General features: G+C 66.3%; 3 protein-coding genes and 1 long non-coding RNA gene across 9 annotated transcripts in view; 2 read left to right on the forward strand and 2 right to left on the reverse strand.

Moving 5' to 3' along the window:
* Positions 1–1386: 1386 nt before the first annotated feature.
* On the reverse strand, positions 1387–11846 carry MAFK (MAF bZIP transcription factor K). 3 transcript variants are annotated; one of them, XM_043455484.1, is made up of 3 exons: positions 11652–11846; positions 4474–4553; positions 1387–3760 (listed from the first exon to the last, which is right to left on the reverse strand). In XM_043455484.1, the coding sequence occupies exons 2-3, from the start codon at positions 4507–4509 to the stop codon at positions 3323–3325; spliced, it is 474 nt and encodes a 157-aa protein (XP_043311419.1). In that variant the 5' UTR covers positions 4510–4553; positions 11652–11846; the 3' UTR covers positions 1387–3322. The 3 variants fall into 3 exon arrangements, with proteins under 3 accessions (XP_043311419.1, XP_043311418.1, XP_043311420.1); XM_043455483.1 differs by lacking the exon at positions 11652–11846 and adding an exon at positions 9548–10629; XM_043455485.1 differs by lacking the exon at positions 11652–11846 and adding an exon at positions 5155–7803.
* Positions 11847–25006: 13160 nt separating this feature from the next.
* Positions 25007–26029, reverse strand: LOC122433562. Its single transcript, XR_006267117.1, has 2 exons — positions 25906–26029; positions 25007–25641 (listed from the first exon to the last, which is right to left on the reverse strand). It is a non-coding gene; the product is annotated as an uncharacterized LOC122433562 (long non-coding RNA).
* Positions 26030–26135: 106 nt separating this feature from the next.
* INTS1 (integrator complex subunit 1) lies at positions 26136–50829 on the forward strand. 2 transcript variants are annotated; one of them, XM_043455916.1, is made up of 47 exons: positions 26136–26494; positions 27131–27421; positions 29574–29770; positions 29863–30000; positions 30256–30415; positions 30522–30627; positions 30715–30907; positions 30995–31140; positions 31246–31387; positions 31617–31793; positions 32194–32302; positions 32891–33011; positions 33378–33455; positions 34057–34214; positions 34680–34776; positions 35282–35373; positions 35545–35605; positions 36067–36264; positions 36467–36596; positions 36820–36999; positions 37124–37273; positions 37606–37785; positions 37973–38077; positions 38910–39077; positions 39155–39266; positions 40046–40207; positions 40892–41038; positions 41180–41278; positions 41502–41626; positions 41929–42183; positions 42386–42545; positions 42746–42886; positions 43039–43213; positions 43291–43414; positions 44003–44133; positions 44938–45025; positions 45113–45339; positions 45565–45688; positions 46603–46736; positions 47028–47220; positions 47706–47833; positions 48080–48192; positions 48930–49043; positions 49840–49910; positions 50123–50214; positions 50330–50439; positions 50535–50829. In XM_043455916.1, exons 1-47 carry the CDS (start codon positions 26437–26439, stop codon positions 50648–50650), a joined length of 6576 nt encoding a protein of 2191 aa, XP_043311851.1. In that variant the 5' UTR covers positions 26136–26436; the 3' UTR covers positions 50651–50829. The 2 variants fall into 2 exon arrangements, with proteins under 2 accessions (XP_043311851.1, XP_043311852.1); XM_043455917.1 differs by having other exon boundaries at positions 30721–30907.
* A 7664-nt stretch (positions 50830–58493) lies between these two features.
* The window catches only part of MICALL2 (MICAL like 2), a 19237-nt gene continuing 11641 nt past the window's right edge, over positions 58494–66089 (forward strand). The window contains exon 1 of one of the 3 annotated variants that reach the window (XM_043456068.1): positions 58494–58863. In XM_043456068.1, the coding sequence (XP_043312003.1) occupies positions 58721–58863 (143 nt within the window). In that variant the 5' untranslated portion in view covers positions 58494–58720. Of the gene's footprint in view, positions 58864–62704; positions 64334–66089 lie in introns of those variants that run through there. The other 2 variants (XM_043456067.1, XM_043456069.1) reach the window with 2 other exon arrangements.

Raw genomic sequence — 66089 nt, forward strand, 5'->3', positions numbered from 1 at the left:
GAGCCCGTGGGCCAGGCCTCCTCCCGGAGGCCCCAAGGGTGATGGGGTCCTGGTGGCGGGGGCGCTCGGGGAGCCCGTGGGCCAGGCCTCCTCCCGGAGCCCCCAAGGGTGGTGGGGTCCTGGTGGCAGGGGCGCTCGGGAGCCCGTGGGCCAGGCCTCCTCCCGGAGGCCCCAAGGGTGGTGGGGTCCTGGTGGCGGGGGCGCTCGGGAGTCCGTGGGCCAGGCCTCCTCCCGGAGCCCCCAAGGGTGGTGGGGTCCTGGTGGCGGGGGCGCTCGGGGAGCCCGTGGGCCAGGCCTCCTCCCGGAGGCCCCAAGGGTGATGGGGTCCTGGTGGTGGGGGCGCTCGGGAGCCCGTGGACCAGGCCTCCTCCCGGAGCCCCCAAGGGTGGTGGGGTCCTGGCGGTGGGGCGCTCGGGGAGCACCCGCTGTGTGTCACACACACAGACACACACACACACACACCTCACAAAGGCTCAGGGAGGTTGAGCCACTTGCCTGAGGTCACAGAGCCGGGAAGCAGGGGGGCGGCTCACTCCGGTTCTGCCCCGTAGCCCCTCGCCTGCGGCCAGGCCCTCCTGACCTGACAAAGGGAGAGGATGCCTGGCTCCATGCCTCCCCTGCCCACACCCACGGCTGCTGCCTGCCCTGATCTCCGGGCCCGTCCTGCAGGTGCTGAGAAGCAGCAGGCCGGGGGGTGGGGGGGGGGTCCAGCCTCGCTGAGAAGGCCGTGGGGAGCTGAGCGCACCTGTACCCACACCTGACTCCACGGAAGGGCGCTCAGGGCGCACGCGGGAAGGAGCCGGCGGAGGCCACGCGGAGGCCGGGCGTGGACTCGCGCGAAGCGGCTGGCACTAAAGCAGAATCCCTGGGTTACCAGGTGCCGCCTGGGTCAGCTCAGGCAGGGGTGGGCGAGAGGGCCGCCAGCGGTCAGAAACGCCGATGAGCAGCTCTCCTGCAAGCCTGACTCTCTCCAGAGGCCGAGTGCTGACCTGCCTGTCCCTCCGCGGGTCCGTGGGGGCGCGGAGGGGGCAGCATCTGAGGACGACGGGCACCCCACCCCAGCATACCCAGACTGGCCGGGCCCCGGCACTGGCTTTCAGAGGAGCCTGCCTCCTTGCTTTCCCCCACACCCCGGGCAGACCCCAGCTCTGCCGCCTCCTGTGGGCCCACTCGAGCCCCAGCCAAAACAGCTGAGCGGGCGTCTGCGACGGGGTCTCCCGGTCAGGGCAGTGTGGTCCTGGGGAGCACACCCCCGGCCGCCTGGCCCCGCCCCACGCAGCCCGGCCCCGGGGGCGTGGTCACGGCTATGTGGGGCACGTGCAGCGCGCCGACAGCCCCCTCGGGCGGGGGAAGGGCAGACGGCTGGCCCCGAGCGGTACGACGACGTGAAACCAGAAAACTCTTTATTGAAAGGTACAAAAGCGTCACAGCAGAGATGTACAGCAATAAATTAGGTGTGGCCGGCCGGGTGGGCCGCTTCGCACCTCGGGGCCACAACATAGGGTCTCTTCTCAATAATTTATATCATGATAAAAGCAGCACAAAAATAAATATTGAAATGAAACTGCTGAGTGGCCGGAGGTGTGGGAGACGGGTGTGGAGCTGACGCGCAGGGCCCTGTCGCCCGGGAACAGGGGGACGGGGCTGTCTTCTTAAATAAAAAAAACCCATATATTAAAACTGTGACAATGAAACTCCAGCGCTCTGGAAGGAGGAGGGGGCACACGGGTCTCCCAGGCCTGGTCGGAGGCCCGAGGGCAGCACTGGGCGGTGGGCGGCCGACTTGAGAGGCCAGGCGTGGGAGGGGGTCTCCCCCACCCGCACTACCAGGGAGCTCTGCTCTATAGAGATTTACAGTATCAAATAGGAAGAAAAGGTACGAAAATCTGCACGATAAAATGTGTATAATTTTTTATATATATATACTTTTCTCTCTTTTAAATATCCCCATGGTCCTTATTGATATCCAATGTGGATTACCTACCATGGCTATGGTATGGACAGCTTCTCTACACGCCCGCCTGGCTCTGAAGGGACCCAGACGTCCCCGAGGCTGCGCCTCCCCCCAGACAGGGGGACGCTTTCCATCTGCAGCCCTTGGGGCCCTCTGCCCTTCCCACACGCCACCTCCTCCTCCCAGGTGGGCTAACGGTGGGAAGCAAGCCGAGGAGCCAGAGCTGCAGCTCAGGGCTTCCGGCCTGCGGGGGGGTTGGGGCTCACCGCCCACCCACCACCCGCCTCTCAGCCCAGCCCTTTCCCAAGAAGGGCAGGAAGGGGCGGCCAAGCCTGGCCACGCTCAGGGAAGGGACACCCAGCAAAGGCCACCGGATCATCAGCGGCTCTGAGTGCCAAGAAGGAAGAGTGGATGAAGGTTCCAGGCAACGATTGAGCACCAAGGTGACAGAGTCCCATGTCCTCTGCTGGCCGACCATCCGAGTGCCCCGGGAGGCAGGTCCTTGCGGCCTCCCCAGCCCAGCGCCCACCCCACCCCCATCCTCACCTTCCCCCACCATCAACACTCCTCGTCCTCCAACCCACCCTCCTCCCTGCTTTCCATCTCATCCAGCAGGACCTCGGCTACTGCCAACTTCACACCTGCTCCCCACAGAATGTGCCCCCCCCCCCCGCCTGCCCCCAGGGCTCCCCTCTCCTGGCCAGGCGGCTGCTGCTCCTCGCTGGGGACCGCCCCTGGGTCACCCGACAGGGAGAGGAAACCCAAAGCTTGCACGTGCCCCAGGAACAAGCCGCTCCCGCTCCCGGAGGCCCCCAGAGCGGCTGGCGCCCGGCAGGACGGCAGGTACACATGTGCGCATGTTCACACGCACAGGTGTGTGCAGGCTGGCACACCCTGGCGCACGCGCTCAGCCCTTCCTCCGCCCACTCAGGGGGTCTGGGCCACTGGCCAAGGCTGCAGCAGGGTCACAGTGTTTGGACCCCGCAGGGGGCGGTTCCTCCCGGGCGCCCAGGCGCAGTTGGCGTGTTGAAGGGGTGCTGGCCCGTGCGGGGTGTGGACACGCTGCCGCGTGCAGACGAGCAGCTCGAGGGAGGGGTGGAAGACGTCTGGGCTGGGGGCCTCCTGAGAGCCTTCGTCCACACACCCTGCCCCTGCCGGCGCCAGACAGAGAACCCGGGAGGCAGCCGGAAGCGGGAGACGGCCCGGAGTGGGCGGCGGAGCCCGGGGCAGGCGGGGCGTGCGGTGCGCGTGCGCGTGCGAGTGTGCAGGGCGGGCGGCGCGCGGAACGCCCTCTGTTCCCGCCTGCCGGCCCACAGGAGTTCACAGGGTCCACTCTCCGCGGGACCGCGCCCCTCGGCCGGGCGGGCACTAAGAGGCGGCCGAGAAGGGCACGGAGGCGGAGGCGGCCATCTCGGCGGACTTGACGATGGTGATGACGCTGGTGGTGGCCACCTTGGTGGGCGTGACAGGGCCGCGGGCCACGGTGCGGGCGAAGGTCTGCAGCGCCTCGTACTTGGAGCGCAGGGCGTCCAGCTCGAGCCGCATGCTGCTGTTCTCGCGGGCTAGCTTCTCCACCTCCTGCTGCAGCTCCACACGCTGGCGCTCCAGCTCCTCCTTCTGCGTCACGCGCTTGATGCGGCAGCTGGCCGCGTAGCCGCGGTTCTTGAGAGTGCGGCGCCGCTGCTTCAGGCGCACCACCTCCTCGCGCGTGAGGCCCCGCAGGTGCTGGTTCAGCTCCCGCACCGACATGGACACCAGCTCATCGTCGCTGAGCGCTGCGGCGTTCTCGCCCGCCTCCTTCTTGACCTGCGGGGCCGCGGTGCGGGGTCAGCTCCGGGGGCCAGTACTCGGGCTGTGAGTGGTGCAAGGGGCCGAGCCCCTCTGCCCCCCAGGCTGCCCCCCCACCGGGCACGGGATGGGCACCACGGCCTCACCGGGCGTCGGGCACATACCATGCGGGGCGCAGGGCATCCCGAGGGGGCCGTTGGCTACGGCCTGCTGTGAGCCGGCTATCTCAACCCTGCGAGGCCCACCCAGCTATGCTGCCCTCTGGGGACCTCCAGTACCTGGTGCAGGCTGCTGGGCTCGTTAGCCCAGCCCTGCCCTGCCTGCCCCTCGGGTCCACGGGGTGTCCCCAAGGCCACCTTGACCCAGCAGGGGCCTGGAGGTCTGCAGGCCACACACACACACACACACACACAGACACACACACACACACAGACACACACACACAGACACACACACACACGGAGAACCAACTCCCGCCAGCCCCAGGGGGCTCTGCAGGACCAGAGGCCGCGCTGCCCACATCCAGGTGCTGGGCTGATGAGCACATCCCTGCCGGCAGGCACCCACCCCTCTACCCCAATGTCTCCTGAGGCCGCAGCCCTGACTTTTCCCGCTTCCCTCAGGTACTTCCTCTGGCCCGCGGCCCCCTCCCCACCTTGCTGACTGGCGCCCTTCCGCACACGCCAGGGCGGTCCCGGGGCAGAGAAGGGGCTGCGCCCACCCTCCCTTACCTTCAACGCCTTGTTCGCTTTGGGATTAGTCGTCATAACCTGGGCACAGTCACCCGGACAGAACCACCTGGAAATGGTAGCTGGAAATCAGAGAGACGAGTGCAGTCAGTTTCTGGCAGGGGCCGGGGGGACAGGCCGCCGTCACAAGTGACCCGCGTGGGGACGGCCCCCTGCAGGGGCACCAGGGAGGCTCTGCTCCCCAGTCCGCACCATCCGGTCACAGCGCCCTGAAAGCAAGGGCATCCCGGCGGGCCTGAGCCTCTGCCGAGGGCGGAGGGCATGCCGGGTCACGCCCTCCAGTCCAGCATCCACGCTCGGGGCGGCCTGGACGCACCTCGTCTGGGGTCCAGCAGTCACATGGCTGTCGCGCCCGCAGGGCCCCGGCCACGAGTGCCAGTGCCAAGGGCCGGCACCAGGCAGGAGCCGTGGCTGCTCCCTGCCCTGAGCTGGACGGCGGCACCGGGGCAGCGCGTGGGATGCCTCGCCCAGGGCTCCACGTGTGCGGCAGCAGAGTCCCTTCCCGGGAGGCCACATCTCAGCCGAAAAGCACGCCAGCCCCAGGGACGCGCCCGCCCTGGCAGGACCCTGTCGCCCTGGGCCCACCTGGCCCCCGACAGGAAGGCCCCCTTTGGGGAACTGCAGCCTTGCTGAGCTCGCCCTCACCCTCCCCGCAAGACCTACCTCCTCCAAGGGCACTGCAGCGGTGACATCACCCCCTCCACTGAGGCTGCCCCACAGCCATGACCCGAGGCCCAGAGGGTGGGTGGGGGCTCCCGACACGGGCCAGCCCCGGACTGGGGGAGCGGGAGTCGCTGCCTCCAGCGCCCACCGACCGTCTGGCGGGAGCTGTCCCCGCCGCCCGCCACCCGCCAGCCGCCAGCCCCCACCGCCCGCCCTTCTCATTTTCGCGTCTGCATTGTGTCACACATTCTAATCATTCATGAAAAAGCCAGCCAAAGCATCCCAAGCATGATTCCCCTCTGATAGTTGCCATGGCAACCTTGGGACGTAGCCAGCCCCTGATGGTCGCCATGGAAACGGAGAAGCCCACAGCAACAACGGCTCTGGGCAGGCCGCACTGACAGCACAGTGCGGGGCCCTTGTGGGCAAGCGGCCCCCAGGCCTGCAGCCGGGCAAGGCGCGCGGAAGACCCGGCCCCAACGCGCGCACGGGCCTCGGGCTCACGGGCACCCCGAGGGGAGCTGAGCAGACAGAGATGCCGAGGAGGCTCTGGGGGCGGACACGGAGGCTCAGCAGGGGCCCCGTCTCCAGGTGAGGGAGACGCGCTGGGCCGCCTTCCCCTGGAGCCCCGAGACCCTCACGGTGGCACCGCCGGCACCCCCAGGCCCCGGCCCCGCCTCTGGCAGCCCGTCCACCCTTCAGCACCAGAGGATCTCAGCACCCCGGCCTGTGCCCCGTCTGCTCTCCCAGCCCTGGGGGGGCAGGCCCTCGTGGGCTTGCGCATGTGCCCACCGCGGCCCCAGCAGGCGGTGAGAGCTGCAGCCTGACTGCGGCTTGACCCCTGGGTACCCAGGACGCCCTCTGGGCCACCCTTCCCCGGCTCGGGGGTCAGTCTGGGCCTGGAGAAGCCACTGGGAGGGCCGGCGGGCCGGGCGGCTGAGAGGCCATGAGAAACTTCTCCATGCTGAGCGAGGAGGGGCCGCTATCATTCCAGCCCGCTCCCAGCACGCCAGGGCATAGCTGGGCGGTGAGTCACCAGCTGTTTACAGAGCCGGGCTCACATTCCCACAGGCGGAGGCCCCGCCCACCCCCGGTGGGAAAAGGAAGGGCAGGGGGCCTGCGCTGGACCAAGCAGACCCTCAGGGACCTGCCAGCCTGGCCGGGACTCCAGCGCCTTCCCAGGGATGCCTCCCCTGGGGACCTGCCCACCGTGATGTCACCCGGCAGGGCACCCAGGGCCCAGGACCCCCGTCCACCGGGTCAAGTCTGCTGGGGCAGACCCCAGGCCCCACGTCTGCCCGCGCCGAGCCCACCGGGTCCGCCTGGCCTCCGGGCCCAGGCCCAGGGCGAGGAGCCTTGGCAGAGACGGGGGAGTGCAGCCTGGCTGGGGTTCCCCCGGGGCCTGACCTCAGGGGGCTTTACCCAGTCCTTAGGGCCCCACTCGAACAGACGGAGCCAAGGGGCTGGATCCCAGCCTCTGAGACAAGCTGGGGGTGACAGACCCTCTCCTCTCTGTGGCTCTTGGTTTTCTCTTCTGAAAAATGTGGGGCTCGGAACCAAGGGCCCAGTGCCAAACCTCTTCAGCTGGGCCACTCTGGTGACACCGGGAGATACACCCTGACCCTGGGCGCTCACCCCAGGGTCTGCACAAGGACCCCCACCCCAGGGGAAAGGGGGGTGAGCCCCAGGCAAGCAGACGCCGGCCGGCCCTGCCCACTGTCACGACCCCCACAGACCCGGGTGCGTCAGCGCTCGGCTTCCACCTGCTGAGGGCCCGGGGCTCACGACGAAGTCAGGCTGTGGGTCGGCAGGCCGAGAGCCCTCCCGTGGACTCAGTGTGGGGACGGCAGCGGCAGGCTACTCACCTCTCCCCAAAACACCTGAAACACCCCCAGACCGACCTGATGTCACTTCAGGCTTCAGAAAACAACAACATGCTTTTGGAAAGAGGTTCAGAGAAGGGTTTTGCAGGTGTGAACTAGAGTCTGTAGGACAGCTGACTGGGGAAGAGCCGCCCTGAAAGAGTGTTTGTGACCCCTGCAGCCGTGCGGGCCAGCGGAGCTCACAGGCGGGGACCCAGCAGGGGGAGACGGTGGCCAGGGGCGGGCAGGGCGCGCAGGGCCAGCGCTGCTGCGTCGGAGCCTGGACCCTCCACAGACCTTCCCGACAGCCTGGCCAGCGGCTCGTCATGGCGGCATCACCCACGAAGCCAGACCGGCAGGCTGGGACCCCAGATGGGGCTGCCTCAGCTCCCTCTCCCGCCCCAAGGAGCCGCTGGTCCAGCGCAGACAGCCAGCACCTCTCCTAGGAACACCTCCCAGCCAGCCGTTGGCTAAGACGCTGCTTTTCAACCCAAAGCCAGAAACTCCATTCCGATGTCCAGCTGAACATGAAACAGGGCGTCCCCTGTAGGGAAGGGGCACCCAGCAGCCTAGACGGAGGCAACCCCGGGGACCACACGGTCTGCAGTAAATTCGGGAGCAGCCCTCCCCTTCTGGGCCCGTGAGAAACAGGGCAGGGTAGGGAGCCCGGGTCTGACAGCGCAGGACGGCCCTTCCAGGAGGCAGGTGAGCTCGGGCCAGGCTCTCTGCCTGCCCTCCTTCTCACTTGTCCCTGCCGCGGCTGAGATCTGGCTCCTGGGGTGACGCATGGCCTGGCCGGCCCCTGCGTGCTCCAGCCCTCCCTGGGCCCCGGCCCAGGGAACCCGCTCTTCATAAGCGCAGCCAGTGGTCAACGGGAGCGCGACCCACCTGGGCAGCCCTGGGCTTAGATTCCCCAGGAGCAAAGGGGGCCTCGAGAGGCTCAGACTCTCATCAGACTGCACGACCAGTCTGCATGCCAAGGTCGTGAGCCCGGGCAGGAGAAGCCAAGTCAACGTTGAGCAGGGCAGGCTCCCGACGCCTGCGCCGCTCAACCCAAGAGAGGGGGACGGAGCGGACCTTCCACTCCCAGGCCTCGGGGGCATCTGAGGGGAGGGGACAGGTCACCGTCACGGCAGCCCAGAGTGAACCCCAAAGCCTGAACCACCATGCCTGCTGCCTCTGCTCTGGGGACCGGGGCCTCCTCTTGAGAGACCCCCGGCCAACTGCCCCTCGGGCTGGCCCCACGGCAGGTGCCTATCTCCCAGACAAGCACCCGTCTGCTCATCCGTCCTAGAAAGGAGCCAGCAGAGGTAGGTCCCAGAACCCGGAGGGCGCCCACCACCTGTGCCAGCTCCCTGAGATGGGGTGTGTCCCACCGCGCACTGCTGGCCACCCCACCGGCCCGGCCCACACCCAGCCTGCAGGCTGGCCCTGGCTGGCCGCCCTCCGGCAAGACGTGACTGTCTGCCTGGCCTGGAGGACGTCTGGTCACCTTGCCTTTGCAGCCTGAGGAAGCTGTGTCATCCTGGCCACGTCCAGAGGTGACTCAGGCGGCCGCCGGGCTGACAGCAGGCTGAACGCTGCCCCACCCCCACCACCCAGCTTCAGGCAGGGCCCCTGCTCCCCTGGATCCCCCGCCGCGGGGGGTTCTGCTCTCCCCCAGCCCAGCAGGGCCGACCAGGGCTCCGACCAGCCCCACCTCTCTGTCCAGCCAGGAATACGATAGCTGTGGAGCACCCCAGCCTGCACCGTCCTAGAGACGTCCCCTCTTGCACCACGCTCCTCCTGGGTCTCCAGCTTGGGTGGCGGCCCCAGGCCTCCCCTCCCCTCTGCGCCCACCTGCTGGCTTGGCCCGCATATGCTGTGATGCTGCAGCCCTTCAGCACCGCCTGGGCATGGGCCCCCGAGTCTGGTCTGGATTCCCATCCCAGTGCCTCAAACTCAGCCCCCACAAGCAGGCAGGGGGAGTCCCTCCTGAAGCCGCCACTCCCAGGGCCACCTGGTGCCATGCCAGGCCTCCCCCATGAGCTTCCTGAAGCCCCCGCCCATCTGTGCCAGGGACCCTCCCGCTTCCGAGCGCCTGTCCCTCCGCCATTGCCCCCTTCCTTCCCTCGATTCACGTGCAGGAGGTGGGCGCCCCCCTCCTGAACACGCAGCCAGGGCAGTGCCCGGATGGATGGCAGGGGCACCCTCACCTGCCTGCGCCCCACGACTCCTGGCAAGTGGAAGGTCTGCTGCATGAGCAGGTGCCAGCGCCTGCGTGAGGGGGGGGCTGGGGCAGCTTCCACCCCGTCTCCTCTCCGCCCCTCTGCCCAGGGCACCCAGGTGGGCAGTGAGGAAAGGCAGGCAGTGCGAGTGGGGCTGTTTCCTCAGCGAGAACCTGTAGACTGTTCTGTAGACTAAGACCCCGCAGGTTCATCTCTACCTGCTCTAAAATCCTACGATTGTGAGATGACACTCTCAATTTCCTGAAACTGTAAGAAAGAGGAAACATGACGAGTCTGTGACTTATAAAAAGCAAAAGTAAATACCGGAGCAATGCATCTTCCATCAGCTGAGAACAGGGAGGTGGGGAGCAGGGTGGAGAGTGAGTCACTGTTTACTGCCCCGAGGAGCAGCCACGCAGAGGACTGTCCCCACTGGCTGGGGCTCCATTTCCCGTGCGGACTGGACCTGCTGCCCAGAAAGTCCATCCAGAAACCTTTAGACTCAGGAACAGCCAGGACACAGGCAGGAATCCGAGGTTCCCTGAGACTGTAAACAACTCTCCAGCTACGGCAGAGCCTGAGGGTGAAAGCACGCACCGCAGTAGACAAAGAATGGTCCGGAAAACGACCTCGCTTGGCAGCAGCCTCAGCCCTCAGCCGCAGGGCTGGAGAAAGGGCTGGAACGCAGCAAGCCCTGGAGCCGACTTCCCCAGTAGCCGCGATTCAACTCCCATTTTTAGCAACTACCTTGAAAGTGAGCGATGCTGAACTTGGAAGCTGTCCCTTAAAGGCCAGCCCTGCTCAAGCACGAGACGCAAACGCGCTCGGGCGAGAAGCCTCGCTTGTGGTTCTGAATTAATAAATGTTTTATTCTGGAATACCGAGAGGTCCAGCTTAAAGTTGTAAGAGCAGACACCCTCTACCGAGCTCAAACATCCCTACTGGACCCAGGGAGGGAAGTTCTCGGATAGGAGGCAACCATCCACAATGCAACAAGTTGCAGGTGTGCCCCTACCCACCTGCACAGCCCACCTTCAGTGTTCCAGGCCCTCCCACCTGCTTAAAGAAATGCTTTTTTAAAAAGGGTCACCCCCCTCCCCCAACCCCCAGCCAGCAAAGACATCAGGCTTGGGGACTGGGCTTCAGAGATGGCAGCCAAGGCATTCGGCAACACTTCATTAAGACTCCTGTGTAGCAACCCCTGTGCTGGCAAAACCTGGCCGATGCCAACAGAGGGGCGAGGGGACGGCAATGGGCAGCCAGGCCACACTGCCCGGAAGCCACCGATCTGTCACCATGGGACCTCCAGAGAACAGACACCTGGCAAGGGGGGGCTGAGTGGCAGCCAACTCTGAATGAACTGTCAGGGGGAGGATCTCACTTCTCTAGGCTACCCTACCGTGGGGAAGGTAAACAAGAGCGTAATCATTAACACAAGAGGGAGAGCAGGGGACTTCCAGCAACGCGGCCTCCGGCTGCTCCCGGAATGTGAGCAGAAGGGGCGAGCGCCGCTTGGGTGAGGGCTCCGGGACACGTGGCGAGTGAGGACACTGCTTCTGGGGGCAGGGGACGGGCGGGGGGGGGGGGTGCGGGGGCAGGGCGGAGCGACCGTGCTTTCCCAACACAGACCAGAGGCCAGGTGGCGGGGCAGGTGTGTGGAACCGCGCAGTGTCCGGAACTCAACAGAAGTAGCGAATGGCCTCTGTTCCCAGTTAGAAGAGGCGGAGACCCCCACTCACCGAGGAGAAAGATGAGACGCGAGCCACGGGCTTCGGGAAGTGAAGCGCTCGTCGCCCCCTTCCCCACCCCAAGCTCCCATGCCGAGGCCTCCCTCAGTGAACCCCGGCAGATCGGCTGCTCGGACAGGGACCCGGTCAGCAAGGCCCCTGCTCCTCGCCCTGCGCACGTCCGGCGCGGCGGGGACCCGGGCGCGCGCGGGCAGCGCAGGCCGGGCCTGAGCGCCGCCGGGGCGGGACCGCGCCGCCGAACCCGGCAGCGCCCAGGTGCGCGAGGCCCGGGTCGCCCGGGTCGCCATGCGCTCCCCGGCACGTGGCCCCCGCTGCGCCCCCGCTTCCCCCAAGCGCATCTCCGGGGACCCGCAGAGCAGAACAGGTGGGGCGGGCCGGGCAGGGGCGTCAGGCCCACCGGAAAGCCGCGCTGCCCACCCGTCCATCCCCGGGCCCGCCTGGCACCCGCCGCCCCCGGACGCGGGCCGGGGCTCAGGGATGGGGGCGCGCCCCCGAGGAAGGGCCCCCCTCCCGCACGGCGCGCTCGGGGCAGGACACCCGATCGCAGGTGCGCCGGCCAGGCCAGGGTCCCGAGGTCCGACACCAGCAGCCGCGGGACCGAGGCGGCAGAAGACTCGGCGGCGGGGGCCCCCCGGGCGGCCCCTCGGCCCCTCGCCCGGCCCCACCCGGCCGCCCCTCACCTGGCGTCGCGCGGGGGGCGCGGGCGCGCGGCGGCTCCTCGCGGGCACGCGCTTTCCTCGCGCTCAGTCTCCCGCTTCCCGTCGGCCGCCGCCTCCGCCGAGCGCTCGGGCTCCGACCTCGCGGAGAACAACAAGTCCCCCCCGCCGCCCGCCGCCAGCCCGCCCGCCCGGCTCCCCAGCATCTGACACCGCTTCCGGGATCGGCGTCGGGGCGCGTCACGCCGCCCCGCCCACCGCGCGCCGCCCCGCCCGCCCGCCGCGCGCGCCAGCGCCCCGCCCACTCGAGGCACCACCCACCGCGCGCCGACACCCCCCCCAGGCCCCGCCCGCCGTTGGCTCCGCCCCCGAGCCCACCTGCGCTGAGCGGAGCGGCAGTACTGTGACCGCAGGTGCAGCGCGCGCCGCGCGGTGGCGGCAGCAGTCCCCAGACGTCGAGAGCCGGGAGCACCCAGTCTCCCTGTCGCTTGCCCGCTGGCAGCTCGGCGGGAGGGCAAACTCTTGTCTGCAATCCACATCCATATTCTCCAGTTGGCCTCCCAAACCTAAAAGCCCCCACCTCCCAGGCCAGCTCGTCCCTGAGATTCACTAGGGCCCTCAGAGACCCCGATCTCCCCAGGGTTAGCTGCAGCAGAAACCCCTGTTGGGGACAGTCTGGTGGTTTTGTCAAGAGAGGAGGTGGGTCTGGGGGCACACCAACCTCCCTGTCTTGGTGGGGGGGCTGGCCCCACCAATGAGGGAAGAGCCCTGACATGATAGACACCCCTGTCTTTTGATTTCCCGGTTTGACCAAGATACGGGTAGAGAGAACAAGATAAAATGGTGTTAAATGGTTTCAACCCAGAGCCTCAGGGTTAAGGGGCTCCAAGACCCCTGGCCTGGAAACAGTGCCCACCTAAGGCCCGGCTGATGGTTGCTGTGGGGAGGTAGACCCCGAAAAGGCAGAATAGAATGCTGCCCGGCCTCAGGCCAGGGCCAGGTCGGGAGAGGAGGGCCCCCTCCTGCTGCACGGAAGCTGGGGAGCTGACCCGTGCGGTCACACGCCCCGACCCACTCCCCCCTCCCCAGCACTTGGATGGGAGGCTGGATCCCTGGACGGTTTCTGGATCCTTCTCGGAAGTAATGAGCTACGTCCATGAGGCCGCATTTCTGAGTTCTGAGAGAGCAGGGAAAGTCGCTCAGGCCGGTGTGGGGGCGGGGGGCCTGAACCATCTTGGGCCTTTCAGAGTGTATCCCGGCAACAAGCGGGGAACGTGCCAGGGGGTTTTCGGGCCCCCCGTCTGCAGCCCCCAGACAGGTGGGCTTCCTTCTGAGCGACCTGGCCCCGGGGGGGCACCGGGCACGCTGGACTTCGCAGCAGTAACAGCTGCCAACAAACATAGCCGCGTTCGCCCCTGCAGGGTGTTTTCAGAGCTGGAATTTGAAAGGTGTTTCCCCTTCTCCCAGCCCATGCCCTCCGTTCTCAGTTGCGGCTCTCTCAGCAGGACTCCACGGTGAGAGGTCAGGGTGATGGACTCTGTCCTCAGTGTCCTCGTTTCCCTCCTGGCCTGCAGACTCTTCGTATTAACGTGGTCACCAAGGGCACTGTCTAAATGGTCTCGGGGCCACGGCCGCCGGGCGCAGAGAAGGAGCAGCAGGTGGATGTGGGAGCCGAAGGACACAGCTGAGCCGGGACTGATCACGTGGGTTCACTTCTGGGTCTCAGCTTCCCCAGCTGGAAAATGGGCTTGATAAACGAACTTTACAAAACAGAAACTGGCTCACAGACTTAAAGCAGGAGCTTATGGTTACCAGGGTGGGGGCGGGGGAAGTGTAAGGGGACAGAGATACCGGGAGTTTAGTACAGACATGTACACACTGCTGTAGTTAAAACAGATAACCAGCAAGGACCTGTATCACAAGCTCCCTGCATAACACAGGGAGCTCTGCTCAATATTCTCTAATAACCTCAATGGGAAAAGAATTTGATAAAGAACAGATGCATATACATGTATAACTGAGTCACGTTGCTATATACCTGAAACTAACACAACAATGTTAATCAATTCTCCAACATAGAGTATATTTTTTATTTTTTAAAATTTTTTAAAATAAGTTTTTTAAATAAAAAATAAGATGGGCTTGATAAAATCAAATTAAGATGGGCTTTTCACTTTTAATTAATTAATTAATTAGGCTGCAGTGGGTCTTAGTTGCGGTATGTGGGATCCAGTTCCCAGACCAGGCTTCGAACCTGCACTGGGAGCCCCACGCAGTGGGGACACAGCGTCTTAACCACTGGACCATCAGGCAAGTCCCAAGACAGGCTTTTTAAATAAGTGATGTTGAGACAACATGACAACCATTCAGGATAAGATAAAGTTGTGCCCATGGTTCACCTACAGGGTACGGCAATATTATGCGTCTCAAAGGGATCAAGTAATTATTATTTTAAAAGAAACCATGAAGTGATGAGAAGGTTCTGGAAATGGACGGCAGGGGCTGCCCAGCAATGGGAATGCGCTTGATGCCCCGGAGCCGAGACACCAAAATGGTTAAAATGGGGAGTCACACGTTACTTTCATGTCACCACAACAAAAAAATCAGTTTAAGAGAGCATTCACATATTGAAGAATACATGAGTGACTTCCTTTAAAACTTCACAGTGGGAAAATGTTTCTTCTAATTATGATGAAAAATCAAAACTCATAAAAATGACTTAATAACTTCCCCGGTGGTACAGTGGCTGAGAGTCCGCCTGCCAATGCAGGGGACATGGGTTTGGTCCCTGGTCCAGGAAGATCCCACATGCCGTGGAGCAACAAAAGCCCGTGCGTCACAGCTACCGAAGCCCGCGTGCCCTAGAGCCCGCGCCCTGCAACAGGAGAAGCCACCGCAATGAGAAGCCTGCGAACACCAATGCAGACTCCACTCACCACAACTAGAGAAAGCCCAGGGGAGCAACAGAGCCCCAGCACAGCCACAGAACAATAAAAAATCTAAAACGTGATTTCAGGCAAAAATCACCATAAGCAAAGTTACCATGCAAACAATAGACTAGGACTGTTCCCGTACACAAAGGACTCCTAGAAACGTAAAAGACAAATAAAAGGAGCAAAGGATAGGAAGAGATCAGTCACAGAAAAGGACATCAACATGACAGATGCAGCAAAGGCGTCCACCGCGGAGAAAACGCACGTTACCACGGCATCGCGACACCACGGCTCATCTCCCAGGGTCCGAAAGCCAGAGCGCTTCCTTGGATGGGAAGGCTGGGGGGACGAGCCCTGGGGCACACTGCTGGGGGCGTGCGGGGGGGGCAGTATCTGACAGCTTCTTGTATACTTACCTTGGACCTTACTTGACCTCAGACCCAGTCACTCACTTCTGGAAATCTCTGCCACATGTGCACCTGGTCACATGTGAAGTTGGGAGTGTACGAGCTCACCGTTGTGGCAGTACCTGTAATAAGGGAAGATGGGAAACCACATTGTCATTATCAAAGGACCAGCTGAATAAACTGTGGAACGCCTGCATGGGGGAGTACTGCGCTGCCATGCAAACAGAACGCAAGAGGTCCCATGCATTGATGTCAAAGACTTCAGGGTCTGTTATACACGGAATATCACGGTGCAGAACTAGGGCATGATGTGCGACCTTTAGTGTAAGGAAGGGAAGGACATAAAAATGTATGCAGTTGGCGCTCTGTGTCTTTGGGTTCCATATCCTCAGATGCAACCAGTCTCAGATTGAAAATATTCAGGGGTAAAACTTCTCAAAAGTTCCAGAAAGCAAAAACTCGGGGCTGCAATGCACTGGCAGCTCTTTACATGCCAATTATATCACTTTAAGTGTCACAGGTAATCTAGAGATGATTGACAGCATATGTGTGTGGGTTTCATGCAAATACTGTGCCATTTAAAAAAAAATTTTGGGGGTTGTGCCTCATGGCATATGAGATTTTAGTTCCCTGACCAGGGACCGAACCTCTGGCCCCCTGAATTAGAAGGGCAGAGTCTTAACCACTGGACCACCAGGGAAGTCCCCTGTGCCATGTTACGGAAGGGATTTGAGCATCCTCGGAGCTTGGTATCCCTGGAGGACCTACGGCGGTATTCACGTCTGTACCTGCAGAAGGCAGGCTGGGGGTAAAACGGAAACCCAGGGCGAGTGTTGCCCGTGGCTGGCGGGGCCGACGCCGCAGGGACAGAAACGAGATGCTGTGTCAGCCTCTTTATGTCAGTGCCACTGCCAGACCATGTAACGTATTAGCTATTCAAGGCTATAAAATCAAATTAAAAATGAAATAAAGTGGAGGGAACTAGGCTGACCTCACAGGACTGTCGTGAGAGTGCAGTTTCTAAACGGCTGCGGAGACCTTTGCACCGCTCCGGGTCCTGGTTGGCCTTGACAAATAGCCCTTTTATGACGGCTTTATGGGGAAGGCAGAGCTGGTTACCAGATAAACGGCTCCTCTTTGCCCTGGGAAGAGGCTTGTGACCGTCAAGGCCCCTGCCTGGGGCAGGCAGACTTGCCCATTGTCCAGCTGGGTAGAGCTGGTGCCCAGGGAGGAGTCTGGGCTCCCCCTCCCCACCCAGGGTCCACCCGGCTCCTCCCTCCTCCCAGACAGCTGGAGGCCGTGGGCAGACTCAGGTGATCCTGGCCAAGGTCCGGGGAAAGAGAGGGACACTGAGGCCCGGAGATCAGTGACTCTGTCTGCAGCGGAGGGGACGAGGGGCCCGCTTCAGCCCGGGAGGCTCCCAGCAGTTACGACGCCTCGGCATCCCCACAGTTACCCTCAGGATCCCGAACCCCTGAGAGGTGGAGGGCTGGAGCCTTGGGGGGCCGGCATGCATGGACTCCTCCTGCACGCCCACCCAGCCCCAGGCAGGCCAGCAGGGCTCTGGAGGAACCAAGGGCTGGCGCTGGCACTCAGGCCTGCGAGGGGCCGCCCTCGTTGGGGGATGTGTGCACCTGCTCCGGACCCCGGTCCCTCCCTCGGGGAAGCTTCCGGGGCCAAGGCCCCTCCTGGGAGGGCAGAGCCGCCCTGCTCCCCACAGCCTGGGCCCCGCCAGGAAGCAGGGGCTGGAGGGGCGGCTGGGAGCCTCTGGCTGCTGGTTCCCACCTGGCTTCTGGGGCGAAGGAGGTGGTGGCCTGGCAGGGACAGGGGCCCGTCTGGAACCCTCTGTGTCCCAGCAGTCTCCTCCCGCTCCAGCTCCGGGGAAGGGGCCCCTCGCATCTCCAGCCTGGGAGGGGGGCAAGGGGCCGCAGAGAGAGGAAGCGGCGTCGGGCTTCCAAGGGCGCTGCGCTGCGTGTGGTCCTCTCTGCGTCCATTCGAGCAGAGCTGCCTGAGGATCACACGGGGGAGCTCTCTGTGAAAGGAAAAGACCTCAGTTATCGTGGCCCCAGGTTCACATATTCCTGAGAAATAAAGCTGGTCTCCAGTCACACTTGAGAACAATTCTATCAAGATTCCTAAAGAAGGTACCTCCCTCCCTCCTGCAACCTCCCTGCCCACCGCCTCTCCTGTGTTTACCCGGGGCCCTGGGGCTTGGAACGGGCTCCTGGAGTTGTGGGGGGTCCTCGCGGGGCTGAGCCCCCACCCACATTGTCTGCACTGACCCTGGGAGTTAGTGCTGGCGGGAACTGAGATTTAGGAGTCGGGCGGCATCTGGGCGCTCTGCAAAGCCCCTGCTCCCAGGTGAGGGTCCTGCAGCCGCCCCACCCGGCATTTCCAGCCCAGCCGCGGCGGCCGGCCAGGAGGGGCACGCTGGCTGCCCCCGTGGTCTGCAGCCCCGCCCCACACTGGTACCCACGGGCTACCCAGGTGCTACTCGGCCCCCTTTCCCAGGCGGGGCACCTGAGACGCAGGCGATGGCAAGCTCGCCCGCTCGTGGCCACCAGCGTCTTGCTGAAGATGCTCACTGCCTTGTCTCCAGGCCTGGGGCCCAAACCCTGTGGGTTATAAAGGAGGAGGGCCCGTGGTGATCAAGGCTCTGAGAGCCGGTTCTCACGGGTGCCTGTGGGGCGGGGAGACCACTCGCCACCTTCCCTCAGTCAGCACAGGAGACATGCCTTTGATTCTGCAAAGAAACACACCTTTCCTGCCCGTGGGACTTGGAGATGCTGGAGGGCGGGGATCTCAGCCAGGATGATTCGGGCCTGGGGACACTTGGTCAAGACCGGACACAGTTTTGTATTTTGGGTTGTCACAGCTTGGAGAAGGACAAAGGCTGTGGTCAGACGTTTCTCTCTCAATGACTGCACTTGACTCTAGGATCCAAAACTAAAAATTCTTTTGCCAAGTCATGCCTTTCCGTCTGGAGTTGTAAGTGACCGCGATAACGGTCCCTGTTCACACAGCCACGTGGGCTTTGCTACAGACAGCACAGCAGAGGCTTCCTCACCAGTGAAGCCAGCGATGCTCTGGTGTGTGAGACCTACACAGAAACCCTGCAGCTCTCCCTGCTGATGCTGTGGGTCTGCTCAAGAGGACATTCTGAGCGGTTCTCCCCTGTCCTACTGAGAAAAAGAATTGCTACTGGCATCTAGCATGTGGCGGCCAGGAATGCTGCTAAACACCCCACAACGCACAGGCCGGCCCAGAAAGCAAAGAAGACTGCAGGGTGGAATGAGAAGGAAGTGGCGACCCACTCCAGTGCTCTTGCCTGGGGAAGCCCATGGACAGAGGAACCTGGGGAGCTACCGCGCACTGGGTGGCAAAGAGCAGGACTCCGCTTAGCGGCTGAACAACCGGAAATACACACCAGTGAAGCAGCTCAGTCGTCTGGCTTCGTGCGATCCCTTGGACGGGAGCCGACCAGGCTCCTCCATCCACGGGGTTTTCCAGGCAAGGGTACTGGAGTGGGCTGCCATTTCCATCTCCAATATATACACACACTGCCTATCAATAAGCAGTATATCGGTTTTTTTAAAAGGATGGTGAGAAACTGCTCTGCGGAAACGCGAGTCTCATGTCCCCCACGCGCCACAACAACAGCGACGGAAACGGCTGCGTTTTGTGTTCTTTTCGGCCCCAGACGCAGGGTGAGGCCATCAGACGCCTTCACTGGACGCCCCCGCCGAGGACCCGGAGACACAGCTCTGTCACCTCCCAGTAACGGAGGACAGAGAACCTCGGCTGGGTGACTGTGCAGCTGAAGTCAGTCCAAGCAACAGGCCTGTGCGCGGGAGGTTATTTTGGCCCGATTCGTAATCTCCCCAAACTGGAACACCCGCTGCGTCCTCTGAGCAGCGGGCATCGCTGTTACCACATGCTGTGGTCAGTGGCAGCCGGGCCCTGAGTCCCATTTTCAAGACCAAAGCACGATGGGGCCCCAGAGGATTGGGGGGGGGGGGGCGTCCTCGCCAGGTCACGAAAAGGGCTGTTCGGTTTTTCCAAATACCAACCAACTCTGTCCCTCTCCAACGTCAGCGGGGTGTCCTACAACTCAATTCGACTTGAGCACTCACTACCCGGGTCAGTGCAGACCCCGTGGGTGAGGGTTCGGTCCCATGAGGCCCCCCACGATTTCAGGAGCCCATTCCAAGCCCCAGGTCCCCAGGCTCCCCACACATCTACCTGTCTGACAGCAGATTTGGGGGTTCTCATGACCCCAACCTCGGGTTCAACGATTCACTCAAAGAGAACAACGCACAGGATCCAGGAACGACTTATACTCAGGGCAGCGTGTCACTGAGGGTGCAACCCAGGAACCACTGGGGCGCGGTCACAGGGAAGGCGCGGGGAGGCCCGGGGCGCGGTCACAGGGAAGGCGCGGGGAGGCCCGGGGCGCGCTCACGGGGAAGGCGCGGGGAGGCCCGGGGCGCGGTCACGGGGAAGGCGCGGGGAGGCCCGGGGCCCGGTCACGGGGAAGGCGCGGGGAGGCCCGGGGCGCGCTCACGGGGAAGGCGCGGGGAGGCCCGGGGCGCGCTCACGGGGAAGGCGTGGGGAGGCCCGGGGCCTGGTCACAGGCCGTGGGTGGGGCGGGCCGGGGCGCAGAGCTCCATGCGCGCCCCGCGCAGACATCCTCCCCGCACAGCTGCGCCCGCAGCGGCCCGGAGGCTCCTAGGAGCGCTCCTTCCAGAGTTTCTATCAAGGTTGCATTATGTACACAGGATCGATCCAGCCCCTGGCCATTGACCATTGACCTCACTGGACCTTCTCCGGTCCCCCCGCCTCCACCTCCTCCGGGTTGGGGGGTGGGGTGCAGCTGTAAGCTCCGCCCCCTCCTCACGAGGGCGGTTCCACCCGCAGGCGCGCAAGGCCCCGCCCAGAGCCTCCTCCTTAGCGTGAACTCTGGTGGGGTCCACGGGGGCTTGTTAGGACCAACCGGAGGCCACCCTGTCCTTCAGGAAGCGTCAAGGCTTCAGGATCTCCCTGCCGGGAGGTCTGCACAAAGACCAAACACATCCGTCATTTTTTTTTAAAAAAAGGTCATTTGGCCCTGGTGGGTCTTAGTTGTAGTCCAAGGGATCTAGTTCCCTGACCAGGGATCAAACTCCCGGTGCTGGGAGCGTGCGGTCTTAGCCGCCGGACCACTGGGGAAGGGCACACCCTTTTTGCTACACAGCGTCTCTCTGCCTCCTGACCTGGAAACCCGGTGTCCTGCAGTGAGGAGGCCCGAGCTGCGGGCAGCCGCCTCTAAGGAGGTCCCAACCCCTGACCAGACTGACTGCCGGTGCTCCCGTGCGGCCCTCTGTCCCTGCCTCCCCCGCCCCACACGTGTGCATGCACACACACACACACACACACACACAGACCAGAGTGACCGCAGATGGCTGCAGCCCGTCCATCTGTGCCTGCCTCTGTCTCCCTCACTGCATGCATGCCCGTGGGGACACAGACACACACACAAATACACACACAGACACACACGCACACAGATACACACACAGACGCACACGCGCGCACGCACACAGATACACCCCAGAACTGCACAGCTGAGCCCAGTGAGCCCTGGGCCAGGAGAGATGATAACAGGAGCTGTGAATAGAGTCCCGTGACCTGTGGGGCCTGCAGGTCAGCCACCTGGGGGCGCCCCCCGCCACCGGCCTCTGCTCAGCCTGAGAATATCACGGAGACCAAGCCAGCCTGGGGACATCTGACTCGTTTCTGAGCCAAAACTGGAACACGTGACAGAGTGTGAGTCTGTGAGGGCACTTCCCACAGAAAAGTGTCAACTGGGAGAAGCGGGCCTGGAAGGGGGTCGGAACCTCTGGGACGTTTGTCTGTGTATCTGCGTTTAAGAAAAGTAGGAAGAAGAAAGCAAAATAGGTGAGGGTGTTTTCCCAATTTCAAACCTGGTGCATACTCTTTGCAGGCAACCTGAGCAAACCCCACAAGGAACCGGAGCCCAGCCGGCGGGGCTGGGAGGTTCCGCGGCGGTGTCGGGAGCGTGGACCCGGGGCTGCCCTGGGCAGAGGGGCGCCGTCCTCGCCGTGGTGGTCACAGGAGCCCCCGTGCGGCCCGCCAGTGGAGGACGGGAGAGGAGGAGGGGCTGGGCTGAGGGTCTCCGTGCGCTGAGCAGGGCAGTGCAGGCCTGGAGGAGCCCTCCCACCCAGGCCGCCCCCCGTCCCGTGATGTTGGCCCAGACACCAGTGACCCAGCCCTGCCAGCCCCGTGCCCTTGACCCCTGACCTCTTCTCCCCACCATTGCTGACTGGCCCCCGAGGTGCCCCTGGGGCTTCCCAGCCACAGTGGAGGTGCTCAGCCTCCACCGTTCCAGGGAGCCGGGAACCCGGAGAAGCACAGGTCGGGAGGGTCGGACTGGGTCTGGGGTCCCTGCTGCCTAGCCCGCTTGCCCTGTTTCCCCAGCGGTGTTCCCTGGGGCCCCAGGGTTCCGCAGGCAGAAGAGTCCGGCCCCCTGCCCCCCGCCCCTGTTCCGGGGCACCCGGCTCCTCCCGCCCGGCTCTCTGTGGCTGACACTTGCTTCCCGCCGCCTCGCAGGCTCTCGAAGGCGTGGGAGCAGCGTGTCATAAGTGGGTTGGCATTTCCACTGGAGGTGGGCCCGGGCTCAGTCCTGTCCCCAGAGGCACTGAGCCTGGTCCTGGGTGCTGGGGTGGGTGGGTGCCAGCCCTCACTGCACAGGAGGGGGCGCCGGCCGACATGGGACCCCCGTCTGTTTCCCCATCCCTGGTGGGAAGCGTGCCCTCAGAGAGGCTCTCCCGTGGGGGGCTGCCCCCAGGCCTGCTTCCTCAGCCAAACGTCCCTACACCCGCGCGGTGCTGGCGGAGAAACTGAGGCCTGGGGCCCCTCCGGGCGGGGCAGCCTTCCTGCTCCCACCCCTTCCCCTGACGGGTCAGCTTCCTCGGGAGCTGCCTGTTCTATTTTCAGACCATTGTTGGAAGGCGCTTCCCACCTCCGGCCAGAGGCGGCCTCCCTGGGGCTTCCGCTCCACCTTCCCAGCCCCTCGGTCCCCAGAGAGGTTTCAGGCGGGGGCTGGGGGGGTGGGGGGCGCCCAGGGCACCCACTCCCCAGCTGGCCTCATCACAGCCGCACCCCACGGCAGGCCCCTGCGCCCCCCGACAGTCCCAGCGTTGGCGGAGGGAATTCCCGAGAGTCCCCACGGCCGCTGACTCAGGGCTGACCCGGCCTCCAGCGCGGATGAGGCGGCTTCCAGATTTAGGAGCTGACGGTCGCGCGGGGGCACCCATCTCTCAGCTCCCCCCACCATGAGTGCCGGGCTGGGCCTGGCCTGGCTGGGCTGGGGACCCCTGCCCCGGGCGAGGAGACCTCAGCCGGAGACACCCTGCCCCCCGGGGCTGGAGCCCAGCTCAGGGGGCGCCCAGGGCCCCAGGCTGGGGCAGCTGCTTCCTGCGTGGAGGCCGTTAGACCACACGCAGCTGCAGCCCTGCCCCCTCCCCAGGGGAGGTGCCTCTCACCTCTGACCCCCTCCTCCCAGCCCGCTCTGCTCTGAGACCCGCTGATTCCTCCTGCAGAGCCGCGGGGGCTTGGCGGAGGTGCGTGCTGCCACGCGGCCGCTAGGTCGGGAGTCTGAGGGCCGAGGGCTCTCGCCCAGGCTCCGGGGCCGCCACCCAGATGACCTGGGGCTGCAGGGGTCAGAGGCCGGGGCTTGTCCAGCCGACGCGTCTGTCCAGGCTGAACCCTGCTCTGGCCCATCACGGCTCCTCTGCCCGTGATCTCACTCTGCCCACCTGGTCCCCTCACCCCACCCGCGTTCAGCTGGCAGGGGACACGCCGGCGAGGTGCTGCTGGGGGGAGGCAGGAGGAGGCAGGCCTTAAAGAAGGAGGTGAACGATAGGATTTTGGGGTGGTAGGGGCTCCAAAGGGAGCTGCTGGGGGCCCGGGCCATAGTCCTGGGGTGAGGACGGCAGCGCCTGGGGTTTCTGACGCAGGAAGAGCCCAGGCAGGCAGAGGCCCCAAGACAGGAGCCTGGCGGGCACAGAGATAAGAAGGCTGGGGAGCCGGACGGGGTCTGGGGGCGTGGCAGACCAGGCGGGGGGGCCTCAGAATGCAGCTGCCGCGGGAGGGAGGGCGACCCCAAAACACATGCCCCCCGCCAGACCCGCAGAGTGGACCTTGTCGGGAAACGGTCTTTGTGGCTCTAATTCAGGGAACGCTCTCTAGCTGAGGTCATGCTGGGTTGGGGACCCTAAATCCACCGAGAGAAAAGGAGGCCTGGGCAGCCCCGGGGGGCAGGCGCACGGCCCTTCATTCCCTAGTGGGAACCTTTTCAGGGCCATTCACGTATCAGTGAAAACGAAGCATAGAGGACGGCTTCTCCGCCGTCCCCCGCCCCAGCCCGGCCCTGCTTATAGCCATGGGGACCACTGGGTGTGCGTCTTCCCAGGCTGTTTCCACCGTTACATAGACGTGGTCACTTCCGGCCTCCTGACGCACGGATGGCCTCCTTCCCTTCCCCACCAATCAGGCTGTTCCGTCACAGGAGGTCTGCTTGGTCCTTCCGCAGCAGCTTCTGACGAGTGCGTCGTCTGGACACCCCGTGGCTGTGCTGACCGGTCCAGGCAGCTGGACCCGGGGCCTCCGAGAGGATCAGCTTGGTGCTGGGATTCCTGCACATTTGGGGTCAGACCCTTGGAGCGCTGTCTGGGTCAGAGGTCGGGCACAGCTCACAGAATCAGGCTGTCGCCAGACACCCCCAGGATGGTCGTGCGTTCACGTGGTGTGGGGGCAGCTGGCAGTCCCGGGGGAAGGCCCGCGTTGGCAGAGCCTCTGCCGGAACCTGGCCTTGGCGTGACGGCTCCCTGGGCCGTCTTCCTAGAACCCCGCTGTCTGCAGCAGCCCGGCTCCCACTCGGTGTTTGAGAAGGGGGCCTCTCCAGCACCGCCAGGGGCAGCCTTGATGGGGAGCACTGGGCGGGCCGCCGGGAGTCTGATGCAGAGGGGTTTTCTTTCTTTGTTTCAATTTTTTAAATTTATTCTTAATTGAGGGATAATTACACTGCTGTATCGGTATCTGCCACACGCCGACATGGATCAGCCGTAGGTGTACACGTGTCCCCTGCTCTGGAGCCCCCCTCCCATCCCCAACCCCGTCAGACGGGGCGTGTCTTGACCTGTCCACCCAAACGCACCCCTGGCTGTCCACCCACCCCAGCGTCCCTACAGCCTGGCCTCCCCGCCTGTCTTCCCTCTCAGGAGGCGGGCACCTCTGTCCTCACTGAGCATCCCTCCCTGTTCCACCCTTCATCTTTCACCATCCATTACTTCTCCGGGCAGACGAGCTCCAAGGAGGCAAAACAGAGAGTCCAGCCCTCCCTGCAGCCTCTGCTGAGCCTTTGGCCCTCCTGCCTGTTCTCAGCAGACCGGCCCCCTCTCCCTGGCACTTTCCAGGGCTTGCCTGGCCCCGTCCGGGGGGCTCAAGGTCAGCCTCTCTGGCGCTGAGGGTCCCTGGAGAGTGGTCCTTCCTGCAGACGCCCCTGGGAGCCTTTGGACCCTTGGCCTAGAACCTCAACACCCCAACTGCAACGGATGTTGTCACCGCAGAGGGAAGAGTGACCACGGCCCACCTTGCCCCAGGTGGACAGCAGTGGCCCGGGGGAGCAGGGGCGGGGCTGGTGGGGTCAGGGAAGGCCCCTCTCGGGCTGGGGCTGGGTTGTGAGAACCACACACCATCTCTGCTTAGGGGGTTCCCTGGCGGTGCAGTGGAGAAGAATCCGCGTGCCAATGCAGGGGACACGGGCTCGGTCCCTGCTCTGGGAAGACCCCACATCCCGTGGAGCAACTAAGCGTCTGTACCGCAATTTCTGAAGCCCCTGTGCTCAGAAGCCCGTGCTCTGCGTCAAAAGAAGCCACTGAAGTGAGCCACTCGCACCCCAAGACCCCAAAAGAGTAGGGAAGCCCCCCACTCACCGCAGCTGGAGGGAAGCCCAAACTGCAAGGAAGACCCAGCACAGGCACAAACAAATAAACTTAATTTTAAAAAACAAACAAGAAACCACCTCTGTACAAACACCCTCACTCAGAGACGTGACCGGGACCAGCAGGGCTTCTAGCTGACGCCGCGTCCCAGGACGCCCGCCTCCGTGTGCGTTCCCGTCAGGCAACGTCGGGGCTGCCAAGAGGACTGACTGTGCAGCCAGCACCTGCCCGCCCCCCGCCCCCCGGACCCCTTCCCCTGCAGGAGCCTCTCCAGGATCGCAGCCCTTTCTCCGAACACCACCCTCGGAAGGCCGTCCGGGGCTCGGAGGGCAGACCCCCGACTCTGACAGCCGCTGGCAGCTGATCCGGTGCGTCTACACTGACCACCATCCGCAGGTTTTCACCTGAGCCCACCCCCTCTGCACCTTTCAAAACTCAGCGCTGCCCCCACTGCAGCAGTTACTGAATAAAATCCGTTTCTCAGCTCCGGCCCACGTCTGGCTTCCTTCGTCAGCGATGCCGCCTTTCCGACGAGCTCGGTCGGTGAGTGGCGCCCGCGTCCTTCCCACGGTCGCCTCGTCCTTCTCGGGGACCCTCCGCTCTGCCTTCAAGGGAGGCCGCCCACCGCAAGTGGCCGGGTGGAGCCTGGCTGTCCACCCGATCCTCGTCCCTGGTTAGGAGATGGGGACGGCGTGGAGACCCGCAGGAAGAGGAGGCTGAGGGTCTGACGTGGACCGTCACTCGGCGCGTGGTTGGCTACCACGTCCTCAGCACCGAGGGGACCCCGCTGCGCAGGCCGGCACCCCGAGGCCCTGCCCGGTGCCGGCTTCGCCCACTCCCGGCCGCCGGGCTCCCTCCTAGACGCCCCCAGGGGACCCCGCCACCTGCCCTTCGGCCCACAGGTGGGAGAGGACGCTGAAGGCCCAGCACGTACGGGAAAAGGCCGCGGCCCCCGTTCCGAGCGGCGTGTCCTTGGACTCGACACTCCTTAAGGGCAGCCGCACCTGCCGGAGCGAGCGACAGAACCCGGCACACCGAGGAGGCTGCACCGGCCTCCCGCCGCAAGGGGGCGCTGCAGGCACCGCAGACCTGCTCGTCTAATCCCTCCTGCCCCGCCCCCTCGCTGTTTTGCTTCCAGGTGTTCCGGAAGTCAGGCTCGGATGACGACTTCCGGTTCCGGGGCGGCCGCAGCGGTACCCGGGCGCCGCTGCGATGGGTACCTATCGATCTCACTAGAAGTGACTGGGCCGCCTCTGCCGGAGAGACAGAGCTTCCCGCGATCCGAGGCGGAAAGGCGGGGTCGCGCGGCCGCTTCAGGAGTTGCTGCCCGCGGCGGGGCGGAGCGTTCGCCCCGGGCCCCAGTCCCAGATTGGAATGAATGGGCGAGCGGCGGACTGCTGACTAGCGCCGGTCTTCCCCCCAGCGCGGCGTCGGCAGCGCGGAGCGGCGAGGGCCCGAGGACAGGATGAACCGGGCTAAGCCCACCGCTGTCCGCAGGCCCAGCGCTGCGGCCAAGCCTTCGGGTGCGCGGCCTCCTCGCAGCACGCAGCGCTGCGCCTTCGGGTCGCGGCTTTGTTTCTCCTAGCCGAACGCGGTTCCCAGGAATGGGGTCTCAGACAGCAGCCCTTGGTCCCGGCGGCCCTGGGAGTCCCGGGGCGGTGGGTTGGGACCGCCGCCACCGCCTCCTCGACCCAGGCCGTCTCGTTGGTCTGCGCGTCCGAGGCCATGGACAGCATCCCTGGGGGGAGGAGGGGGCGGCACAAACGCAGGGGCTGACAGCAGGCTGGAGCCAGACTGGCCTACAACCCGCGCTTCGCTCCTCCTAGCTGAGTGGCCTCGGGGGCTTTACTTAACTTCTCTGTGCCTGGTGGTACTCAAACTGTAAAGTGAGGTTAATGATGCTTGTTTCAGAAACTTGTTGAGGATGATAGGAACGGATGCCAATCAGCTGGAAACGGCCTGGTCTGCAGTCAGCGCCAGTGTGACTGGCCGTTGTTGCTCACTGTCTGGTCCCAGCACTGCTGTGGACTTGCTGGGTGTCTTGTTTTTTCGCCTCCCCTGACCATAGTTGAATCCCCATGGAAATCGTGGGAGGTTGGAGTTGTTCTCCGACACCCTTTCCACCTAGCTGCTGTGTGAAGGTGCATGTCCCTCTGCAGGTCACCCTCCACCAGGAGACTTCATTGCTCTGGGCTCAAAGGGTCAGACCACTGAGTCGAAAACAGCCTCTACCCTGCTGAAGCCTGCCCCTTCCGGCCTGCCCTCGGAGCGGAAGCGCGATGCTGCGGCTGCGTTGGCGGGTGCCTCAGCCTTGCCGGGGCTCACCAAGCGCCCCAAACTCTCCTCCACGCCCCCACTGAGTGCCCTGGGACGCCTGGCTGAGGCTGCAGTTGCAGAGAAGCGTGCCATCTCTCCCTCGATTAAAGAGCCGTCCGTGGTCCCGATTGAAGGTAAAGACGGCCTCTGGACGTCCCCCAGCCCCTGCGTCATCCGTGCACCGGGGTTCAGAAAGGCTCCTTCCAGGCTTAGCAGTGTAGGCTCTTTGGAGAATGGAGAACAGGAGTCAGCTGTGAGTTTGTTTTTTAGAGCGTGTCTCCTAGGGCCGCCTTCACCACACCTCTGCTTCAGACTGTCAGTGACACGAGGTGCTTATGTCACTCAGGGCAGGGTGGCCTGCGTCAATCCGGGGCCCGAAGGGGCTGCTGCTGCATGCGTGCCTCTGTGGCCCTCCCTGGGGAGCAGACAGCCGTGCAGGGGCCTCCGGCATTGGAAAGCCTTGTACGGATTTCTGTTGGCCCAGCTCCGGGGCTGGAGCCGGCATGAGCCTGATGCCCTCCTGGAGGGCTGCCTGCTCCTGTCCTCGGGGAACAGGCTCACTCTCTTGTTCCCTTGCTGGTCTGGTGTATTTTCCGAGGCTGCCTTTGTGACAGTCTTCTGAGTGGAGGGAGTCCAGGGCAGTGCAGACAGACAGGTGCTGTCCTTGGGGGCTGTGCGTCTCGTGAGGACTCTGTCCACCCAGGATGGGGTGGTTTGTGCTGCCTCAAACCTCTTCCCAATTCCTAACAACACAGAGTTTACCTGCTTGCTTTTTATCTCTTAGCTGATGAGGTATCATGATAGCACTAGAGACAGGTATAAAGCTTATCCACAAGCCCGCTGTTTACACAGAAGCTGTTAGTTCTGCACGTGACATTGCCCTGTTTTTCTGTAGATCGCGTCTGTTTAACATCACTCCAGTCCCAGGTGTTAAAGTGTACAGGTGCTCACGTGGCGGCAAGGGGAGAGGGCCCATCAGGGAGCCGGGGAGAGAGGAGGCCCATCGGGGACTGTGGCGGGAGATCGAGCCCGAAAGGCTGGCTGGGATTTGACTGGCAGCGCGGGGCTAGGAGAGAAGCTGTGGCGTGGAGGCCTTCGTGCTGGTGGAGGGACCTGTGCTTGGGGAACGGCCGGGGCTGCGCTGAGAGGGCTGCGCTGGGGGGTGGCCCCCTCGGAGCCCCGACTCGGTGCCCCCCCGGTGACTGGGCCGGGTCAGCGCTGGGAGCACTTGAGGGGCCGAGTCCCGACTCAGGCTGCAGCTCTCTCCTCACTGGCCGTGCGTTGGTTTTATCATCACACGAGTCCCAGATAAGGTGGATTTGAAGGTTACGTGGAGTATGGTTATGAAAGGCCTATTACAAATGAAACACATTTAGCAAAACAGAAGAGGCTGAGTTCAGCTATTTCATGGCGTCTGGCACTTGGAGTGTCTCCACAGCCAGGACCTTCTGAGCTCCACCCCTCTGTCCTGCCTGTTTGTGTTTCTCCCTGGCACATGGAAAGCACTCGGGGAGTGTCGGTCAACCTCTGTCCTCCATGCAGTTGAGTCAGAAATCCATCGCGTCGCCATCACTTGGGTATCTAAAAACACAGTCCTAAAAAACTCTTTGATTCAGAGAAGAAATCACAGTGGAAGTGAGAGAACAGATGGGCCCGAGTGATGGCAAGTGAGGTACAGAGCAGACGTGGGTGGAGCCGAGCCTGGCCCGGGGGGACCCCCAGAGGTGGGGGGTGGGGAGGGGGGCCTCCAATCCCATCAGAGAAGGAAGGTGGGGGCCAGGACGCCTGAGGAGGTAGCAGGAGGGAAATAGCAGAGGGCAGCTGCACAGGGGGGAAGAGTTGGAGCCCCTGGCGGGCTCTCGCAGAGATGCAGGGAGCAGCCTCGGAGGGGCAGACGCGAGGAGACCACGCAGGAGCGGCCGCGGTGGAGGAGGAGGCCACAGGTGGCACCCTGCCGGCTCGCTCGGAAGCTCAGAAAAAAGGACCAATTCGTAGATAAAGAGGTGTTCCTAGGCCAGGTCACCCTAGAGTGGCCATGTGGGCGCAGCGCAGTGGGAGGGCTCTGGCAGCACCTGATGGGCTCCAGCGTGGCCCCTCCTGGGCCTGCTCACTCCCGGGGTCGGGCGACCCCTGCCCTGCGCTGCCCGGCTGCCCCCCCTCCCTGCGGCTTTGGCCCTGGCCCTCGGACAGCTCTCTGGAGGTCGCCCCAGGCAGCCCCTGGCCTGAGGGCCCCGCGGGGCGATCTCGCTTGGGGCCGCCTGCCTGACCGGCCGTCCCCCTGGCCAGTCCCGCCGACAGTGCTGCTGGACGAGATTGAGGCGGCCGAGCTGGAGGGCAACGATGACCGGCTGGAGGGGGTGCTGTGTGGGGCCGTGAGGCAGCTGAAGGTGACGCGGGCCAAGCCGGACAGCGTCCTGTACCTCAGTCTCATGTACCTGGCCAAGATGAAACCCAACATCTTCGCCACAGAAGGGGTCATCGAGGTGAGGGCCACCGTCCCCTCCTCTGTGCCGGGAAGCGGGGAGGGGCGGGCGGAGCCAGCCAGGCCTCCCTGCCACCGCACCGTCTCCCGCAGGCCCTATGCAGCCTCTTGCGGCGGGACGCCTCCATCAACTTCAAGGCCAAGGGCAACAGCCTGGTGTCTGTGCTGGCCTGCAACCTCCTCATGGCCGCGTACGAGGAGGACGAGAACTGGCCCGAGATCTTTGTCAAGGTGAGCGGCCTCTCCCAGGTGATCACTCTGGTGAAGGCAGAGGGCTGCGATCAGGGTGGGCAGACCACTGGACCACCGGGGGGTTAAAGGCATCTGAGCCCCGAGGGCTGCGTGTGGCAACCCAGGGCATCTCCTCTCCCGAGCTGCTGGCTGTGAAGGGGCAGCAGGAGGCCGGAGAGGCTCCCAGCTTCCTCCTGCTCATGCGCAGGGGGATGCATTGGAGGGCAGGCTGAGGTTCTGGCTCCGTCCTCGCAGGTGTACATTGAAGACTCCCTAGGGGAGCGGATCTGGGTGGACAGCCCGCATTGCAGGACCTTCGTGGACAACATCCAGACGGCTTTCAACACCAAGATGCCCCCCAAGAGTGTGCTCCTGCAGGGGGAGGCGGGGCGTGGTGGAGGGGACCTCAGTGCTGGTGAGCCCCCCCGCCCCGCTCCGCAGCTGGGCTGGGGTTCCCCGTGGGAGGGGCCCAGGCATGTGGTGCCGGGGGAGCCGGTGTCCACGAGGCGCTCCTTCTGCAGGGAGCAGCCCACACCCGTCCCTCACGGAGGAGGAGGACAGCCAGACAGAGCTCCTGATCGCTGAGGAGAAGCTCAGCCCCGAGCAGGAGGGCCAGCTCATGCCCAGGTAGGTGTGCTGCGCACCCCCCGCCCGCACGGCCCCAGGAGAGCCCCCCGCCTGCCTGCCTTCCTGCCCGCTGCCGTCCCCCCTCTGGCCTAGGTACGAGGAGCTGGCGGAGAGCGTGGAGGAGTACGTCCTGGACATGCTGCGCGACCAGCTCAACCGCCGGCAGCCCATCGACAGCGTCTCTCGGAACCTCCTGCGGCTGCTCACCTCCACCTGCGGCTACAAGGAGGTGCGGCTGATGACCGTGCAGAAGCTGGAGATGTGGCTGCAGAACCCCAAGGTGAGGGCGCACGAGCACGTGGGCGCGGGCCCTCCCGGCGCCCGAGGCCGTGGGGCTGACGCGTCTTCCCCACCCCGCCGTCCGCAGCTGACGCGGCCCGCCCAGGACCTGCTCATGTCCGTGTGCATGAACTGCAGCACGCACGGCGCCGAGGACATGGACGTCATCTCCCACCTGATCAAGATCCGCCTCAAGCCCAAGGTCCTGCTGAACCACTACATGCTCTGCATCAGGTGCGCGGGGGGCGCGGGTGACAGGGGTGCGGGGGGTGGGCGGGGCGTGGCCTCGTGGGGCGTGGGGGGCAGCCGCTCCAGCTCCCTCTGCCTGGCCGTACCCAGGGAGCTGCTGAACGCGCACAAGGACAACCTGGGCACCACGATCAAGTTCGTGATCTTCAACGAGCTCTCCAATGCGCGGAACCCCAACAACATGCAGATCCTGTATACCGTGCTCCAGCACAGCTCCGAGCTGGCGCCCAAGGTGGGCCCTGGGACCCCCCGCCCCGGCCCCCGCGGGAGAGAGTGCGTGAGGAGGCCCTGGCAGGGGCCAGGGGCCGGGCCTGGCTGTGCAGCAGCAGCCATCGGGGCCTGTCCTGGGGCTTCTGGGTCCCGGGGTCTCTGGGCGGCCTCCTGTTGTCCCAAGGATGAGAGCTGCGGGGGCCGCGTGACCTGGGGCAGGCGGCCGGCAGCTCCCCGCTCTCTCTCCCCAGTTCCTGGCCATGGTGTTCCAGGACCTACTGACCAACAAGGACGACTACCTGCGGGCCTCCCGGGCCTTGTTGCGTGAGATCATCAAGCAGACCAAGCACGAGATTAACTTCCAGGCCTTCTGCCTCGGGCTCATGCAGGAGCGCAAGGAGCCCCAGTACCTGGACATGGAGTTCAAGGTGTGCAGAACCCCGCCGCAGGCCGCCGGCCCTCACGGTCTCCGGGATGGGTGTGGGGGTGGGGCGGCAGTGTCTGGTGTGCGCAGACCGCCGGCGCCCCCAGGGCGGGGAAGTCTGCTCAGGGTAGATTTTAGGAGGTGGAGGAGGTGGGAAGGGCCTCCTGAGAATAGGACTTGGGGCCGAGGGTGGCGCATCTCGAGTGCCACGTGAGCGAGTCAGCAGACAGCCCGTGGGGGTCCTGTTCTCCGGAGGGTAGCTCTGTGGGCTGAACCTCCCCCTGTGGCCCGACCTGGCCTTGCTGTGGCCGGTTCTGGGTCCCCAGCCTCCTGCCGTCCGGCTGGCCGTGTGGGGGGTGGGGGGAGACAGGGACGTGGACCTGCTGAGCTGAGCTGTCCCACAGGAGCGCTTTGTGGTGCACGTCACGGACGTGCTGGCCGTGTCCATGATGCTCGGCATCACCGCCCAGGTGAAGGAGGCTGGCGTCGCCTGGGACAAAGGAGAGAAGAAGAGTGAGGAGCTGGGGGCGGGCTGCCTGCTGCGGGGCCTCTCCTGGTGGGGAGGCGGCCTGGGGTAGCAGAAGGGGGCTCTGCTCTGAGTGTGGGCCGGGGGGGTGGGGCGGGAGGGCAACTTGCCTTCTGGAGTCCCAGAAGCTTCTGAAACTGCTGGTTCCCACTCTGTCCAGGCGGAGAGCAACAGCGCCCAGCCCGGGGTCCTCTCTGCTGGTCTGCTTGTGCAGATCCTGGAGTCTTTGGGCTGGGGGTAGGGTGGGGGGCAGGGCAGCGGTGTCTGGGTCAGCCTGCTCTGGGTCATTACTGACCTTGGAAAGGGTTGGCTGCAAGGCCCTTTAAGCGATTGGCTGGAAGGACACTTGGGATTTCAGGGTTTCATTTCCCTGAGATGTCCTCAGCCCTGGAGGACGGTCAGGTCAGGTGCTCGCTGAGCCTTGCTCCAGCGTCTCGGCCCCGCCCCGTCTCGGCCCCGCCCCTCTGCGGGGGTCTCAGGATGCTTGTGCCGCCCGCCCAGCCTTCTCCGTGCGCCTGGCCTTGAATCCACCACTGGCCGCCGTGCAGGCACCGTAACCATCTCCTCCTCCCCAGATCTCGAGGTGCTGCGCTCCTTCCAGAACCAGATTGCCGCGATCCAGCGGGATGCCGTGTGGTGGCTGCACACCGTCGTGCCCTCCATTAGCAAGCTCGCCCCCAAGGACTACGTGCACTGGTACGGCCAGCTCTGCCCCGCTCCCCACCAGCTGCGCTCCCAGCTCACGGTGACGAGTGACAGGGCCCCTCCCCGGGTGACAGGTCACTAGCTGGCGCCAGCCTCTCAGAGACCAGAGGGGCCAGTGGGCAGCAGCCAACACCTCGTGGTGTCCGAGCTTCCCGCAGGGCCTCAGGAAGGCGGGGTCCTGTCTGGTTGGAGTGGGGAGCGCCCTGTTGGGAGGGGCCCATCGCCTGCCACCCTCCCCAGGCCTCACTGCAGAGCCAGGAGGCTGGTCATCCCTCTGCACACAGGCTTCCCCACCCGTGGGGGCTGATGAGGTGGCGGGGCCCAGGACCCCGCCCTGATGGCCCTACCGCCCTGCAGCCTCCATAAGGTTCTCTTCACGGAGCAGCCGGAGACCTACTACAAATGGGACAACTGGCCGCCCGAGAGTGACCGCAAGTGAGCAGGCCAACTGGTGGGGGCGGGGCCGGGCACCCAGACCAGGCAGGCCGCGGGCAGTCTTGGGGGTCACCGTCCCTGGGCCCACACCTGTGCCGCCCTTCCCCCAGGTGCTCTGCAGTCCCGTCCCCCCCCCGCCCAGGTGCTTGGCTGCGCAGGGGCCCGAGACGTCCCCGTCCCCCCCCCTCCCCTCGTGTCCAGGCACGCACACACGTGTCCTCTGTCTGCCCCTCCAGTCCCCGAGCCAGGTCACTCTCCCTGAGCTTCCAACAGCTCACTTCCTCTCTGTTGCTGCTTTGGGCCCCACTGCGGGGTTAGCGTGCTCCCCTCACATCCACCCGAGCCCCACCGCTGTCTGGGGGCATGGCTTGGGGGCGAGGCTGACTTCTGAGACCCCGAGGCCTGGCTCCCACTCACAGTCCTCCTCGGGGCTGCGGGGCCTGGTCCACACGGGCATGAGGCACAGGAGACCACGGGGAGGGTGGGCAGTGCCCCCTCTGCCCAGACGAGATGAGCTGGCGCTTCCTCTGCCCCGGGGGCGGGCGGGCCCTGCGGGCCTGGGGGGCTTTCACGAGCCCGCCACTGCCCACTCTGCCCGCAGCTTCTTCCTCCGCCTCTGCTCGGAGGTGCCCATCCTGGAGGACACGCTGATGCGCATCCTGGTCATCGGGCTCTCGCGGGAGCTCCCGCTGGGCCCTGCCGATGCCATGGAGCTGGCCGACCACCTGGTGAAGCGGGCTGCGGCCGTGCAGGCTGACGGTGAGGGCCTCCTACCACCAGCTCCCCTCCCCGTGACCTCCGGGGCCTCACCTGGACTCGCGTGTTCTCTGCATGGTTTAACCCGGCAGGAGCGTCTGTCCCCCGCCTCTCTGAAGGGTCGTGGGGAGACCTGACGCAGAGCGGCCCTCCGTCTAGAGCACGGGTCTCGCTGCTGGTGGGCCTGGGCCGGCCTGCAGCGTGGGGGCTCCCCGTCCCCCTGCCCTCTCTGGGGCATCCGCTGCACCCACAGGTCGGCGCGTCCTTGCCCGTCCCCGAGCCCGGCCGCACTGCACCCTCTAGAGCGCCAGCAGTGCAGATGCGCTCTGGCGCCCCGGGGCTCCTTGGCCGCACGTCCCGTGCCGGTATCGTCCCCGCCCCAGCCCCGTGTCCTCGTGCTCGGACGGCCACGGCCCAAGTCCGGGCGGGACGTCCGCGAGGGACCCGCGTGTGGCTCCTGCGTTTCAGACGTGGAAGTGCTGAAGGTGGAGCGAGTGCAGCTGATCGACGCCGTCCTGAACCTGTGCACCTACCACCACCCCGAGAACATCCAGCTCCCACCGGGGTGAGGCCCCGGCCCCGGGTCCCCCTGCCCGCTGCCTGTTCTCTCCCTGGCCCGTGTCACCTCAATGCTTATTTCCTGCTTAGTTCCTGTGTGTGAACTAGGAAACCATGTCTGGCTCCTAGATGGCAGTGCGTTCACGCTGTTTCCTCAGCGCCTCACCGCGGTGCAGTTTTCACTTGCCATGTGCGTCATTCGTTTGCAGTTGTGATAGGGTGGTTTCAGCACACCCGCAGGGTTCTGCAGCCGGGGTCTGTGTAAACTGACAGCGTCGTCCCTCCAAGAAGCCTGTTCCCATCAGCTGGTGCTCCCATCCCCTTCCCCTCACACACAACAGCCGTCAGACACCACGAATCCTGTAGCTTGGACGTTTCTGGACGTTTTACATCTGAGATGCGGTGTCCGGGTGGCCCTTCACAGGATGTCGGGCTGTTGGGGCCCTGGTCTGGACCCGTCCGCCTCGCGGACCTCGGGTGCCGAGGCTGAGCTGTGGACACCTTGGTTCCAGGTACCAGCCTCCGAACCTCGCCATCTCCACCCTCTATTGGAAGGCGTGGCCCCTCCTGCTGGTCGTTGCTGCGTTCAACCCGGAGAACATTGGTGAGCGCCCACGCCCCCCCGGCCCCGCCCCGGCCCGGCCCCGCCCCCTGAGCCTGTGTGGGCCTCGCCTCTCCTGGCTTCCATCGGTTCGGGCTGGGGGCCGGGTGGTGAGTGGGGAGGGGCTGGGGCTCGGGCCAGGGTCCTGCCACCACCTGTCACCTTGCCCCCTAGGCCTGGCCGCCTGGGAAGAGTACCCCACGCTGAAGATGCTCATGGAGATGGCGATGACCAAGTGAGTCGCTTGCCACCACGTGGGGCCAGGACGCGGGGGCTCGGTCACGTTCAGAACGTGTGTCGGGGGTCCCGGCAGTCGGGCCCCCAGAGGGCGCCTGTGTCTCTAAAGTGGGAGTCGGCCTGGGTGCCTGTGTCGGACCACCTGGCCCAGTGGCCGGGGTCTCCCATGGCCCTCCTCCCACACATGCCGCTCTGGGGTCCGGGGCCCTGACACCTGTTGGCCAGTTTTGGAGGCACCAGCGTGCGGTCGTGTGGAAGGAGGGTGGCCGGCTGTCTGAGGACCACCCGCTCCCTCACTGGGGTCTGACTGTGGCCGTGTTGCCAATGGCCCCCAGACGCCTTCCACAGTCTGCCGGCTCCAGCCGGGCCTGGGCGGGGGCGTCGCCGTCGGCTCTGACCCCTACTCTTGAGCGCCACCTGGGGGCGGCAAGGCGACACGCTCCTGTTCCCTGGTCCCAGCAATTACTCGTACCCGCCCTGCACCCTGACGGATGAGGAGAGCCGTGCCGAGATGATCAGCCGGGAGCTGCAGGTCTCGCAGCGAGAGAAGCAGGAGATCCTGGCGTTTGAGGGGCACCTGGCCGCGGCCTCCACCCGGCAGACCATCACTGAGAGCAGCAGCCTGCTGCTGTCCCAGCTCACCAGCCTCGAGCCCCAGTGCGTGAGGGGTGGGGCGGCTGGGCCTGGGGGCGGCCGGGCGGGGGTGGGGGCGAATGGGAGGCCAGGCTGAGAGGGGAGGAGTCACGGGCCTGTGGGAGAACGGCAGGTGGGAGGCAGGCAGGCGCCCCCCAGCCACTCTCAGCTGGGCAGGGCCCTGCACTTGCGGCTCTGACACGTGCGTGTCGCCTGGCGCTTTCAGAGGGCCGCCTCGGAGGCCTCCCCCTCACATCCTGGACCAGGTGAAAGGCCTCAACCAGTCCCTGCGCCTTGGGCACCTGCTGTGTCGTAGCCGGAACCCCGACTTCCTCCTCAACATCATCCAGAGGCAGGTGAGTGCCCCCGAGGCTGCGGGGGGCCCTTCCCGAGGCACTGGGGGCCCTGACATTAGATGAGACCGTGGGCTGGAGGGCACGCCCAGAGACTGGGCCCCTCAGCGATGGCTCCGGGGTGCAGAGAGCTGCCTCCGGAGTCCCCGCGGGTGGCGGGCCGTTGCGTGGGGGAGGGCGGCAGCGGGACTGACTAGAAAGAGCCGTGTGCCTGCCGCCCGCCCAGGCCTCCTCGCAGTCCATGCCCTGGTTGGCCGACCTGGTGCAGTCCAGCGAGGGCTCCCTGGACGTGCTGCCCGTCCAGTGCCTCTGCGAGTTCCTACTGCATGATGCCGCCGACGAGCCCGCCTCAGGTGGGGAGGAGGAGGAGGGCGAGAGCAAGGAGCAGAAGGCCAGGAAGCGGCAGGTCAGTGCCCGCCTGGGGCCCACACACCCGCCCTGACCCCTGTCTCCTGACCCCCCGCCCCCCACCCGGGTGAGCACACGCCCGCCCCAACCCCGTCTGCTGACCCCTGACCCCACCCCCACAGCGGCAGCAGAAGCAGAAGCAGCTGCTGGGCCGCCTGCAGGACCTGCTGCTGGGCCCCAAGGCCGACGAGCAGACCACGTGTGAGGTGCTGGACTACTTCCTGCGGCGGCTGGGCTCCTCGCAGGTGGCCGCCCGGGTGCTGGCTATGAAGGTGAGGGGCCGGGCCCTCTGCTCCCCTGGCATGATTGTCTTTTCTGTTAAAACAACCGTTTTTCTCACCGGGGCTTCACCGTAAGAGACCATCAAGGAAGAGGGCACGGTAGTAGCGTAGAGACACTGGGTCCTTTCCTGCTGGGCCCTTCCCACCCCGGGGGCGGCCGGAAGTGCCCCAGGGGCAGCCCCGTGTCCGTCCTGCTGCCTCCCCGAGGCGCTGGCGCCGGACTCCCAGGCAGCCGGCCCTCCGTCGTGGCAGCTCTGAGCGCGTGGCGTCTCTGCTGGGCTGGAGGGAGCCGGCAGCCCCAGAGCCCGCGTGTCGGTTTGCAGGGCCTGTCCCTGGTGCTCTCGGAGGGCAGCCTACGGGACGGGGAGGAGAAGGAGCCGCCCCTGGAGGAGGACTCGGGCGACGCGGACGCGCTGCAGGGCTACCAGTGGCTGCTGCGGGACCTGCCCCGGCTGCCGCTGTTCGAGAGCGTGAGGAGCACCACTGCGCTGGCGCTGCAGCAGGTGCGGCGGGGGCGGGGCAGGGGTGGGGCCGGGTGTCATGGGCGGGGCGGGGCACCGATGGGCGGGGGCCGGGTGTCCTGGGGCGAGGAGGCGAGGGGCGGGGCCAGGCGCGAGGGCAGGGGCTGGGTGGAGGGGGCCAGGGGCCATCCCCGCTGCCAGCACCTGCTCACACGGCCCCCCTCCGCAGGCCATCCACATGGAGACCGACCCGCAGACCATCAGCGCCTACTTGGTCTACCTGTCCCAGCACACGCCCGTGGAGGAACAGGGCCAGCACAGCGACCTAGCCCTGGTGAGGGGGCGGGGATGGGGGAGCTTGTGACCCAACCTGGTCAAGAGCGGACAGGTGGCAGGGCCACTCCTTAGCTCTGGGCCCCAAGTGCTAAGCTGCCTCAGCAGGGACCTTCTGTCCAGAGCAGGAGTAGAGGGCAGGATGCCCCCCCTCCCCCCGTCTGTGGTCACCCAGGGCTGCTTATCTCTGTGGCTCTGGGCCGGAGAGGTGTGGTTTGGCCAGCCTGGGAGGCGGAGGGGCCAGGTCCACGCATCCTGCTCCCGCGGGGCACGGGCCTGTGTTCTCCCGCGGCCTGCTCTTTCGTGGCTGTCTTTCTCCTGACCTTGCTCTTCTGTGAGTTTGTCGGCTGGCAGCGCGGGGGTCCTGAAGGTCCCAGGTCCCTATAGAGGGAGTGAGTGGAGGGAATGGCCCAGGACCGAGGTTGGTGGACAGTGGGGATTCTGTCCAACCTTGGGTTCTTGCCGAGGGGCCGGCGGCCTCACCCTTTTGAGTCTGGTCTAGGGGCCAGCTTGCCCTGCGTCACTGCTGCCGGTTGCAAGCAGACGCGTGTCTGGCTGTGGGCAGGTGGCTTTTCCCTGTGGGTCGTGAGACGCCTGTGTTCCTTTCACTCCCTCCTCTCCGCGGGGCCAGCCCTTTCCAGTTTACAGCCCGTGTGTCTGAGGGGGCTGCACATGGGGCCTCCTCTGTCGTCGGCGTGCTGGCCGGTGTCGGGGTGTCTGTGCCGAATGGGTTGCGGCGTCAGGTGGCCTTGGACGGGGTTGGGCCGTTGGCCCGGTGTGATGGGAGGAGAGCCCGAGCCGCTGACCCCGCCCCCTGCCTCCCGGTCCCGCAGGACGTGGCCCGGCTCATCGTGGAGCGCTCCACCATCATGTCCCACCTCTTCTCCAAGCGCTCCTGCAGCGCAGAGTCCGACGCGGTGCTGGCGGCCCTGCTGTCCATCTTCTCCCGCTACGTGCAGCGCATGCGCAAGAGCAAGGAAGGCGAAGAGGTCTACAGCTGGGTAAGAGGGCGGCGCCCCGCCAGGCCCCGCCCAGCCCCGTGCCCCGCCTTTGCCGCTCACCCCTGCTTCTGCTGCAGTCAGAGTCACAGGACCAGGTCTTCCTGCGCTGGAGCAGCGGGGAGACGGCCACCATGCACATCCTCGTGGTCCACGCCATGGTCATCCTCCTGACTCTGGGCCCACCCCGTGGTGAGCAGGCTGCGGGCGGGGGTGGGGGGGCTGGGTCTCCCGTGGAGGCAGACGCCCCTGCTGGGGAGCACGCGCACCTCTCCCTGACGGGACCCCTGAGGTCTAGGCGCTGTCCCGTTATCCTGAGATGCACGTGGGTGTCACTGGACACCTGGGCCTCCTCCTGCCGGGTTTCTGGAGGTGGAGATGGCCACACGGCTGCCTGCCGAGGGGCCGCGGGGGCCCAGAGCACAGTCCCCAGTCCCCTCCACAGGCCTGGGCATGGCCCTTGACGCGTCGGCCGGGGGCTATGTCCAGAGCTGGCTGATCCTCTGGCCGCCTGAAACCTCCTGGCCTGGCAGCCTCTCCATCCCTCCTGTGAGGCTGATGGTGTGGGTGACTCTGTGTCTTATGTTCAGGGAGGTGGCCTTATGCTGGTCTGGTCTGCTGGCTGCCCAGGGCTTTGTGGAGACGAGGGTGGGAAGGAGCTGGTTCGGCCAAGCCCATGGAGCTCATGGTGGCCCATGCTGGCCCCGGCCTCACCTGGGCTCCTGGGGGGCCTGGCCGGCTCCCTGCACTTGGGTTTCCTTGACTGAGGGGAGAACACAGCGGTTGTGAGGATTAGATAAGCCTGCCCCTCGAAGCCTCTGGTGCTGATTGCGGTCGGTCTTGGTATATGCCCCCCATCCCCGTTGCTCAGCAGCCTTGGCTCCCCCCGTAAGCTGGGGACACGCTGGCCTGAGCCTTCAGCGTGAGGTCCTGGAGCGGCCCTGGTGCTGATCCTGCCGTCTCTCTTGAAGCTGGTGACAGCGAGTTCCAGGCGCTGCTGGACATCTGGTTCCCGGAGAAGAAGCCGCTGCCCACAGCATTCCTGGTGGACACGTCGGAGGAGGCGCTGCTGCTGCCTGACTGGCTGAAGCTGCGTATGATCCGCTCAGAGGTCCCGCGGCTGGTGGATGCCGGTACTGCCCGGGGTGGGGGAGGGGCGCCGGTACTGCCGGGGTTGGGGAGGGGCGCTGGTACTGCCGGGGTGGGGGGTCGGCCTGGGGAGGGGGACACTGGTACTGCCCGGGGGTGGACGGCCAGGAGCGGATGCTGGTACTGCCTGGGGGGGGGGCGGTCGGCCTGGGGAGGGGGACACTGGTACTGCCCGGGGGCTGACGGCCAGGAGCGGATGCTGGTACTGCCCGGGGGGGGGGGGGGGGATGGCTGGGGGAAATGCTGGTATGGCCCAAGGGGAACTGGGCCTTGCTGCAGGCCGTTGCCGAGGACAGAGGGCAGCTTGGGAGCCTCTGGCAGGTTCTGGGGCATCCGTTATTCGGCTCGTGTCTAGATCACTCAGGGAGCTGACCCTGTTTGCAAGCTCTTATGGCCTTACGAGGCCTTGGAGAGAACAGGGCGCTGGAGGAGGGAGGGAGGCAGTGGTCTGGACTGTGGGGTGGGCTCGGGCAGCCTGCAGTGAGGAGGAAGGGTGCCCAGCAGCTGGGGAGGCTGGGCAGGTTGGGGGCGAGCTGGTTTGGGAAGCACAGAGGACACGCTTGGGCGAGTCTGACGCGGGGCGGGGGCCAGAGGACCCCGCGGCCGCCCACGGGGCTGCCCTCCGGCGCCGTGCCCGCCCGCCGGCCGCTGAGGGGAGCCGCCCACAGCCCTGCAGGACCTGGAGCCGCAGCAGCTGCTGCTGTTCGTGCAGTCCTTCGGCATCCCCGTGTCCAGCATGAGCAAGCTGCTGCAGTACCTGGACCAGGCCGTGGCCCACGACCCCCAGACCCTGGAGCAGAACATCATGGACAAGAGTGAGCACCCCGGGCAGGGCTCTGCGCGGGCGGCTGCCTCAGACCCCGCTTGCTGGTCCCGGGGAGGCATGGGGCTCTGTGGGCGCCGTGGGGAGGAGCCCTCTTCTCTGACCCCGCGGCATCCCCGCGGTGTCCCCACAGACTACATGGCGCACCTGGTGGAGGTCCAGCATGAGCGTGGGGCGTCCGGAGGCCAGACTTTCCACTCGCTGCTCACAGCCTCCCTGCCCGCCCGGCGAGGTACCGGCACCCGCCCGAGTCCCCGTGCACGGCCGCCAGGCTGCATCTGCCCCCGCGCCCCCGTGTTAGCGGGCTCTGTACTTCGTAGGCCTCGGGAGCCCTGGCGAGAGCTCTCAGTAGGGCCCGTGAGCTGTTTCTCTGTGGGCGGCTGGCTTTGGTTGGCAGGGTCCCCGTGAAGCAGGTGGGAGGGCCTCTCGCTGACGCTGCGCTTCCCTTTCTGCAGATAGCGCGGAGGCGCCGAAACCCAAAAGCAGCCCGGAGCAGCCGCCGGGCCAGGGCAGGACCCGCGCCGTGACACAGGTGCGAGTGCTGGGCCCGGAGGACGACCTGGCTGGCTTGCTCCTGCAGGTACGGGTGCCCCCTCCCCCGCCCCGCCCCGCCCTGCCCCACCCCTGCCCCCCGCCTGTCCCCCCACCCGGGCCCATGGCCTGGGCTCCCCGGGCCCAGTGATGGGTGCTGCAGAGCATATGTGCCGTTTCCTGGCTGACACCCTTGCACACGCACGTGTATGCACAGGTCCACATGCGCTCTCCCGGGCCTGTTGCCCTGGGCCCCGTCCCCAGTCCACAGCCCCCTCCTCACGCCCGCCTGGAGAGTGTGGTGGGTCAGGGTGCCCGCTGCTGGCCTGACCGCCCCCCTTCTCTGCGCAGATCTTCCCACTGAGCCCGGGCCCCCGGTGGCAGAGCTCCAGCGCGCGCCCTGCCGCCCTGGCGCTGCAGCAGGCCCTGGGCCGGGAGCTGGCGCGCGTCCGCCAGGGGAGCCCCGAGGCGCCGGGCGTCGCGGTGCGCCTCCTGCAGGCCCTCGCCACCCTGCTGAGCTCCCCGCACGGCGGGGCCCTGGCCCTGGCCATGCACCGAGGCCACGTCCTCGCCTGCCCCCTGATGCGCCAGCTCTGCCAGTACCAGGTGGGCCGGGGTGGGCCGCGACGCCTCGCCCGCCCCGTCTGTGCCCGCACGCGTGCTTGCCCCCGTCGTGTGTCCCCGGGTCACTGGGAGGAGCTGCACATGGGCCCTCCGCGGCCGAGGGTGGGGCGCGCACGCGGCACCGCCGTGCGGCGGGTGGGTTCCGGGGCTCTGGCCCCGTCTGAGCCGTGCCCTGCCCCCCCAGCGCTGCGCGCCCCAGGACGCCGGCTTCTCGTCGCTCTTCCTCAAGGTGCTCGTACAGGCCCTGCAGTGGCTGGACGGTCCCTCCGTGGAGGCCGGGCCCCTGCAGGCCCAGCTCAGACTGTTTGCCGCCCAGTGCTCGGCGCGGCGCCGGATCAGCAACGGTGAGGCAGGGCTCCCGGGCTCTGCCGCTGTGTCGGGGGGCCTGTTCCCGGGGGGCCCAGAGGCAGCGGGGGGCGTGGCCCAGTGCTTTCAGGGCCGGGACCCAGGGGCGGCCCCTTGGGGAGGAGAGTGTGTGTGGGAACCGAGGGGGTCACGCCTGGGGCCCTGGTGGGAGTCCAGCTGGTCACGTGCTCCCCTGCAGTGCGGAGCGGGTTCGTGCACCTGGCGGAGGCCCTGACGTTCCGCGGGGACCCGGAAGCGGTCAGCTCCACCGTGCGTGCCATCGTGGCCACCCTCAAGTCTGGGGAGCAGTGTGACGTGGAGCCCGAGCTCGTCAGCAAAGGTGCCCGGGCCGTGGGCTCCACTGGGGACCCCTCGCTGCTCCAGAGTCCCTCTGCCGGGCGCCCCCAGGAAAAGCGAACCCCGGGGGCGGGCTGTGTGCTGGAGTCGGGCGTGCCCTGGGCCAGTGTGACACGCACCCCCTCTGCCCCGCAGTCCTCCGGGGTTTGATCGAGGCGAGGTCCCCTCACTTGGAGGAGCTGCTGGCCGCGCTCTTCTCCACCGCGTCCGCCGTCCCAGCCTCAGGGCCCGTGGCGGTGGTCAGCTCGCTGCTGCTGCCGGAGCAGGAGGAGCCCCTGGCCCCAGGGAAGCAGGACACCGACAGCTGCAGGTGAGCCGGCGGAGCTGCGGCCGGGCCTGGGGGCAGCCCCGGGCGGCTGTGTCTGACCATCCCCCCCTCCCCTGCAGCCAGGAGGCCGTGCGCCTGGGGCCCTGCTCGGGGCTGCTCGTCGACTGGCTGGAGATGCTGGACCCTGAGGTGGTCGGCAGCTGCCCCGACCTTCAGCAGAGGCTGCTCTTCTCCCGGGGCAAGGTGGGCCTCGCCGGGCCTGGCGCACGCTCTTCCTGTCAGTTCTGGCAGGCCCCAGGCCGGAGTCTCATTGGCCGGACAGGTCCCCGTTGTGCCGAGCCAGTCGCCACGACTGGCCAGATCTGGTCACAGAGGCGGGACGGCAGGGGCGGAGTTGGTCCCTGTGGGCCCAGGTCCTCGCAGGGTGCTGGAGGGAGAGTGGAGGCTTGCTCCCCTGAAGAGGGGCGAGGCCGGAGCCCACGTCAGGGCCCCTCTGGCCCTGGGAAGATGAAGAAACTGACCGGGAGGCCGGGGAGGGGCTGTGTGGCCCCGCCCCGTTCCTGCCCCGTGCTGGTGGGTCTGCGCTTCCGAGGGTGTGGGTCACGCTCCCGCGCCCACAGCGCTGCTCGCGTGTCCCCATCTCTGAGAGGTGGGTTCAGTTCAGCCCACGTTTAACCTGCGGAGTGACCCGCCAGCCTGGGAGGCCCTGCCCCGAAGCGGCGGCTTCTCTCTGCCCTGTGCCGCCTCCTGCTGGCCGCCCGCCGTCCACTGACCCCACTTGCCAGAGTTGGGCAACCCAGCGGGGGCCAACCCAGGTTTCCTCCGTCCCAGGGCAAAGGCCACCCTGGCCCCCAGGTGCCATCTTTCCGCCCCTACCTACTGGCCCTGCTCACACACCAGTCCAGCTGGTCCACCCTGCACCAGTGTATCCGCATCCTGCTGGGCAGGGGCCGGGAACAGAGGTGAGCCCCCCCTCCGGCCTTCCCCCGGGGTGAGCCCCCCCCCCGCCCCACCGACCCTCCCCCGGGGTGAGCCCCCCCCCCCGCGCCCTGCCGACCCTCCCCTGGGGTGAGCCCCCCCCGCGCCCCACCGACCCTTCCCCGGGGTGACCCACCGCCCCCCGCTCCGAGTCCGACCTCCCGGGGTGACCCCCCCAGACCCGGCCGCCCCCCCTGGGGTGACGCCCCCTGCAACCCGCCCGGCCCTCCCTCCCGGGTGAGCCCCCCCGCGGCCCCGCCGACCCTCCCCCGGGGTGAGCACGCCCCCCCCCGCCGAGCCCCGCCGACCCTCCCCTGGGGTGAGCCCCCCCCCACAGCCCCGCCCCGCCGACCCTCCCCCGGGGTGAGCCCCCTCCGCTCCGCTGACCCTCCCCCGGGTGAGCCCCCGCCCCCACAGGCCAGCTCCTTCCCTGGCACCACAGGCATCGCTAGGCCCCAGGGTGCTGTGTGGAGCCGCCTGGTGCAGAGCTCGTCTGGGAGCCTGGCCTGGGGGATCTGGCCCAGCACCACCCCAGCCCCTCAGGAGCAGCTCTCTGGCCTGGGTGGCCGGTCCCCTGGCCTCCAGTCACAGTGAAGGGCTGTTGTCTGTGCCGCGTGGCTGCGAGCGAGGGGGCGGGTAGGGGCAGGGCTGGGACGAGGTCGGGCAGGTGGCCCACGTCCTCCGCGGCCAGCCGGGGTCCCAGCAGGCAGGGCATCTTGCCTGTCTCCTCCATCTCCCTCCCCTGGAGTCACGCCTCCTGCTGGGTCTGGCCTCCCCGCCTCCTCCAGGTTTGACCCCTCGGCCTCCCTTGACTTCCTCTGGGCCTGCATCCACGTCCCTCGGATCTGGCAGGGCAGGGACCAGCGCACCCCGCAGGCAGGTTTGGGGTGTCCCCTGCCCGGAGGGCGGGGTGGCCGGGCACGACCGTCCCACGTGGGGCTGACCGACGGCGTCCGACTGCAGAAGCGGCGGGAAGAGCTGGTGCTGCGGGTGCAGCCGGCTGAGCTCGTGGGGCTGGTGGAGCTGATCCTGGCTGAGGCAGAAGCGCGCAGCCAGGACGGGGCCGCGGGCGCCTGCGGGCTGCTCCAGGCACGGCTGCCCCTGCTGCTCAGCTGCTGCCGCGGTGGCGACGAGGGCGTCAGGAAGGTGACGGCGCATTTGACGGGCTGCGTCCAGCAGTGGGGCGACAGGTGAGGGCCCGCCCGGCTCAGGGCCCCGTGGGGGCGGCGGGGGGCGACAGGTGAGGGCCCGCCCGGCTCAGGGCCCCGTGGGGGCGGCGGGGGGCGACAGGTGAGGGCCCGCCCGGCTCGGGGCCCCGTGGGGGGGGCGGGGGGCGACCGGTGAGGGCCTGCCCAGCTCGGGGCCCCGTGGGGGGGGCGTCCCGGCCACACGGTCACCGTGTCTGCTCTCCGCAGTGTCCTGGGCAGGTGCAGCCGTGACCTGCTGGTGCAGCTCTACCTGCAGCGGCCGGACTTGCGCGTGCCCCTGCCCGACGTCCTGCTGCATAGCCAAGGGGCTGCCGGCAGCAGCGTCTGCAAGGTGAGGCCCGACAGGCTCCTGGGGCGCCTGGGTCCTTTGCTTGGGAGTAGGAACCCAGACTGGGAGGTAGGGAAGTGCTTTTTCTCAAACCTAAAGGCCGAGAAGGAATCGGTGAGTGGATAGAGTGTCTGAGGGTGGAGCCTGCCCTGCCACCCGCTCCTATCTGACCTCTTGGAGGGTCCTTCCTCCTCCAGGAAGTCCTCCAGGTGTGGAGCAGAGCAGAGTGGGCATCCCCCCATGTCCCCCTCCTTCCCTGATGGGGACTGTTGACAACCGCAGGCTGCATGTGTGTGACGTCTCCTGTGCCCCAGCCCCCTGCTCTGTCCCTGCATGTCAGCAGGCTCTCAGTGGGTGTGCTGGCTTCAGAGCCGCCGTGCTGGGCGCGTGTGGACAGCGTGTCCCTCCCTGGCTCCTGCCTCCCCCGCCTGCCTAGTGTGGGTCCTCCGTGTGCAGTGTCTGCCTTCGCCTGCTTTCGGTGGTGCGGGGGGCGTGTGGTCTCACGGTCTCCCTACCCCCGCCCCGCCTTCCCCGAGTCGGCTCTGCCTCCAGCGCTGCTTCTCAGGATGGGGGGTGGGGCGGCGTTTCTCCAGCCGTGCCTCCTTCCCTTTGTGTGTGCCGTGTTTCATGCACCTGAAGTTAAGCTTTACCTGTGAGGTTGGTTTTTCTCACCTGCATTAGTTCAGGGCTTCTGTCTGCGGGGAGCGGCTGACGTCACACCGCGTGCCGAGGTTGGCTGGGAGCTCCGGCTTCGGTCAGCTTGATCCTCCGAAGCCCCAGAAGGCAGTGGGGGCAGGTTTCTCTGGGACACCGTGTGGGTCCTCGGGGACCATGCCAGGGCCTCAGGGCTGAGCCTGGGTGGGCAGGTGGGCGCGAAGGTTGCGGGGGCCCTGGCCCTGACTCCCTGCCCCTCTCAGCTGGACGGCCTCATCCACCGCTTCATCACCCTCCTGGCGGACACCAGTGACTCCCGGGCGGCCGAGAGCCGAGTGGCCGATGCCAGCATGGCCTGTCGGAAGCTGGCGGTGGCCCACCCCCTCCTGCTACTGAGGTACCGCCTGGCCATCTGGTCTGGTGTCTCCCCACCCCCAGCCAGGGGCAGGCCCCACACCTGGCGTTCCTGCAAGAATGGGCTCTGCGGCGGAATGTGGCCGAGGGTTACGCGACCGTCATCCTCAGGGCGGTCAGGGTTGCTGACAAGCCAAGCCTGGGGGGGCGGGGCTGGGCGGGTCAGTTGAGCGGGCATCCGCGGCCGGCAGGTGGTCTGGGTCCCAGAGGATGAGGTCTCTGAGAGGAGGGGCTGGAGGACGCCCACAACCAGGCGGCTCTTGCTTGGCTGCAGGCACCTGCCCATGATCGCTGCCCTCCTGCACGGCCGCACGCACCTCAACTTCCAGGAGTTCCGCCAGCAGAACCACCTGACCTTCTTCATGCACGTGCTGGGGGTCTTGGAGCTGCTGCAGCCGCAGGTGTTCCAGAGCGAGCACCAGGGGGCGCTGTGGGACTGCCTGCTCTCCTTCGTGCGCCTGCTGCGGGTGGGTGCCAGCCCCGCCCCGCCCCGCCTCCACCTCCCGGCCGCCCACGCCCCCCCCCCACCCCGACCCGGCCCCGCCCGACCCCGCCCCCATTCTGAATTCTCTCCCCAGTCGGTTTGTCCTGCTTCCACAATTCCGGCAGGCTCCTCCTGACCAGGTCCTCCTGACCAGGACTGGGGGCCTGTCCCCAGAGGCTGCTGGGTGAGGGCAGACGCGGCTCCAGGGAGCCCTGCAGGAGAGCAGGGCCCCGGGCCGCAGGGGGGCGGGGCAGGGCCAGGCCCCCCCAGCTGCCCCTCTGCCTGGGGAGCCCCTGCAGGGTGTGGGCCTCGGCCACTCCTGAGCCTTAGGGACCCAGCAGAGGGCGGTGCCTGGGGGTGTCCAGCCTGCGTTGTGAGGCTCCGGGAGGGGTGCGAGCGGGACCAGGGACACGGCCTCTGTCTCGGGCAGACCCGGCTCTGAGCGCTGCCGTGCGATGCCCTTTGCAGAACTACCGGAAGTCCTCCCGCCACCTGGTGCCCTTCGCCAGCAAGTTCGTGCGGTTCACGCACAAGTACATCAGCTGCAGCCCTGCGGCCGCCGTCGCCTTCTTGCAGAAGCACCTGAACGTGCTCCAGTGAGTGTGCCCCTGTCCGGGCTGTCTCGGTCAGGGCGCAGCGTGGCGGGGCTCAGGGCTGCGAGCTCCAAGGGTCGTGGTGCCCGGGTCACAGACGCTGGGTCTGCGCCAGGGCTGTCCTGAGCTGACTCCCTCCCCCCCGGCCCCCTGGGCCCCCCACCCGCATGCTCCTCAGGCACAGCCTTGCCCCCCGCTCCCCGTGTGGTCCTCACGCAGAGCCTCGTCCGCCCGCCTTTTGTCCCCTAGTGACCTGTCCCTTGACAGCAGCGACCTGGTGATGCTTAAGTCACTCCTGGCAGGGCTCAGCCTTCCCAGCAGGGACGGTGGGGCTGACCGGGTCCTGGACGAGGAGGGTGAGGGTGAGTGGGGCTGGACTTCTGCTGGGAAGGGGGGTTGGACTGCCCTGGGTGGCCCTGGGGTGTCGTTGGCCCCAGTTCTGTGATGCGCACGCAGCCCCAGGTGGTGCTGTGGCCCGCATGACCTCCAGCACTTGCCCTCTGGGACCAGCCAGGTCCTCTTCCGCTGCCTGGCTGCATCCGCGTTCCTGCCCCCATTCCGCGGCCCCCACTGCCCCGGCGGCAACCCGGCGCCTGCAGCAGCGTGTCCGGCGAGTGGTGGGTTCGTGAACAGGCTGAGGACCAGGGACCGCTCTGATGCTGGCCCTTCACGGCCATCCTGCCCCGGTTTTGCCCAGTTGTCGGTGCTGAGTGTGACTGTCAGCCGTCCACCGACACGCCTGGCACGGTACTGTGCGCAGCAGTGCCTTTATTGAGCGCCTGCTGTCTGCGCGGCGGCAGCGGGGAGTGCAGGGCTCTCGGAGAAGTGCGCGTCTCACAGGCACCCCCTGCAGGCCTGTGGACTCGACACACTCTCTGAGCGCCCGCCGCGTGTAGGCGCTCTGCCCCATCTTCGGGGGTCGGCTGTGACTCCAGATGCTGCTCAGCAGGGACAGCCCTCCCCTCCACGCCGGGGTCCTGTGGCCGCAGCGTTGAGTGTGTCTGGGCCGCACAGGCCCTCTGCGGCCGGCGGCCGGCGGCTGGGGGCGGGCCATCCTGCCCCCCCGGCCCCTGACTGGCCCTGGCTTCCTGTCTTGCAGACGAGAGCTCGGCCGGCTCCCTGCCTTTGGTCAGTGTCTACATCTTCACCCCTCTGACTGCAGCTGAGATGGCCCCCTACATGAAGAGGCTGTCCCGGGGCCAGACGGTCGAGGGTGAGTTAGGGGGTGTGGCTCCTCCAGGCCAGCTGCCCCTGTGGTGGGGGTGGTCTCCCAGGTTCTGTCCCTGCGGTCCTGGGTCCCAAAGCGGCCCTGGCTGTCCCAGCTTCTCCTGGGGGGCATCCAGGAGACTGCAGGGCCCCTGGGAGGGCTGGGTCTTTGCTCACAGTGGGGGAGGGGCCATGGAGAGGGGATTGGAGGAGGAAGCTGGAGACCAGAGTGGGGGCTGCTCTGCTGGCCGGTGTTCTTGGGGAACCCCCTGGAGTCCCTGTGGGCACCAAGGAAGGGAGGAGCTGGCCGGTGGCCCCTGGTCCCCTCCGGGGGAGCTGAGCCCGGGTGGCCCCTGGGGGCGGGCAGGGCGGTGAGTCTGCAGCGTGACTCTGAGGTGGCCAGGAACAGACACCCAGGGATGTGGTGCACACGCAGATCCCAGGCCCTGCAGACCTGGAGGAGGGTCTTGGGGGAGCGGGCACCTCCTGGTCGATCCCAAACCAGAGGCGCCGTCACAGTGGAGTCGGGAAGGCAGCAGAACCCCAGTGTTTGGCATCCAGAGGTGCTGGGGGCTCCCTGGCCTGAGTGAGCGCTGAGGCAGCGTGGAGGGTCCCAGGAGGCTCGGGTGCCTTGTTCTGAGCAGCTGTGCTGCATCTGGGACCCTGGGGCCTCGGCCAGGCTGGGATCCCTGCCCAGCTGGTGTCAGAGGGCAGTGGGCCGGCCCTGGACTCCGCCGCCTGCCTCCAGGTTGCTGGGGTAGGGGGTACACAGCTCCATCACACGCGCCCTCTGCCCGACCTAGATCTGCTGGAGGTCCTGAGCGACGTGGACGAGATGTCCCGGCGGAGACCGGAGATCCTGGGCTTTTTCTCGGTGCGGAGTGGCCACAGGCCCCAGGGGGCTGGGGCGGGAGGCACAGCCACCCCCACCCCTCTTCCTGCGGGGGCAGGGCGCCTCGCCGGCCAGCCTGGAACCAAGGCAGCCCAGCAAGGCGGAGTGGGGCTGGGGGAGTGGGGTCCTCGGCCACGCTTGCTGAGGGGGTAGCCCCGATGGGAGGTGGCCTGCTGACGTGCGTCCTCCCACAGACCAGCCTGCAGCGGCTCATGAGCTCGGCTGAGGAGTCCTGCCGCAGCCTGGCCTTCAGCCTGGCCCTGCGCTCCATCCAGAACAACCCCGGGTGAGCCAGCGTCCCTGCCTGGGGCCGGGGCTGTGGGGGGCCTCGGGGCCTCAGCCGTCCTGGCTTGGGTTAGGGGTGGAGGGCCGAGGCTGCCCTGGACATGTGGCTTTTTCAGCATCGCAGCCGACTTCCTGCCCACGTTCATGTACTGCCTGGGCAGCCGCGACTTCGAGGTGGTGCAGACGGCCCTGAGGAACCTGCCCGAGTACACCCTCCTCTGCCAAGGTCCGTCTGCTGCCCCCGGGGGCCTTGGTCCTCTGGCCCGAGCGAGAGCAGCCGGGGTGCGGGGGCGGAGCTGACAGGCCCTCGTCTGTCCGCAGAGCACGCGGCCGTGTTACTGCACCGAGCCTTCCTGGTGGGCATGTACGGCCAGATGGACACCAGCGCCCAGATCTCCGAGGCCCTGAGGATCCTGCACTTGGAGGCCGTGATGTGAGCGGAGCTTCAGGACCACCAAGGCGGGCCGCGGGCACTTGGAGCCCACACCCAGGGCCCTGCCGGCAGTGGGGGGCCGCCCGCCCCAGAGGCTGTCCCGCCTGCAGCTGCTGGGGGTGCAGCCTGGGGGAGGGGTGCTGACATCCTGTGGGTTCAAATGAAACTTGCTGAATTCCCTGATCCCGCTGCCTGTGTGGTTTCTGGAGACCTTGGGCGGGGGGCGGTCGGGGGGAGTGAGTGGGAGCCGGGAGCCTGGCCCCTAGACCCAGCCTGCCTGCCCCTGGGGGACACGGGGGGTGTCCGTCTGGAGACAGGAGGCCCCCCCGCCTGGGCACGGTCCTGGCCCTCCAGCTGACTCTTCTTTCTGGCAGCGCTGGGTGGAAAGAGACGACAGTGCCCGGGCACTCCCTGCCCACGGGCCCGGCCTCATAGGCTCCCAGGGGAGTGGGGTGTGCTGGGGGTGCAAACCAGTCCCCGCTCCATCCCCAGAAGGGACCACAGGGCCTGGGGCCTGAGGCTTCAGGCTTCTCTTCCAGAAGCCTCTGTGTTCCAGCTGCAGGGGGACGACCAGCCCCGTCTGCCCACTGGGGGTGGGGGTGGCCGGCAGCCCCGTGGAGCCACAGTGCTGGAGGATGGTCTGCCCGAGAATCTGGCACCGAGGGCGGGGGAGGGCCGTGTCCAGCGAGGGCCCGGGCTCCCAGGCGGCACTGGTTTCTCCAGGCCAATGTCCCTCTCACAGGGTGACACTGTCCCGCCCCATCAACGCTCATAGCAGCGGGGTGTTCCCCGCACACAGGGCGCCTCCGTCTTCCCTCCTGCTGCCCCCTGGGTTCATCACTGCCACCCCCTAGCAGGGTCACCGGGTTCCTGCACATCCGGGGCCACCAGGGGGCGCTGAGGCTCTGCCGGGCCCAAGCCAGTGAGGCCGGCCTGGGTGAGGAGAACAGGCCCTCAGGGGCGGGGGCGGGCAGTGCCTCCAGCCCGCCAGGGACTGGGCCTTGCTCCCCGCCCCGGGGCCCCGGGTCAGCCAGGGCCTTGTCCGCTGCAGGACGGCCTCACCAGGCCCCCTCCCACCGCTGCGCCCACACCCAGCCTCCCTGCTCCCCGTGCCCCTCATGGGTCAGCCACACAGCTGCCCGTGCGACAGCCCCTTGGTGTCCAGGTCCCACCCACTCCCCGGTGGAGTCCAGGGAGCCCCTCCCGTCCTGTCTGTGTGGCTCCTGCCCTGGGCACGTGGGATGGATGCCCCTCCTGGGGGCTGGAGCCCTGCTGCTGCCCCTGCAGAAGCAGGCGTGGACCTGAAGTGTCCCCTCCCTGCCTGGGTGCCCTGTGGGGGGCCCCATGGCACCTCCACAGTGCCGCAGCCCCCCACCCGAGCCTGCGTGGTGCCGTGGGGACACCCGCAGGCCTCACCCCGGGCCAGGGTGGCCGGGAACACAGGTGCCCTGGGGTTTGGGAGGATGGGGGCTGGGGCATTTCACCCCAGCATGGGCTCAGGACGGGCCTAGCTGGCAGGCAGGCTCTGGGGATCCTGGGGCTCCTTGCTGCCCAGTCCCAACGTCGGGGCCAAGGCTGGGGGGAGGCACAGCCGGGCCCTGGGGGAGGGGTGCTGCCCGCCCCCACCCACAGGGGCAGAGGTGGGGCTGCGGGCGGGTGGCTGGGGCTCGGCGGTGTCCGTGGCCCCCGCGTTCACCAGCCTGGGTGCTGTAGCGTTGCCTGGCGGGTGGGGGCCGCGGGGCCCTCGGGGCCGGCTTGGGGAGCACGTGGCCATGTGCAGGGGAGGGCAGAGCGGGGGTGCGGGCGGCCTCCTGGCTTGGCCCCTTGAGCGCCCTCGGCCAGCTCCATCTTACACAGGGCCCAGCGGAGGGGGCCAGGGGTGGAGTGTGCATGTGTGGGGTGAGCAGGGGCATGGGGACGCCAACTGAGCCCCTCTGGGGGGAGCAAGGCCGCCTGACGGGCACCTGCGTGTGCACAGCCGTGCGGGGGGCAGCCCGAGTCCCAGCTCCCTGCAAGGCGGAAACTCGGGGCCTCTCCCCGCAGAGCAGGGTGGGCTCAGCTGCCCAGGGGATGTCCAAGGTCCAGAAGCCTGGCTGGACCCACAGGGCCCAGCGGGGGTGGGGTGGAGCCCCCCGGCCCCAGTCCCAGTCCAGACGTGTGAGCCCCGCACCCTCCCTGGGCCTCAGCGCCCCTCGACAAGCAGAGGGAGGCGGTGAGCTGAGGAGTCCCGCCAGCCCTCAGCCCCCTCGCTGTCCAGGGAAGGCTGTCGGAGGGCGCAGGGGACCTGGCTATCCTCACCAGTTGCCGAGGGGTGGGGCCAGATGCACCGTTGCCATGGTGACAAGTTCGCCTGTTTCCTTACAGCCTCTTTAACAAACGCTTCCTGGTTTCATTTTTGGTCCTGGCAAGGGGTGGACCCTGACCTGCAGATGGCCAGGCGGCCAGGCAGAGGGCCAGAGGGGCGTGGGCAGCGGGGGCCCAGGGCCCAGGTGTCCTCACGGAGGTTCCCAGCAGCAGGGCCCCACCTTCACCCAGGGAGGGCCGGCTCACGGCCCCACTTTGCAGATGAGGCCCTGAGGCCCAGTTAGTTGTTCAGGTCACACGAGGTAGAGCTGCCCTGGAGTCCTGGGCCAGGATGCTCCCTCTCTTTTCCTCCCTCAGAGCAACTGAAAACTGATGCAGTTTGGTCTGGCTGGGCTGAGGTGGGGTTATTTCAGGCATCTTGGCCATGAGGGGTATGGCGGGGGGCTCCCCCGGGATTGCCAGCCCCTCGCTCCCGGGGGAAGTGGCCTGTTTGGAAGGCTCTGGGGAGGACAGGCTGGGTGGGGGTGGGGGGCGGGTGGAGAAAGAAGGGAAAGGTACCCACCCACGAGGCCCTTCCTGCAGGACTTCTCAGAGCCTTCATCCCCTGCCGAGCAGCATGACGCCCAAGGGAGTGGCCAGACTGACCCCCTCGTCAGGGCTGTCGGGAAGCAGCGCTGGGAGCCCGGGCCTGTGCGGACGACACGCTCGGACCCCACCGGACCCCTCCTGTGCTTCAGGGCAAGGCGGGCGGCTTGTCCCAGCAGCACCGGCGCTGACCATGGAAGTGAGGGCAGCTGCGGTTGTGGTCGCCGGACGCTTGGGGGGAACAGCTGAGCGGAGCACCCCGAGGGGAACCAGAGCCACTTGCGGGGGCACCAGGGGGTCACATGGACTTCACAGCGGAGCATCCAAGGGGCGTCCCGTCCTCCCCTGGTTCCCAAGGCCACGGTCAGCTCAGCCGATGGCCCACATGGGCGGCTGTGGATGCCAGCACCCCAGGCAGGAGGGAGCTGGAAGCTGTGACACCCCATTTTAAGGGGCCACCTATTAATTAATTAGGCCCCATGAATAATGCACGCTGCCTTGGGTATATTAATAGCATAGTTATACGGCGTGCTATGGATAGTATACGTTCTCATCCGAACACCTCAGGAATAATTCACGACCTGCTCCTTCCCCGGGATCCGGGGGAACCCGGCCGGTGCTTCGGCTGGGACTCGTGGTTTGCTTCCAACAGCCGAATTTTACATTTCATTATAAATGGCTTTGCTGGGCATGTCGGTAACTTTTACATTTCCATCCACTTTATTATTAATGGCTTTCCTGAACTGTAGCAGCCCAACATTGCACACAATGCATTATAAATATTTGATCCGGCATCTATAGTCTGCCATTTATCATTTATAACGGGTTACAAAAACATTATAAAACATTAACCGCACATTTATAGATCATTTTCGGCTACCACGACGATGTGTTATAAATACATTATTAATTCTCCTCATGCCATTTATAAGAACCCCGTGTAATGGGGCCCAGCCCTCCCATCCTGTTAACAGTACGCAGGGGCTGGTGGGGGCACCAGCCAGTGGGACCAGGGCCAAAGGAAGCCCAGCCCTGCCTGCAGTGACTGTGTGTCCTTGGCGAGATCGCACCATCTCTCTGTTCAAAAAGCAGGTTGCAAGGACAGACCCCCTTCACTGAGCACTGGCCCTCTTCTCACAGCCACCCAGACCCGGGCGTTATTGTCACGTTTCATTATGTGGAAGCAGAGGCTGCAGTCAGGGATGCTGAGCTGGCCGTGGAGGCCTGGGGTGCCCCGAGTCACCAGCCCCCAGCTTGGGGCTGAGAGTTCAGACACGGCTGCTCCTGGCCTTGAAGGGAGGACTGGAGGACCCCGGGGTGAAGCAGAGATTCAGGGTGAGGGCACCCAGGCAGAAGCGCAGGAGGCTCAGAGAAGGGGGGTGACGGACAGGGTAAAGCTGTGCCTAGCGGGGCTGCCAGCCTGGCCTGCCCGATGGGGTCCGCGCGTGTCGTCCGCACAGGCCCGGGCTCCCAGCACTATTTCCCAACAGCCCTGACGAGGGGGTCAGTTTGGGAACCCCTGTGCAGCATGGCCACTCCCTTGGGCATCATGCTGCTCGGCAGGGGATGAAGGCTCTGAGAAGTCCTGCAAGAAGGGCCTCGTGGGCGGGTACCTTTCCCTTCTTTCCCCACCCGCCCCCCACTCCCGCTCTGGTTTCCTCCCTCTGCTTCAAGGCTCCAGGCACTGCCAGCTCTGCCGTGTCTGGACAGGCACCCCCCATTTTGTTCCAGCTCAGGCCATCAGCCTTGACCAGATCTGTTACTTGCGGTTCAATCTACCGGTTAAAGGGTCTGCAGACCCCACCCCACCACTCCATGGTCCCCCCACCGCGAACCTGCCTAGGGGCCCAGCAGGCTTTTTGGATACAAATCAGCGCTGCCTGTGGCCGGAATGTCCCTGGTCCCCAGCACTGGGCCTGCCAGCCTTCCTCCCAGGGAGGGCCCCCCAGTGTCACCAAGAGGTCTGGAAAGCAGGAGGGGGCAGATCGAGAACATCTGGCCTGGAAGTCCTGCCCTGGACCAGGGTGTCCCCCCCGCACAGGAGGCCGGCCGGGCTGACCCAGGCTCCCCCGGCCCTCCCCCACGCCGGGGCTGGGGCTCCGAGGTCTCAGCTCTGTCTGCCGATCTGGTGGTCCCCTCTCCCCTCAGAGCCTCATTTTCCTGAGCTGCAGAACAGGTCGGGTCAACCCACTTTTTGTGAGAAAATGGGTGTGGAAATGCTAGAAAAGGCTGGAGTGGGGCCGGCCTGGCCCTGCTGCCTCCCCGAACCCTGCCAGCCGCCCCCGCAGCTGGGTCTCTCCATCCCTCCGGTGCTCCTCCGGTGCTCCTCCATCCCTCGGGAGCTCCTCTGGCTTCATTCCTGCTGCCGAGCTCTGTGCAGGCCAGTTCCTGTGCCTGGGACACTCCCCCCTTTCCTCTGTGACAAGCCAATTCCCACTTACCCTCAGGTCTCAGTTCTCATGTCTCCTCCCCAGGGAAGCCATCTCCTGCCTCTGGCTCAACACAGGGGCCCCTCGTTCACCATCTAAAGGGACTGCGGATCCCCTTGGAGCGCTGTCATGGGGGCAGTTTTGCCTTTGTCTGTGTTACGTGTATCAGTCAGGTAGGAATGCTAGCTGCTGTAACAAACAGGTCCCAGAGTTCCAGCAACTGGATCCAGCCCGCCAGTGTTGCTCTTTACCCAGAGGCCAACCTGGTCAGTGATGACCTTCTGCCGGACCCGCATCGTCCAAGCTCCTCCATCTGCGGCCCCATCACCTGGTAAGTTCTCTCCACCCAGCCAGCAGACCATGGAGAAGATGGAGGCCGAGTGCACCCACCGCCTCCGTTGGCCACAGCAGCCCCCTGACCTGCGGGGGAAACGGCAGGAAGCGGAAACGGCAGGAAGAGGAGGACATCCGAGGGGCAGTGGTGGGAGGGGACGTGGAGAGCTGACTTTGGGGGAGGGGTGGGTGGCCCCATTTTGAAGACAGTGCTTTTCTGTTGAGTGGGGGGGCGGGTCAGAGGAGGGGTTTGAGAAGTTGGGGGGCAAGTTCTGGCCCCCACTGCTGTCAAAGATTTTGTGCTGAGAAGAGACTTGAAGGTGCCACGCCAGAAGCAGAGGCATGGCTAAGATGATTCCTGGATTCCTGGAGAAACACAGGCTTGCAGCAGCTGGTGGCTGTGGAGGTGGTGGCAACGGTCAGCTTCCGGCTGGACTGGATGTAGGCAGGGAGAAGACAGGAGGCAAGGGTCATGCCCAGGCTTGCGGCCCCAGCCGCAGGACAGGACCACGTCGGCAGGCTGCGGGCGGGGCTGGTTGGGGGCTGGGAGGCCCAGGAGCGGACGAGTGCAGGGGGCCCTGGGGCAGAGGCTCTAGGCCAGAGGGGCAGGGCGGGCGTGGGAGGGTGGGGCCAGGGAGCAGCCGGAGATGTGATAAGAGGCAGGACTTCACTCGGGGTGCTGCAGGGGCCAAGCTGGGAAGGGCTTGTTCTGCTGGCTTTCTGGAAGGATCCCTAGGCTGCGGGGGAGGGGTGGACTATGGTGGCTGGAGGACAGGAGGACGGGAGGAAGCTGAGGGAGACGGGCCCACAGTCAGGGGCCAGGTGTTGGTGGCCTGGACGAGAGGGGCCGCAGCGGGGAGACTAGGGGTATCCTGGCTGGGGGGCTGGAGAGGAGCAGAGCTGGTGGAAGGACACGCTCTCTGTGAGGTGCTGAAGGGGACACCCCACACATGCTGCCTTCCACATCACTGTCCCCAGAGGCAGCCACGTGGCCAAGGGTGCAGCTTAAACTCCTAAGAGTCAGAGCTCTGGCCACCTCCCTCTTCCTTCTGAGCCCCCAGCCTCATCCAGCCCTGACCGCCACTTCGTGGCCATGGCCTTCCCCTGCCTCACTGGCTTTTTTAGTTCTAAATTCTGCCCTGGAGTCAGGAAAACTCACTTGGCTCTAGGACTAACCAACAGCCCAGCCGAGCTGGCAGGACATCACCCTTTGTCCTCTATCTGGAAAACCCCAGTAGGTGAGGGCAGCGGCCACGGTCTCAGGTCACAGGGGCTCCCTGTCTAGTACCTGCTTGCCCCTGGTGATGGGAAGCTCACCACCACTGGGCCCAGTCGCAGAAAGGAGTTGGCTCTGCACGGGAAGACCGTCTCCACTCCTTCGAGTGGGCACAGAGGCCACCCTGTCCCCTTGCTGGGCCTCTATCGGGGAAAACACCTTCCTTCCTGCCCTTCGGAGGCCTTGTCTGGACAAGCCCTGGGCCCGGCCGTGTGGGCGGGGTCACCGCACATGTCTGGGGTCAGTGTTTCTGACCGGCTGTCCTCCCTACAGACAGGGTTCCCCGAGTTCGCGGACGGCCGGGAGCAGCCCTGTAACTGAGGTCCCCACGGGGACCTTTTCCTTAATAACCTGGGTCTCAGATGCTCGTAGTGGAAAACTGGGACACAGATCAGAACACCGAGACCCCCCAGGGGTCTCAGGCAGGGAGACTCCTGGAGGACGTCGCCCCACCGGCAGGGCCGCCAACGACACCACGCCCCTTCCCCGGTCTCCGCTGCCTCTTCCTTGAATACGGAAGGTTCAAGGGCCCGCCGGCAAGACAAGCCGGATCGGAAAGTCCTTCCAAAGGCCAGAAATGCGAGGGCCATTCCTGCCGCGCGCCCGGAGGGCGTGGGGGTGGGGGGGGGCACCGGCCGGCCCGCCTGGCGGCACCCGGATCAGGCCTCAGTCTCCGCGCCCCAGGAGGGTGCGGGAGGGGGTTGGAAAGAAAAAGCGTCGAAGCGCCTCCGCGGGACCCCGGGAGGGAGGGGCGAGCGGCTGGCGGGGCCTGGGCGGGGCCAGTGGGGCGGGGCTTGCTCGGGCCGAAGCCTTGCGGGGCCAGGCGGGGGCGGGGCCCGACCCTGCCCGGGGGCGGGGCCTATCCGGGACGCATCCTGACTGGAGGAGTGGGGCCTGGTGGGCGGGACCTCGTGGTAGGGGGCGGGGATTCGCCGGGGGCAGGGCCAGGCGGGCGGACTCCGGCCGCGCTCCCGCCGGTTCCTCGTCCTCCCGGGGCTCCTCGGCCGCGTCTCCTCGGCCGCGTCTCCTCGTCCTCCCAGCGTTCGGGGTCGGGGTGCTCGTCCGCCCCCCGGGCTCGGGCCGGGCGGCGGCCCCCGGGAAGCGCTGTCCGAGCTCCGGCCCCGGCCGGGCGGACGCCGCCGCCCGCATGGCGGCCATCAGGGCGCTGGAGCAGTGGTGCCGGCAGCAGTGCGAGGGTTACCGGGACGTAAGCATCACCAACATGACCACGTCGTTCCGCGACGGCCTGGCCTTCTGCGCCATCCTGCACCGCCACCGGCCGGACCTCATGTGAGTGCGCCCGCCGCCCGCGCGCCGCCGGGGAGACCGAGGCCGGGCTGCTCGGGCCGGGGGCGGGGCAGTGAGCTGCCCCCGGCGGCCTCAGTTTGTCCGACCACCAGACGGAGCTCGGCCGGAGCCAGGACCTCCGGCCGCCCCCGCCGGCTTAGTCAGTCTGTGACTCAGGCCAGCGACCTGGGCTCTGGCCACAGCCAGCCTTCCTGGCCAGTCTCCCTGGGAAAGGGCCGGCACAGCTGCCCTTCTGGGCCCTCTGAGAGCCCCCACTGTCCTGAGACCTAGCCACCAGATCAGGGGTCCTTACTGATGGGAATGACTGTGGGGTACTGCCCCTACCCGAGCCTGTTTAGGCACCTTTAGGAATGCAGCCCCGGGTCACTGTGGGGGAGGGGCCAACAGAACTGAAAGCTTGAGACCACCCGGTCCAGGTCCCACTGGCCAGGCCTCAGTACCAGAGGGTGATAGGGCCAGAGGCAGGAGCCTTGGGAGGTGGGGAGGCCTGGGGACTAGGTCGTCTCCCCCCCAGGAGGGTCTCGGAGCCGAGGCTGGGAGGTGGACCCTGCCCTGCTGCCAGACCTTGTCCCCATTCTGGGCCCTCCGTCTGTTACTCAGTTAGCAAACACTCTTTGGCTGGGATTGGGACCCAGCTGGCTGGGACAAAGCTTTGTGCTGTGAGGCCCTGGCCCCCCGCATCGTGAGAATTCACAATGAGTAAAGCTGCCCGGGCGGGTGCCTGGGCTGGCCAGACAGAGGCTTGGGAAGGGTGTCCTCAGAAAATGCCTTCTGGGAAAGCAGGGTGTTTCAAAGTTCTCCCCGAGAAGTCGTGGGTGGAGCCAGAGGTGGGTGGAGCGGGTTTTCCAGGGAGCCCGCGGGTGGGAGAGGCCCGAGGCTGCACCTCCCACAGTAAGTGCTGCCCTCAGGGGTCTGCTGTTCAGACCGAGGCCCAGGGAGGGGGCATCCTTGCTTGGGGCACAGAGCATGTCGGGCAGAACCAGGGCTGGCACATGCCCTGTCCCCCTCCACACCCAGATGCCCCCTGTACCCCCGGGGACTGTCCCCAGGCCCTCTAGAGGGAAGCTGGTCTTAAGAAAGAGGCCCGCAAGGATTTCCTCCTGTAGCCGGGGGTTGTGAAATGCATGTGTGGAGCTGGTGGGCCGTGCTCTCTGCTCCCAGCCCCGGCCTGGGGATGTGCCTTGGTCGTCCTTGGAGCCAAATATCAGGGCAGTGAGTGTTCCACACTGAACAGCTGAAGCTGGGCTTTGAGGGGTGGGCTGGGGTCTTGGAGACTGGGGCATGAACTAGTCGTGGAGGCTGGGGCAGGCAGAGTCCTGGGGAAGGCTGGCTGGTGACTGAGCCCAGGAAACCCAGATGGGGTCAGCGGGAGCAGTCTGCCATTGGCGGAAAAACCGGCGGGTGCGGCCCTCTGCCAGCCCCTCAGCCTCAGGACACCGCGTGGGTGTAGCTGGAAATCTGGGGCCTTTCCGAGCCCCAGGAGTGCCCATCTGTTCTCAGCTGAGCTGGAGTTGGAGGCCTTTGTGTGTGTGTGTGTGTGTGTGTGTGTGTGTGTGTGCGCGCGCGCGCAAGCCTGTCTCAGCATGCACTGCCCACAGGTGAGCACAGGCGTGCACATGTGGGTGTGTCCGTGTCCTGGCCAAGCTGGTGTCTTACAGCCGTTCCGATAACCATTATTGAGTGCCTGCTGTATACTCAGCACTGCGTACTGTGCAAGGTGGCCTTGGCCCCTGCCTCAGGCAGGGACTGATGTAGAGACGGACAGCAAACAGACACATGGACAGAGGCTCCGGGCAGCTCCGGGTGGTGGTAAGGGTGGGGCAGGGGCCGCTGGGGGGAGGAGGAGGGGTAGAGTAGCCGCTTCCTGCTGGCTTGGTGTCACCTGCCCCCACTGGACTTTCAGCTCCAGGGGGTGGGGATGTCTGCTTTGTGCACTGCTGTGTCCCCAGTGCCTGGAACCATATCTGGCATGTGCCAGGCGCCCAGTAGCTAACAGCATGCAGCTGGAGGTCGACAGATGTGGCTGGTGCTTGGGGCCCAGCAGGTACGGCTGTCGTTGCCAGGTGAGGGCTCTGCAGGCGCCTGGGAGCAACAGACAGGGGCAGAGGCGGCCTGTGATCACAGAGGCAGGGATGGAGGCATGTGGCTGCAGCCGGGGAAGGCCACCGGAGGCTAGAGGGACATGGAGCTTCCGCAGGGAGCTCAGCCCTGCCGACACCTTGATGTTGGACTTCCGGTCTCCAGCGTGGAAGGGAGTAAACATCTGTTACTCTCAGCCGTCCTGTTTGCGGATGTTTGTCACGGCAGCTGTGGGCGACGCGTCAGGCTCCTGTACGTGGCGGGGCCTGGAAGGGACTCCAGAGCTACTAACTGGTGGGATCCCATGAGCGTGGGCCCACGTGCATCACGGGCCTCTGTCTGTGCCCTAAACACCCCTACGCCACCTCTGGTTCCGGCCATGCCTCTGGGCAAGGGGGTGGCCTCCCCAAGAAGCTCTGAGCCGTCCCGCCGGCCCTGTGGTGCAGGACGGGGAGGAAGCACGTGGGAACTTGGCAGGGTGGCTGTCCTCCCTGGTCAGACCTGGGTGACACTTGCCCCTTCCCTCCCCATCCTGTGAAGACCCCCTGGCTGCAGGAAAGTGGACATCCTGTCTCTGCGTCTCCTAGCTTTGCCACCAGGAAGGCCTTCCCTTTATCTCATCTTAGGCCTTCCTTCTGCCTGTCTCCTCCTGGCGCCCAGCGGAGGAGCAAAGCCCTGGAGGAGGGGGCGCTGAGCCCGCCAGTGGGTCCTCACGGCGGCACTGCCCAGCGGGACCTGGCGTTCCCCTGTGCCCTGCGCTGGGTGGGGCGGCAGGCTCTCCCAGCCGTCTGTGCCTGCCCCCAGCCCGCCTGCCAAGCCCACCCTGCAGCTGCAGCTTGCACAGCTGGGCCTGGAGGTGCCTGCCCACAGGGTCTGCTTCCCGACTGACGCCGCACCTGCCCGGCAGCCAGGTGAGCTCAGGAATGGCTCAAAGTAAACACTCCCGTTCCACCTCCAGGCAGTAAACCTGTGGGGCTGGACCTGGAGGGACCAAGGCTCCAGGAGGCAGGAAGGCGGGCGGGCACGGTGCCAGGGCGGGAGCCCTTCCCAGAGGCAGGGCTTCCTTCTCCAGGGCCTTTGAGGCGGGCGGGCCGCTGGAGCCCACCCCCTTGTGCTGGGCAGGAAGCCACCTGGGGACCAGGCCCTGGCTCTGGCCCGAGAGCTGCAGTTGCCGCCTTCCGGCCGGCTCTTCACGGTGCCCGTGGGAAGAGGCTAGGGTCTGAGCCCCCGCCCCCGACTCCCCGGTCCGCCGCTGCAGGAGCCCCAGGCTGACCCCTCTTGGCTGCGTCTGCTCAGGTGGGGGGTCGGTCTGCTCCGGCTTGGGGGAGACCTGCAGCTGGACGGCAAGCAGTAGGGTGTCCTGGGACCCAGCTCCGCGCGTGGGGACCACACCCCGCCTCACCCCGGTCCCCCAGCTCCGTCTGCCCTCCCCCGGCCTCTTCCGGGGCGTCTGCCTTGGTGTCTCTGGCCCCAAACCAGCTCCCCCCGCCCCAACACTCTCCTCTGCCCCATGGCCTCTCCCGTCTCCTCCCTGGTGCTTTGGTGCCCACGTGTCCCTCCGTCTGTGTCTCGACCTGTCTGTCCGTCTGTCCCCCCACTCTGCTCCCTGCTCCCCTTCCCCGCAGGATTAACCCCAGATGTGCTGGGGGCACCTGGAAAAAAGCTCTGCTTCTGGCATTCCCCACCCCCCTCCCCAGCCCCAGAGCCCACCCCCACGCAGCTGCTTTTAGTTCCAGGAAATAAACAGTGTGAGGTCAGCCCTCCAAGAATTTGGAAGGGGGTACACCCTCCCAAGAGCCCCCGGGGCGTTGGAGGTCAGCAGCCCTGCTCAGCTGTGGCCACGGGGGGCAGGCCGGCAGGGGCTGTGCGTGCCCGGGCACTCGGCCAGGCTGGGCACCGGCCAGGGCAGGGCACGCAGACCCAGCGAGTTCATTCATTCGGCCAGTGTTGCGACAGTGAACAGATGCCTCAGGGGCCGCTCGCTCAGCCAGCACTGGACAGAGGAGCTCGTCAGCAGCGTTTATGGAGCACCAGCTGTGTGCCTGGCCCCAGCCAGGGGCCTTGGAGTCCTAACAGAACATCCATGATTTTGTCGTTGCTGTGGTTATTTTATTTTTATTTTTGGCCACACCAAGTGGCTTGCGGTATCTTATTGCCCGACCAGGGATTAAACCAGTGTCCCCGCCCCCCCCCGGGGGAAGCAGAGAGTCCTAACCAGTGCACTGATGGGAAAGTCCGGGAACACGTCTGATTTACCTGGGGCGAGGGGGCGGTGCTCCGGGTCCCCGCCCACGGGTATGCAGGTTCTGACCCCTCCAGGCCTTAAACCAAAGCACAAGCTGGCGATGGGCCTCCCTGAGTCAGACCAAGGGATCAGCCCGCAGGGCCTGTTGGACAAGGTCCTGCAAACGGAGGCTGAGACACAGAAGGAAGCCGCCCCACCGGCCCGTCCAGGAGCCCCAGGCGGCTGTCCGCGGGGCCAGTTCCCTCTGGGCCTCTGCCCTGGACATGCGGATGCGGTCTGCTCCCCGAGCCTTCACTCTGCGCCTCTCTTCATCCACGTTTCCTGTTTAGAAGGACGGCAGGCGTTTTGGGTTAGGGTCCCCACTGACTTACCTTGATTCTCTCTGTGAAGTCCCTGCTTCCCAGCAGGGTCATGTCCTGAGGTCATGGGGGTTAGAGCTCCAAAGGGCCCCTTGGGGAGGATAATTCCGCCCGTCCCAGGGGATTCGCTGGTGGCCTGGGGTGGGCGCTCCTTGGCGCTCTCTAAAAGGGTTTGTGAGGCCTCTCTGACTCTGGCCGTTTCCACCACCCCGCTGGACCAGGGCGATGCTGGCCGAACCCCCTGCTGAGGGAGCTGTGAGCTCAGGTTCTGGGAGATGGGAAGGGGTGCTCTGCCTGTAAGGAACAGCGTGAGCCAAGGCCCGGAGGCAGGAGACAGGGAGTTTGGAGAGAGCTGGGTCTGGGTGGGGCATGGTCGCTGTGGGCCTGACCAGGGTGGTCTGGCCCAGCAAGGCGCCTGCGGGAGGCAGGTTGGCTTTTGTGCTGAGGGTGGTGGCCTGCAACGTGAGTGGAAGGGCGGTTCTGCACGCTCTGGCTGGCACACCTTGAGCCTGCTCGGCGGGGCTGGCCCCGAGTCGTGGGTGCCTCGACCTGCCCTGGGTTCTGAGACGCTCACTCTGGGTCTGCAGGCAGACAGGGTCCTGCGAGCAGCTGGCTGCCCTCCCCGCAGGACGGAGCCTCTGCATCCCCCCGGGTGAACCAAGGCCACCGCAGGGGGCAGAGGGCTTCCTTCTGCTTGTTTGGAGACAAAACAGACCTTGTTATCCTGCCCTGCAGCGCCGAGCATCTTGCTGAGGACACGGCTGTTTTGGTCAGTGACCCAGGGCAGATCTGGAGAAGAGATTGGGCTTTCAAAGGGATGGTTGGGGGCGGCAGGGAGGGGGTGCTCCCGAGCCCCCAGATGCTGAGGTCACAAGGGCCAGCCTGGCTGGGAGTCCCCGGGCGATGGATGGAGCCCGGCCAGTCCTCGGGCCACGGATGGTGGGGGAGGGGAGGCCAGGCCGCCACGCCCACCTTCCCGCCCGCCGTCATTTTTCCCCGCAGACAGGTCTGCCGGCCGCCCTGTCCGCACAAAGCACCTCTGTTCTCCCGGGTGGTCTCACATCTGGGACACGTTACCTGGGAGGTGGGGGTCCAGGCGGAGACTGGGAGGGTCCCGAGGAGCCGGGCAGGGCAATGAACAGCCAGAGGCCCGTGGGCCCCTCCCGATGTGTGGCCCAGGGCCGCCTCAGTTTCCTCACTTGTGTGCTCGGCCTCCCCGGGACGTCAGGGGTCGGGGGTCCGTGCACGGTCAGGGCTGGGAGCCAGGGCCTCCCGGGCCAGGTGGCTGCGGGGTCTCCTCTCCGTTTGTGACCCTCCCAGCTTCGAGCCAGCGCTGTGGCCGTCAGCAGCTGTGGTCGCCCTCTTAGGTGGGGCCCCAAGAGAAGAGGGCCCTGCCCGGCTCGGGCAGCACTGGGGTGCAGTGCTCAGCTCTCTGCTGTGCCCCGAGGCTTCCGGAGCAGTTCCCCCCAAAGTGGCGAGGCTGCCGCCCAGCACGTGGACAGACAGATGGACCCGTATGTGACCAGGCCTCCCGGAGGCGTCGGGCCGCCCAGCTGAGCGTCCAGGGCCAGGCCGGCTGCCTGCTGGGGCCCGGCTGTGGCTTCTGCCCGGACCGTCCTCCCGGGGGTGCCAGGCGGTGCTATGCGGAGTCCCAGGGCCCGCCTGGAGCCGGTGCTAGGCTTCTTCCCCTTCCGGAGCGACCTCTGTGCCTCGGCTTCTCCAGGCCGGGCCTGGGGCCCCTGCACACTTGCGGGAAAGTGCAGGGTGGGGGTGGGCATGGGGGCTCTGACATCCTCAGCCTGGAGGGTCTGCCCCCCTTGGGAGGACGGCTGGGCACTGGTGGGCACGCTTAAACCTCAAACGCCAGGACTCTGGGGCCTTGACCCTACTCTGGTCCTGCCGTCCTGCTGTGTGGCCTCAGGCGTGTTACGGAGGCTCTCTGTGCCGCCTCCCTGTCTGTGAGGGGGGCGTGGACAGAGCCGGCAGGTGCGGGGCAGTGTTTGTACGGAGCCGAGGACAGCAGTGGGCTGGGTTCATACAGGGAGCGAGGGGAGCCCGGAGCTGGCACGGGGCCCGGCCTGCCCTGACCACTGGGCCGTGCGCACCTCCATCTATGGGGCCACTCGCTCGGGACGCTGGCCTCTCGGGACCCACAGGCCTGTCAGCTGCCTGCCAGGGGGCTGCCTTCCCTGAGCGGGGGCCTGGCCGGGCTGACCGCTCTGCCACCCGGGGCCTGCTTCCAGCCACACCTAACAGGCGGCGCGGTGCTTGGGGCTCGGCCTCCACAGGGCGAGAGGTGAAGGCTGCAGCTGGGGGCCCGTGTGGGCCGCGGGGGCCCGGGTCGGCGGAAGCGCTGGACGGCCTCCCCGGGCCAGAGCGGGGCCGGAGCCTGCAGCCTGCTGCCCAGCCCTGCCCTCCTCACGGTTGCCGTGTGACCTGGTTCCTTCCTGGCCCCCACCCCGGCCTCAGTTTCCCCCTCCCCCCAGGCTCTTCTGGCCCCTCCCTTTCTTGGACCCTGAGCTGCT

This window comes from Cervus canadensis, chromosome 32, assembly GCF_019320065.1.
Source record: "Cervus canadensis isolate Bull #8, Minnesota chromosome 32, ASM1932006v1, whole genome shotgun sequence".
Classification (NCBI taxonomy): Eukaryota; Metazoa; Chordata; class Mammalia; order Artiodactyla; family Cervidae; genus Cervus; species Cervus canadensis.

What these genes read in the sequence shown, in the direction of transcription:
- MAFK (XM_043455483.1), bottom strand. An exon ending in AAGCGAACAAGGCGTTGAAG is followed by an intron (nt 3,761 to 4,473) that starts GTAAGGGAGGGT and finishes GCGGCCCCGCAG; the next exon opens with GTCAAGAAGGAGGCGGGCGA.
- INTS1 (XM_043455916.1), top strand. Translation starts at nt 26,437, where the DNA reads ATGAACCGGGCTAAGCCCACCGCTGTCCGCAGGCCCAGCGCTGCGGCC. An exon ending in CCACAGAAGGGGTCATCGAG is followed by an intron (nt 29,771 to 29,862) that starts GTGAGGGCCACC and finishes CGTCTCCCGCAG; the next exon opens with GCCCTATGCAGCCTCTTGCG. An exon ending in CCGGGGCCAGACGGTCGAGG is followed by an intron (nt 49,044 to 49,839) that starts GTGAGTTAGGGG and finishes TGCCCGACCTAG; the next exon opens with ATCTGCTGGAGGTCCTGAGC.